The sequence below is a fragment of the Peromyscus californicus genome, unplaced genomic scaffold (assembly GCF_007827085.1).
Source record: "Peromyscus californicus insignis strain IS unplaced genomic scaffold, ASM782708v3 Scaffold_6__1_contigs__length_162567912, whole genome shotgun sequence".
NCBI classification, from domain to species: domain Eukaryota; kingdom Metazoa; phylum Chordata; class Mammalia; order Rodentia; family Cricetidae; genus Peromyscus; species Peromyscus californicus.
In genome coordinates, this window is record NW_026294584.1 from 157,744,584 (window position 1) to 157,816,672 (window position 72,089).

A 72,089-nucleotide genomic window follows, 5' to 3' on the forward strand; every position below is an offset into this window, starting at 1 on the left:
CCAGCTGGGGCTTGGTGTTTTAAAGTCACTTCCAGATGTCTGTACTGTCATTGGGCAGTGTTTGTGCACAAATGCTAAGATTCTTTGGGAAAATTTTGGATGATGTGACAATAAAGCCAAGCTTTAAAGTTACTGTGTCATCTAGATCTTCTACTGCTAAGTTAAGTGTACACAGATAACGGGTTAAATCCCAGCACATGTCCTTTCAATTTCTAGAAGGGGAATTGTGGGAGACAGCTGAGATGGGACAGGGCATCTTGATCAGTGTTTTCAAGACTTCCTTCCAACCAAATCCTTAGTGGGCACATACTCAAAGCACAGGCATATCACCATTTCCTCCCCTTTCTCTCCACATGTACTACATCTATAGGAAAAATGCTAATATATATTTTTATCAATGACATATCACATATATGTGTGAAAATATATGAACGAAAAATAAATTCCTGAAGGTTTCTACTTAACCGGCCTTCACTGGGAAGCTCGGGAGATGGGTCAGTGGGTGTTTACTGTTCAAGCAGGATGACATGGTGAGATCTCCCCCACTCGGGCACATGCAATGACGTGTCTGTAACACCGTCGCTGGAGGGCAGATCCTCTGAGCTCTCTGGCCAGCCAACCTATCTCTAGGTTTAGTGAGAGCCCATCTCAAAAAAAAGGGGCATTATTGAGGTTTAAATAACAATTCTTTATTCTTTGAGAATTTCACATCATGTACCCCAATCCCTTTCACCTCCCAGTCCCTCTATATCCTCCCCTAACCCCTGCAGCATCCCCCCCAAAATCAATTAAAAACAAACAAAAGACCACCTCGCCCCCTCCATCTTTCCAAAACCTCTTCATTCATCCCAGTGGCATTGGGTGTCGGACAGTGTACCCTTTGTCCAGTCAGCCCCACTCACAGAATGTTCATTGCAATGAGTCATTGGTCTGGTTCAAGGCCTCTGGCACACATACCATCATCACTGGACCCTCACCAAACTCTTCCCGGATATCCTGCTATTGCCCTGAGTCATGGTGATCTTCTAGTTATCGGTCCACGAGACCAATCCCTCACACACTCCAGCAGGTCATAGATGGAGTAGATGTTAGGGTGTAACAACCCAAGGCCCAGGATGCAGGTCTGGGTGGTAGCTGAGCTGGGTGGTCTAGGACATTGGGACCACCCACCTCAGGCAAGAGGCAGAGACAGCTCTCCCACACCCATGGTGAGGGGTGGGGCCAGCTCTCCCATGAGGGGTGTGGCCAACTATTCTGCTGCAGTGACCAGCAAAGGGCAGGGCCAGCTATCCAGTGAGTGTCAGGGTTGGCTCAGCATGGCCCTCCCTTGGCAATTTCAACATGCATGGTTCCTATGATCCCCTAGAGCAATACAGGACATGGACATCATCACAGACCCAGCTGCAGCAGGACCACAGACTCAGACATGGTCCTCAGCAGCAGGGTGGGCCTGGACATCACCATGGTCCTGGTGGCAACACAGGCCACCCAGATCAGTATGTCCTTAGTGGCAGCAACATGGTTCAAGTGACTGTCAAGACTTTGGGCATCCACGCAGCCCCTGGCGGTAACAGGAGCCACAGACAGCAGCTCAGACCCTGGCTGCTGCTGGGCCATGACACACAGTGTTTTGAAGTTGAGTTTTCCCCATTGTGATGGTGAGTCTGCTTGGGAGGCAGCTGAGTCTGTTTGGGAGGCAGCTCAGAATGAAGATCAGGATTCAATGGAGACGACAAAGACCCAACTCCTCCTCCCTTGCTTTGAGTTTCAGGCTGTAAAGTCGCAATCTTCGGCAAGTATATGTTTGGCAGTTGTGAGGTGAAGTGATTAACGGGCTGAGTTCAACAAGAATCCCCGGAAGAGAGCATGCTGTATGTTGATCCCAAGTCACCAGGTCCACTGTCTCCACCAGGTTTAATTTTACATTTCCCAGTAATTATATTTTTAGTTGTCTAGATAATTATTCTTAAAGTTCTAAAACTGTCATCTTACTTTGATGAGGAAACAAAGAATTACTTGTAAGAGTTAAAACAACACAAACAGCCAACCAGGGTACTGGAACTTGTGTTGACCCACTATGTGTCTCATGAGTTGGGTTGTCTCTCATTCCTTTTTGACAGAACCAGTTAAATGTCAGATGCTGGTGCCCCTGAGTGTCAGTAACAAAAGTCAGAAACAAGTCGTCCTTCCTACTCTTCCTACAGTGAACAGACGAGAAGTGGTTTTAACCACAGTTTCCTTTTTCCCAAAGAGTCCCTCCTATCTCCAGAGCCAGAGCAGAATCTTCTCAGAGCGCCCCAGGCCCCAGGTGCAGAGCTGGGTGACTGTGTGCCTCCTTATTCAGAGGCACAGCTGTTGACAATTAAATTAATTATCCTTTGTCAACAGCATTCTGAGGCTCCGAGGCTGTTCCCAGGTGCTGCGGGCTGAGGCACACTTGGCACAGCACCACTCCAGTGTCTCAATCAAAGACCGCTGTAGCTAGAGTTTTCCTGCCTGGCCCACAGTCAGGACAATCTCTCTCACCCGCCAGTCCCACAGCCGCTCAGACCCGACCAAGTAAACACAGAGACTTATATTGCTTACAAACTGTATGGCCGTGACAGGCTTCTGCTAACTGTTCTTACATCTTAAATTAATCCATTTCCATTAATCTATACCTTGCCACATGGCTCGTGGCTTACCGACATCTTCACATGCTGTTTGTCATGTGGCGGCGGCTGGCAGTGTCTCCCCTCATCTTTCTATTCTCTCAATTAATAGAAATGGGCTAAATATAAGAGTAAGAGGTAGACAATGATAGGCCTGAGCTAACGGCCAAGCAGTTTAAATAATGTAAGAGTCTGTGTGTTTATTTTATAAGTGGACTCCAGGACTGGCAGGACTTGGTGGGAGCTGGAGAGAAATTCTCCAGCTACAGACCGCTGCCTTTATGACTGAGAATACTGCTACTTTCCTATCTCAGGTATGAAAAGTATCCTAGTATTATTTCTATTCATCAGAATTATACAGCTTAAGCAGAAATCATCTTCCTGACATTCCACAGCTATAAGTGTACCCAGAAAGTGTAAAACACTACCAACGGACTGTGGAAAGAGTCCCACAGCTGTTCTTTTTAGGGAAGAATTGTGACAGAAACAAACAGATTCAGAGTCAGTGACCCCCATAGTCTTTGCCAAGTGGGACTCCCCATCAGAGAATTAGTCATCTGATAGGTCAACTTGTTGAATATCAGTTGTCATCTGCTGTATATTCTTAATGGTCCTGGGCACTGGCAGCCCAAAGAAAAGTCTGTCTATACACCAATGTTTCTTGAAGCATCGTTTACAACAAGAAGCAATGGGGATGAATTTAGTGATCCCATAAGTGAATGAAAATAAAGGATGAAGGATTTGGTCCAGTGGTGTTTGAGTTATTTATGAACTCTGCACTGCCACACACTTGGTACAAAATTAAAACAAAAACACAATATCACTAAGAGCAAAAGGACATGAAACCAAGATATAAAGGATGGATGCACTGACTTCAACATGTTTCTTCCAAATCTTTGATATGCTTATAAATTTGTTGGTTTGAGTCAACAGTTTAGACTTTCACACTGAGAGTCTGTGCAAAGATTACTGGATAAAACCTCAAAGAAACCAGAATTTATTTTAAAAAGTTTCTGTTTAAATAAAAAACTGGTTCAGAAAATATCCCTTGGGCTCTTTGTCCTGTTACCAGTTTGCCTAACATTTGAAAATTTTAGACAAGTGTATAATGTGTAATTTATTCTTCTGCAAGTAGCTGTAATTTTTCTCTTATTCATCCTTTTTAAAAGGAGGGAAACTCAACTTCCTAAAAAAAAAAAAAAGCCCTAGCTCCCATTATGGGAGAGGGCAAGTGATAAACTTTTTAAGCTCCCCCCACCTTTTAAACTTCTAATTTTTGTTTGTTTGTTTGTTTGTTTGTTTGAGACAGAGGCTCTAGTACCCCAGGCTGGTCTTGAACTGACTGTGTAGTCAAGGATGACCTTGAACTCCTGAGCCTCCTGCCTGTCTCCCAAGGGCTGAGATCACAGGCATTTGCCCCCATGCTCGTTTATGCAGTGCTGGGGGTGAAATGCAGGGCTTTATACATCCAGGCTGGCTCAAAAGCTGACTTAACCCTTGCAAGCTGCACTCCCCAGGGCCATCCAGGGAGCTGGCACTTAATTTATACAGAAATGAAAAGCCAATGGAGACTGAGGACAGCCTCACATTTGCAGCCTTGCTGGGCAGAGCAGAAGCCATTTGCAGTTCTCCAAACCTGTTGAAACTGAACTCAATCCAATTCTTGAGCTGTCATTCAGAGCAGCTTAGGGAAACAGGGTGCTGCAAGGTTATGACCCCTAAATGTTCCTGTGTGGGTGTGGACATGTGCTAACCTCATCCAGACCCCTCTATCCTAGGGGACACTCCCAGTACAGGAGGACAGTGGAAGCATTGTCCTAGAAGCTCAGGCTTACTGATGTAACTGGAAAGGAATCTACTGAGGACCCCAGAGTTGAGGTCTTGCAAGGACCAAGGGCTATACTTTTCAGAACACACTTCACAGGAGTGAGCAGCACACAGACCACATTTTGACCACTGGTGGAAAAAATGATAGTGCAGATGTATTCAGAGGAGACAGCCTCTTGACAAAGCACCAATTACTCAGAGACAGAAGAAACATCCTGACAATGCAATCCTCAAACACAAGGAAAACCTGAGACGGGGCCTGTTTTGGATCTAGGAAGCCTCTGCCCACGGGGGGGGGGGGGGGGGGGGGGGGGGGGGGGGGGTAACTAGAGATACCCAAAGCCTATGTAGACCCTTGTTTTCTGTGTTTTTACCACAAATCTTTGAGGAAAAGGGTTTGGGGAAGCCCGTTAGGGGACTGCTCATCAGCCAAAGTCAAAGGCCTTTCTGGCTGTGTGTTTATTTCCAGAGCGAACAAAGTTGAGTCATCACCAATGCAGATAGCTGAAGAGATCAGAAGCCAAGAAAAGTCAACACTTACTGAACATTCTTAGGATTCCTTCTAGTTTCTCCAAAGGATTGTGGTTACTCTGTCACTATAGCAACCATGGAACAGAACAGCCCACACAATTTGGCCAGCTTGGGATTCAAAGGTGATGCTTTATGGCACACCTTGGCATAAAGTGGGACAATTTTCTGAAAATGTGCAGGTCTACCCGAGTCCAGAGAGTGCAGAGATAACATGATCTGTGTAGCTCGGTAGTTAGACTGTCTTTACTCCACCCCCACATTGGTAGTGCCTCTGTGAACCTTCAGACCCAGCGGTGCACATGAGAAAGTACCTCGTCAAGTGAGGAATATCTTCTTAGATACTCTAGACTGTGATGTGGCTTCTTCTCACCCGGGAGATGCTAAACATGTATCAGACGTTGGTACCTAACATTCTGACCATTTTTAAACATTCAGTATATTAGCATTAAGCCCATCCACAATGCCAGACAGCTACTCTCTCTATTGTCCACTTCTAGAACCTTCTCACTACCCCCACAGGTTTTGTACTCATTAAGTAGTTCCCCATCCTCTTTCTCCACCACCAACTCCTGGAAAGCTGGGCTGTGCTCTCTAGCTCTTTGAATTTCTCTACTGAGATAAAGTACCACCCCCCCCCACCCCTGACACACACTACTTGTTCTTTTGTGTCTCACTTATGTTAGTTCACTCATGTTGATGTGTCTGAATCTCATTTTTTATAGCTCAGTAAGATGACATTGATTAGAAGCACATATTTTAAAAATCCATTTATCTGTTGATGGGTACTATCTTGAATAAATAAATATGAAGACTGGAAATGTGTTTCAATTGTTATAAAAATGTACAGTTGAGCTATTCAGGGACTTTTCTAATAGAACTTGTCACTTCTAGACAGAGACTGGGATTAGGTCTTGGAGAATTCACTGTGCTGCTTAGTTGTGGGTCATTTTCACACTGTGTGAAGATGTATTGCTGTGGTTAGTGTAATAAAATCTGAACAGCCAACAGTTGGAAAGAGGTTAGGCGGGACTTCCACGGACAGGATTCTGGGAAAAGAAGGGCAGGGTCATTAGCTAGACAGAGAGGAAACAGGAAGTGCAAGATAAAGAGAGGTAACACCATATGATAGAATGTAATTAATATAAATGGGTTAATTTAAGTTATAAGAGGTAGTTGAGACACGTCTAAGCTGAAGGTCAAGCTTTCAGAATTAATAAGAAGTCTCCATGTAGTTATTTGGGGTAGGTTGTGGAGAAGAAAGTCTGTCTACAAGTTGTGATTGTCTACTCAATTATATTAAAACTCAGAGGGGTTAGTGAAGCATACCACTGGGTGTATATGTGATGATGCTTCCAAAGACAGGGAAGACTTTGGCCTGATGGATGAACTCATTTCTTGATGGATTTATAATGAAAGTACCATCAGAGGCAGTGAAATGTAGGAGGTGGGTCCTTAGGGCTGTCACCCTGGCTATTTCCCTTTCTGCTCCCCATCTTCTAAGAAGTGAAGCGGCTTCTCTGTGACATGCCCAGTGGTCTGTTCAGGAGCAGAGAGACCATGGCTGAGCCACATTCTTCTTCCCTCGGGTTGTCTCTGTTAGATGCTTTGGTCTGAGGGACACAGAAGCAATGTACTCATGTGCATGGCAATCCTGGAGCAAGAATCACTGTTACACTCACATGTGGAGGGAAATCATGGCGGATGAATAATCTTTGTGCTGTTTTTGCCTTTGCCAAGGTTTTATTATTCATTTTTTCCCCGTTAATTCAGCTCTGTGTCATGCACATGTTTAGGTGACAGCATTAATGCTGATTCAAGCTGGGCAGAACCTTCCAACTCCTAAGACTGTGGCTATTTTACAAGTATCACTTATCCTGGGCTTTGAACATGAAGATCAAAATGGTTCTAGGGTAGGGTACCAGTTAACCAAATGCTTTGACCTCTCGTTCCTTTTATGTTGGTACCAAATTAGCTTTTCCTTGGGATGTCTAAGCTATACCCCAGACCTACAGGAACCAGGTAACACATTTAAAATGGAACAAACAGGACACAAGCTTTGTTTTCCCTCCTGGGCCAGGCTGAGGCCTCTGTAATGTCTAGGCAGGAGGCCTCAGCCCAGGACTGCCTGAGCTCTGGTCTCATCTGTGGAAGAAAACCTGCAGATACCGGCATTCTGCTGTCTGTAAAGCATGCAATGTCTTTAACCAGCATGGTGAGAGCCCAGCCTGCTGGCCCCCCACTCTTCCCACGCAGCACACTGCTATGCAATAGGGGGAAGTTGGATAGCCAGGATGAGCACAGGCAGCCAATGGTAACCAAGGTGGAAAACAGATCCTGGTGAAATGGCAACTGAAGAACTTGGGAAACTGATGTATCACTTCGGGGGCTGAAAGAAAACAATACAATTAGTGCGGAGATAAGAAGATATATCAAAAAGAAAAATACACACTGCCACCAGGAAATGTGACATTTTTAAATGTCTTTAACAAGGTGTCACAGTAAGGGATATGTGACATTTTCTTTCTCAGCTGTTGTATCTCAACATCTCACTTAGGAAAACTGAGCCCAGGAGAAACTACTGATGTTGTCAAGGGCTGAAGGAGGGTCCTTGCAGGCTATAAGGACACCCTACATCCAGAGTGGGCTCAGGACGAATAAGGATCAATGGCCATCTTGGATCACGGAAGGACTTATCACTCACTGTAAATGGGTCTCACAAGTTGTCAGAACTGTGTGAAATCTCTCCCAGAGATAAGCTCCCCCTGGCTGATGCCCTTCCCTTCTCCCTCAGGAGATTCCTGGGAAATTCTCATTTTTCTGGAGTCCACTGTTTCAACAGTGTGATAGTTAGACTGAGAGACAAGAGTTTCTTCTTTAGAGTATCTGCATCTCCACCAGATCAATCACGGCTGAGCCACGTGCTGAGTGAAAACAGGTCTGCCAGCAAGACTGCGCACACTCTCATGAAGAAATGCTTTTTGCCAAGACCCTGGGGCAGAAATTGGATTTGCTTGTGTTTGTCTCAATAATAGGCAACCTATTGAATTAGTAACATTGGAGGGGAGACCTGGATCTTTGCAGTATTTTGCAACGCTAAGACTCTCAGAGTAGCCGACTCCTTCGGGGATGAGAATGTTTCTTGTAGGGACTGGAGAGACGGCTCACTGGGGTAAGTGCACACTGCTTTTGAAGAGAACCTGAGTTCAGTTCCAAGTTTGGTTCCCAGCACCCAGGTCAGTCTGCTCATGTCTAGAACTCCAGGTCCAGAGGATCTGACCTCTCTTCTGGCTTCTGAGGACAAACTTGCTCTCACATGCATATTACTTACCCCCTGCCTATAACTGAAGATAAAAAATAAAGCTTAAAATTGTTTCTTCTAGTCTCTCTTTAAAATGTGGTGTTTGTATCCTTCTGGACGTGCCATAAGGTAGGGCAGTGAGATAGAGATAATCTTACAGCCCACGTGGTGGGGCACCAGCATTAGGCCGAGACTCCACCCTAATTTGCTACCTACTACCTTAATGACTTTAGTTACTTCTGCTCTGGGAGCTAAAGTTTCCTTGGCTATACACTTGCCTACCTTGTGGTCTCAGGCAATATAATGAAAGCCTGAAACTGCACAAGGGCATGGCACTGGCTCACCCAGGACGGCTCAGGAACGGCAATAAGAACCACAGGAGCCATGGCTTTGCCTCTGAATGGACAGCAGACCCAGGAGCTGTCATTCACTGACAGATAAAATGAAGAAATAAAATTTTGCTCCTGGGAAGGCCTCAGAAATATTCTGAAGGTATACTGCTAGTCAGTCCTAGAGACACTAGCAGGTGGACGTGGAGAGAAGCCACTGAAAGGTAAGAGCCCTTGAACTTTTCAAAACAGAGCAGACTGTAACCAAACCAAACCAAAGCTACTGACTAACTCAGGAACAAGTCTGTAGCCATCACAGTCAAGGAAGAGCACCTGAGGAAGACTGTCAAAGCCTCAATACCTTTGCTCAAGTCAGGCCATGAATATGCCATAAGATGAATCACAACACTCCTTTTTAAAAAACTCAGACAAATCACCCGCCTCACTTGGCTCCTGTCTAGGACAGAACACTCTTTCCAGGGGCTGTGCAGGGTCCACACTCAGTTGGCTTTGGCTACAAACAGCAGAATCTTCACACTAGGATTTCAGATTGCAGCCTTTGCATTTCAGCACAGAAGTAAGGACCAAGGCAAGTGGAGGAAGCAGGTCCCAGGGCAGACAGGAGCCCAGATCTCTGGGGACAGGTATGACATGAGTGGGAGCCGAGGCTGGATTCGGTGGCCCCTCATGTTTAAACACCATGGAATTTAGCATTGGCTTGGCTGTTGGCCACTAGTTATCGCGAGTGATTTACATTTTCAGATAACTGTCTCCAAGTCTATAAAAAGTACCCAAGGAGTGAGTTTTGAATGGTGAGTCTATAGCCATCTCATTTTCCAGGACGGTCAAGGTGGTGCTGCAGGAGAAAGGGAGCTGTGTCTATAAAAGAACAGGTGTCCTTCAGAAAAAGAGGAGGTGACTGATGAGGGCTAGAGAGAGACACTCTGGAAGGGACTGGACAGCCCAGCAACCGGAGACAACCTCTGGTACATATGAGGGACTGAAGGGGACATCAGCTGTGGGGGACAGGAAGACTGTCTGGTCCAATGCATAGGCTAAGGTTGGGCTAAGTATGGCGTGTTTCTGATCTTAAACCAAGGGATGGTCCAAAGCCAAATAAAGAACACAGATACAGGAGACTCACTGGTTGCAGGTGTGAATTTGTCCTCCGCTTTTAGGGTGATTCACTTAAAAGCAAAAGCACCTGCCTGGCTTACATACTTCTCTGTTGCTGTGGTAAGAAACCATGACCAAGACAACTTACAAAGAACTGTTTATTTGAGCTTACAGTTCCAGAGGGCTAGCGTCCATGACGATCATGGTAGGGAGCATGGCAGCAGGCAGGCATGGCGTGGGAGTGGTATTTGAGAACCCACATCCTGAGACAGAGCCGTGAGGCAGAAAGAGCTACCTGGGTCTGGTGTGGGCTTTAGGAACTTCAAAGCTAGTGATGCAACCCCTCCAACAGGGTCCCAGCTCCTGATCCTTCCCAAACAACTCCACTAACTACAGATCAAGATTCAAACACTAGGGCCTCTGGGGGCCATTCTCCTTGACACCACCTCAATGCCTTTGCTGGACTCCGTAACTCGGGTGTTTATCTAATGAAACAAAGATGAATCAACCCCAAAGGTGAATGCCTAAACAATGCTGAGTCCTTAGGAGCTGGACGACAGAAGATGGCATTCCCACTCTTCAATATCATTAAAAATGTTCCGGTACAGAGCCCTGCAGGCCCCTAGGGCAGAGGAGTTTCTGGTATGTAACTAATGACACCTTGCTCACACAGAATGAATCATGCTGGTTTACATTTAGAGTAAACTCTAGATTTCAGTGGCATATCGCTACTTAGCAACAAGGATCAAATGAAGATCTGGGGTAAATTATTTCTCACCCTTAGAAAGTACCTGATTTAACAAGAGTACAAAACCTGATAGATCGGGAAACCACAGAAATGTCTGAGAGTAAAAGAGTACAGGAATGTCACAAGGTGTTGGGGTGCACAACTTTAATCTCACCACTCAGGAGGCAGAGGCAGGTGGATCTTTGTGAGTTGGAGGCCAGCATGTTGTACACAGCAAGTTCTGGAAGATGGGCAGTTCTGGAAGATGGCCAGCTAGAGTTCTATGTCACCAGATCCTGTCTTTTAAAAAAACAAAGAGAGAAGAAAAAGAACAATCCATTTTCTGAGGTATTCCAAACACCTTATTATGTCAGGAGATTGAGGCAGGAGGATTAACGTAAGTTTGAGGCCAGCTTTGGCCATAAAGTGAGACCCTCAAAAACTTTATTCTAATTATTGTGGTATTATTTTTCTATAGAGAAAGCAAGTTTGCAATGTGACTTACTTCACATGCTGAGATGTTTTTTATTTTCTTCCGCCTTCGATTTCTTTTTCTTGGTCTCTAAAAATAAAAAGGGCAGGAGTTCAGGTCGATGCCCACCTGTTGACTTTTCACAGAAAAGCCAATTTTAGCATGTGCTAACAGCATCGAGGTTCTCTTTAATTTGAAGAAATCTGTGGTTTGAAGGCAGTGCTTATGGAGACTTGAAGCAAGTAGCTTAGTAACTACCTGAGAAAAGTAGTTTTCAATTATTATGAAGTCCAAGCTATCAGTGAGTAATTTAAAAGGGGACATCCTCAAAATATAGTCAAAACTGAGAGAAGAATCTAACTGTGGAAAGTGTGTGTGCGTGTGTGTGTGTGTGTGTGTGTGTGTGTGTGTGTGTGTGTGTGCGTGCGTGCGTGTGTGCACGCACAATGTATTTCCAGCACTGCAGACTGAATGCACTTATGTGCTCTGCACCGAGCTGCATCTCCAGTCTCTTTTTATTTATAAGTTTTTGGAGATGGCACCAAGTTGCCCCCAGGCAGCCCAGGCAGGCTTTGAACCTGTAAGCCCCCTGATCAGCCTCTTGAGTAATGTTTTTAAAGCAGAGATTATAGAACAACACGCTGCTTATAGTATTTCCCCAGTGATTTCTACACTTACATGTGCTCAATGAGACAGTGACGGGGGGTGGGATGGGGGTGGAGATGCAGGGAAATGTGTGGATGGAGGAGGACACCCTGTCATCTATCTGCCATCTTAGTCAAGGGTGAGGTGATGTGTGCTCTTCACTCTCAGGCACCTGTGGGGCTTGGTTTCTGCTCTCACTGATGCTCAAGGCTCTTGTATAAAATGGCAGACTTTGCATATAACCCACACCTTCTGTACAGCCACACCTTAACCTGTCTGCAGTACTTGTAACATACCATAAACAGTCCTGTGTGGCACTGTACTGTTCTTTAAGGAATAATGATAATGTATAAGGTTAGCGTTGTATTTCTGAATACTTTATTCTGTGGTTGGTTAAATTTGATGTTGGTTAAGTCTGTGGGTGAACCTTGAACCTAGGAGAGATGATGGTATTTGAGTGGAACTGAAGGTCATATTGTATAAACACAGTGTTTACATATGAACCAGTGTATCAAACTGAAGAAGGGTGGACTGAATGACACCCAGCACAGATTACTTCTGTGTCAGAGATGAGATCACATATTATACCTGCAAAGTGAAAAATAAGAGAGCAAATGTTCTAAGTGTATGCTGGTGTGGTGATGCATGCTTCAATCTCACCACAGGGGCAGAGATGAGACCCCCAGAGACCAGAGTTAATGTCTCACTGGCTACATAGTAATTCCAGGCCTGACTGGGTTACACAGTAAGATTTACTCTCAAAAACCAACACCAACCAACCAGATGGAACATTCTAGAACAACAGCGAACTACTCTGGGAACAACAGGGAAAGCTCCCCAGGCATACCTGACAATTCAGAATTACCAGGTTTTGCTAGGGTTTGATTACAAATAACCACCCCAGGTCTCAGCTGTGAGGATGTGATAGGCAGGGAAGCCCACCATGGTGCAGAAATATCATCAGCAGTGATTTTCTCAGCCACTGACAATTTCCTGAACTCAGTGAATCAGGATTCTATTTGGCACAGGACGGTGTATACTTCCTGAACATTTCTGGGGCTGGGTTATAACTGGGGCTCTAAGGGGCTTGCCACAGGCAGTAGTGTAGATCTAGAAAGAAGGAAGACATCACTGTCCATCCTCCAGAACACTCTGTGGGCATGAAATAGACCTTTTTCATGTATGTCCTTGCAGTCTGGATAGGCTGAGCACGAGGGCTTTGGACGCTGGAAATCCTTATCTCAAGAAACAAAGGGCTGCAGCTCCTTGGACACTTACTAGAAGCCCTGCCACTGTGTTCCATCTTGGAAGGTGATGGCAATTTCTTGGGCTAATTGAAACTGAAATGTTTAGCCCCTTCTTAATTTAACAGGAGTGCTCTGAATTCCTGAAATTACATTTTTAATTGTATAAGGAAATGGACCATTAATGACATAATTCTCCACACGTGGGGTTACACTCTCTCCTCACTAAAGAGTAGTTTATAGCATGTGTGCTGTGTTGAAATGTTTTGAGGTAAAAGACCCAGTCATTATGTGCCTGGTTGTTTTATTAGGATTACAATACCAGAATGCTTATTTGGCTACTAAAGAAACATCGGTAAGGAGGGGCTCAGTGGGCTCAGCCCCCCATCATCTGTTTTTTTTATTTTAAAAATGTTATTATAAAACCACAGTCCACATTCTGGAACTCAGAAGTGGTGTTACTCTCAGACACAGGGGTGGCATACACTAGCTTTGTTTACATATTCTTAGTTTGATAAGGGGCGTGAACAGACACCCGGCACTCTGCAGTGTTTTTCTCCAGTCATTTCCTGTCCCCTCTGACAGGAATCAGCCTTTCTGTTCCACAGGAAACACCAGCTTTTCTGTTGTTTGAAACTTCCTTATAGAGATTCACAGATTTTTATCCTATGGTGTCCGTCTCCACCCACCCGGGAACTAGGGTGATAGGCGTGTGCCACCATGCTTGGCTGTTCACATGGCACTAGAGGTCTGGATTCAGGACCTTGTGTTTACACAGCAGGCACTTCACTCACTAAGCTACACACACACACACACACACACACACACACACAAGACTAATATGCTGCCAGCCATGGAAATATGAATGCAGACATTCCAAATTCTTAATACAATAAATTTAGACCATATAAAACAAGCAACAACAAGCAGATGCTAGCCTGGACACATGAGGAAATCCATATCAAACCTGCACTGGAAGCAGTTTCTTATGGGAAAATACCTTGATCCCAAGACAGATGCCAGATCTAATGACCTGTAACAAGTAACGAGAGTCCAGCTTAAGGAAAGTCCCCTAGGTGTGATCTTGGTGCTGTGGGATGTTCTGTATGTCAAATGTGTTGCTAATTAGTCAATAAATAAAACACTGATTGGCCATTGGCTAGGCAGGAAGTGTAGGCGGGACAAGGAGGAGAATAAAGCTGGGAAGTGGAAGGCTGAGTCAGAGAGACACTGCCAGCCGCCACGATGACAAACAGCATGTGAAGATGCCGGTAAGCCACGAGCCATGTGGCAAGGTATAGATGAATGGAAATGGATTAGTTTAAGCTGTAAGCACAGTTAGCAAGAAGCCTGCCACGGCCATACAGTTTGCAACCAATATAAGTCTCTGTGTTTACTTGGTTGGGTCTGAGGGGCTGTGGGACTGGCAGGTGATAGAGATTTGTCCTGACTGTGGGCCAGGCAGGAAAACTTAAGCTACATCTTGGGGTATAGACCTTATGCTGATGAGACTTTCAACATCTTATTGTTGCATCAGGTTCTGGATTCATTTATTTTCTAACAGTTGGCTTTCAATGTGTGGCTCTGCAACCTGCAGAAACGATGATAAACTGTTATTGCCACAACAGTGATGCTGAAGATGGCAGCAGCCGTACAGTGCACAATCAAAATGAATTCTCACTGCAGATTGCAACATGGATCACGGCTGATGGGTCAAGTGCCTTGGGCAGCATGCGATGTGAAGACTGTCCAGTAACCACCTCTGTCGATGTACCCAGTACCTGACAAGAGGCAACTGAAGAAGAAGGGCTAGCTGTGGCAGCAGCGTGAGGTGGCTGGTTGTGGTCGAGTATCAGCAGGTAGGAAGCAGGGAGCAGACAGGAAGAGGCCAGCTTGTCAGGTGGACTTTAAGGTCCACCCAGTGATCTCACTTCCTCCAGGGAGGCTCCACCACCTAAGCTCGCTATGGGGGACAGTCCAAACCACAACAGGAGCAAACCCTGGCGACCTGTCGCCCTTGTCAGGACTTCCTCACTGTTAAGCCTAGGTGCAAGAGGACACTGAGAAAGCCATCCACAGACTTACGCCAACACTGGAAGAAGACAGCACTTCCGGTAGCGATTCTCAATCTTCCTAATGCTGAGACCCTTTAGTACAGCTCCTCACGCTGTGGTGACCCCAACCATAGAACTATTTCATTGCTACTTTGTAACTGTCATTTTGCTAGTTATGAATTGTAATGTAAATCTCTGATATGCAGGATATCTGACATGCGACCCCCAAGAGTTCTTGACCCACAGGTTGAGAACCACTATGCTGGAGGACCATGGGTGGGATGCTGCAAACAAACCTGCTGGTGAGTGGCCTCCTCCTCATTCAGAGACTCTGTGCTCAGCAAACTTCAGCCCCACACATCATTCCTCCCAGGATGCCTCGCGGCTTCCTTCTGCTTCTTTTTTTCATTGCAAACCATTTCCGGGAGAGATGGCTCAGTGCTTAGGAGCACGTGGTGCCTTGGCAGAGGGCCTGAATTTGTTTCTCAGCAACCATATCAGGAGCCTCACAACTGCCCGTGACTCTAGTTCCAGGGGATCAGACATCCTCTCCTGGCCTCCACAGATACTACACACACTGTATGCACTTACTCAGACACACAAATAAAAAAAAGTAAAAAATTCTTAAAAACACTCAAGAGCATAGAAAATATCAGTAGATATTCTAGCTGTGATGAAAACCTTCATCACCAAACTGAGTGAATTAGTAAATACCCAGGCATTAGTGAGGCATACTTTAGCTGTCTGTGAGGGCAGTTCCTGAGAGGACAAGTTGGAGAACAAGACCTACCCTACAGGTGGGCGTCACCATTCCACCGTTGGGGTCTCAGACAGAACAAAAAAAAAAGAGGAAGCCAGCTGGGACTAGCATTGTCCTTTCTGTGCTCTGACCCTCTCAGCTGTGAGGAAACAGCTAATGCTTCTGCCATCACTGCCAAGCTGCTCCTGCCTCCATAGTCACTGCCAAACAAACCCTCCTTGAAGTCACTCTTGGTCACACCAACAAGGAAAGTCCTGAACACACCAGCCACACCATCACTCCCCACCCAGACTCAATGCTTCCCACCTTTGCATCGTTTCTGTGGCTCCATCCCTGAACTGCTGGTTAGCACACAAAGATTTCAGTGTGATTTTCCTAAGAACAGCCCAGGTAAGTACAGGCAACCAACACACAGGAAGAGAACAACACTTAATACCTAAAACTCCTGTCCTATATTCAAATCTGTCTCATTTGTGTCTGCGTGTGTGCATGTGTGTGTGCGCACACATGCTTATGTGTGTGCATGTGTGTATGCATGCTTTGTGTGTGTGTGTGTGTGTGTGTATGTGTGCGCACTCACATGGTGCATGTGTAGGCCACAGGTCAGCCTCAGCTGTCTTCCTTCAGACATTGTCTACTTTTTTGAAGCCAGGTCTCTGGTAGCCCTGAGCTTGCCAGGTTGACTGGGCAGCTGAACTGTGAGCCCCAGGACTCCTCCTGTCCCCACTTCTCCAGAGGGGAAGTAAAAACACGCTCACTGTAGGCCAGGCTTTAAAAAGTGGGTTCTGGGGTACAGAACTCAGGTCCTCACACTTTACTGACTGAGCTATCTGCCCAGTGTTTATCGTCACATTTAAAAAGATGAATTTAAGTACAGAAAGGTTCACAAATCATGACTGCACAACCTGAGGATGGCTAACGTGTACACATAAACACTACTCAGGCCAGGAAAGGGAACCTCTCCTTATTCCACATGCAGTTTCTGGGGATGTCCCCATGCCTCTTCTCTCAGTCACATATGACTTCTCCAATTTTTGACACCATGGTTAGGTTTCTGAGTTTTCTAGGTATGGCCTCACCCAATATATGTTCTTTGTCTGAGGCCTTTGGCTTGGTAGGGTGCTGACAGTGTATACCGATGCTACTGCCATTGTTCATTCCATGTTATTCCTTATGTCAAAGCTTATTCTTCTACTTGATGGATGATGAACTGGACACCTCCAGTGCTAGGGTCTTATAAATCAAGATCCAGCTACCATTATGGTATGTGTTGTAACAAACATGTTTGTTTGTTATATAGTTACTAAGAAGAGCATTATGGAGTCATGGGGTAATAGGATACAAGGATTTTCTTTTTCCTTGACTTCTTACACTTTGGCGTCTAGCACAGTACTGAACAAGAGTCACAATAATGAGAATTCTCGCCTCGCTCTAGACTTGGAGGAATTTGCTGTAGGATTTTAGAAAATCATTTGTCAGAATGAGGAAATCTTTTTTTAGTCCAATTTTTAATATTTTTACTCTCATGGATAGGTATTGAATTTTATAAAGTGCACATCTGATATCAATTTAGATCACTAGCTATAATTTTCTCTAAACATTTTTAGGTTATAAGTGGTTAAGTATTATTATGATTTTACTGTACAGATCTGAGTGTTTTCAGTGTGTATGCACCACGTGCATGCCTGGTGTCCTGGGAGGACAGAAGAGGACAAGTACCCTGGGCTGGAGTCACAGACGGTTGTCAACAGCCACATGGGTCCTGGATCCGACCTCGGGTCCTCCACAAGAGCAGCTAGTGCTCTTAACTGCTGTCTCTCCTGTCACACGATTAAGTTTTAGAGGTTAAAACATTTTAAAAATAAACCCAACATGCCTGTGGTAGTTATTCCAGGTAACCTGCACACCAGAGAACGCCTCATTGGGAAACACATGATGTATGTGCCTTATTATGTCACAGCTGCGACACATTGTCTGTTAGTCTAGGCTAACTTGTACCATGCATCCTTAGTTAACATCTAAGGTTAGTTGCTTCTGCCTCAACTTACTGGAGAGACAAGGAACTTGAATTTGTATTAAAGGGTTAGAAACCCTCAGAGTACCATAAGACACAAATCATCCTGGAATGGGGAACTTGTCCGTCTGTTTTCTTACTTAGGGTGTGCACACATCTGAACTTTTCAGAGGAAAATCCTGAAATAGTGATGAGCTAGTCATCATCTGTCAGCTTCTGTCACGTAAAGTTACAGGGAATAAGGGAAACGGGACTCTCCTGCAGTGCTTCTGGGAGACAGTCAAACTCTCTAGAGCATTGTGGGAAATGAAAGCGGGGGCTCTAGGTGCTGCAGAGCTGAGCAGGCACACTCAGGGACAGTGCAGGACCGAAAGCATTTGACCAGCCCTCTCGGAGCAGCCTTTGTGCCTGCGTAGATACACACACACACACACACACGCACACACACACACGCACACACCACACACGCACACACACACCACACACACGCGCATGGCTGCTGTGGTATACACAGAATGCTCATCTACATTGCTGTAGAACAAGACAATATGAGAATAGAGAATAATATCAAAACGGAGTGATACAGTAATGAGATCAGATCTCCATATAACACTAGAGTTAATTCTTTATGTTGTATGATTATGTCCCAAAGAGCAGACATGCCCAGTGCAATGCCCCTTCTGGAAGCTAAAAGCAAAGCAGCCATCATGTACTGGTCTACAGATCCTTATATGTGCAGTTAATGTTCAAAAGTAAGGACCAGAGTGGTGTGGTCCAACATCAGCTCAAGACTAGAATGGTGGAGAAAGACTTTCCGACTGCGGATGTGGTAAGGTCATCATGACAGAATGCTAGCACCTGTGAGCTGTGAGCGGTCAGCGCAGGGGTGATGTTTATACTCTATCAGATATTTCACATCTTCAAAAATGGGGTTAGCATTAATCAGGCATGGGGTACGTCGCTGTTTCTTTAAGTTATCTTACTCTTCAGTCTCTAAGCTCCTGTACTGTATTTAGGAGACAGCTAAAGGCAAAGTCACTGTTCTCTCTGCTAAACTGCCTCTGTTTTGCAACCCGGCAAGTGTCTGTCACAGCAGGATAAAGAGCAGCGCTGGGCAAACTCAAGGCACTCAGTCGGCTTGTTTGTCTGCTTTCTCTTTGCTGGTTACTGTGTGCTCACGGCAGCAAGCTGCCCACAGCAGAAAAGACCCAAAGAAACTAACCGAGGATGAGCATGTGAGGTACCTTCCCCTCGAAGAATTTGTCATACATTTTTCCAAGGATATGAACCTGTGACTCAGGAATTTCTTTTTCTAGTTATTTAGAACATGTCTGTTGGTGATTGCCTTTTGCATAGAAACCAGAAGAAAGTCCCGGTAATTCTGATGCACACTTACCTGTGCATATTCATAGTTTCATGCATAGTTGTATAATAATGAGTGGAGGCCCTAAAGGTGTCAAGGTATGCATCTCTTTTTGAATTGTTGTTATAGGATGTGCACACACAGAGAAATACTTTCTGAATCACAACAGAAAGCTGCTTTAGCTAAGGTTGAAACTAAATTTATTCGAAAACTAGGTTATTGAGAGTAATTCATTGGAGAAAACCATAACAAGATATATTCCTTGAGACTCTCAGGTAAAAATTATAAAGTCATCCATCTGTCTCTCTGACAGAGGATCTGTTGCTTAAGGGAAACATTGACAATCCAGATTCATATCTTATCTCATAGCTGAGGAAAAACATGCATACATACAACTAGTATGAAGTTTTATGAAAATGGATTATTATTAAATTAATAATATCTACTGAGTGTTATCAATTATTATAACCCATCACTCCATTTCTAAGAGGTGCTAGTACGGTGGTTATTATTTCTCAAGAAGGCACCAGCAACTCCGCTAACACTGTGGCTTCCAGTGTTTTATGGGAAATTCTGTGGTTCCATGGAGGGGTCTTAAAGGTCAAAGGAGGAATGAATATCAAGGTTGCGAGCAGCGAGCATGGCCACCTCCCCTCACTGTGGACAGAGCTGTCTGTGTTTTGCACACTGGGATTCTGCCCAATGTTATTTTTAAATGCATCTTTCTGCCAAATGAGGCTATAAGCTACGGCATGCCCAGATTACAGCCACTGTGTGAAACCGTGTCTCAATGCTGGGATCTGGTTCCTTCTTGGTACAGTGTTCTAAATTTAATTTTTCTCAAGAATCTGGGGGCATCTGATGAGCCCCAAGTACTCTCCCAGAAGAAGTCACACAAACACAATTTTACAGCAAATATAGAAGGCTCATGGGGTCATGAAAATCTAATCAAAGTCTAGGTTAAAAATGTCAACTCAGCTGGGCATCGTGGTGCATGCCAGCACTCCAAGCATTCAGAAGGCTGAGGCAGGAGGCGATTCTGGGACATCCAGGGTGCCCTACCTAGAAAATCCAAAAAATAAAACAACCAAGACAACAGCAACCATCCAGTCTAAGATCCCGTTTAGTACAGGATCCCTGACTGAAGGAGAATAACAACTTGGGGTCACTGTTGGGCTGTGTTTGGAAGTGGTGGGTAATTTTTTTTGGCACAGCATAACATGTAGGGATCACTTTTCTATGCAAAATGTATTTTTCACCAACCTTTAAGAATTACAATAGGAGGCTGAAGCAGGAGAATTGTCATGAGTTCATAGACAGCCTAGGATACTGAAATTGGGGGATATAGGGTGAGATAGTTTCTCAAAAATAAATATACACCGTCCCCCAAACAAACAAGTCACATGCTGGCCATGTGGTTCTTTAGACCGATTGCTTCAATAGCAGTGATTTATGAAGAACTATGGAAGTTAGTCACTTCACCACAGCAGTGGCAAGTGAATAACCTACATTCCTGCTCTAAAAGCCTTTGTTATAATTTTGATGAAGGGTCCCCCAATGGCTTCATGTATTGAAGGCTTAGTCCCTGATGCAAACAGTGTTCAGAGGTGAGACTCTGAGGGAGTGGACTGGGAGGGATTCAAAATCTGAATAGACTGGAAAGATAGAACTGTGAAAAGTGGGGGCTGGATGGAGGGCAGAACTCCTCTGTGGTTGTATCTTACACTGGCCACTTCTAGACACTGCTCCTTTTCGTTTCGTGGTTGCTGTGAGGTGAACAGTTTTCCCCCACCATACCTTCTGTCATGGCGAAAAGCCAGCAAACCACACAGGCCTCCTAGCTCTACATGAACCAAAATAAATATATTCAGTGAACTGTTTTTCTCAGGTAATTATCAGAGACAAAGAGCTAACACAGTCTGGCACCTGGGTCTGAAGAACTTTTAATACTTAGCATGCACACACACACACACACACACACACACACACACACACACACACACACACACACTTTCTGCCTCCTCCCTCTCCTCTCTCCCCACCCCTTCATCTCTTCCTCTTCCTTGGAATATGCATGCTTTTGACTTACCTGGGGCTGATTTGGGCTTGGCTGGCTGAGACATCAGCTGTGTACCCATCCAGCTTTCAGAAATGTCTGAGTCATGTGATTCAATGAGAGAACAGTAGGGATGTGGAGAGGCGTAGGGACTGCGGCACCAAGGACTCTGATTGGGTAAAGTGGATGGCCAGATTTCCTTTTCTCTGTAACAAGACAAAGACCAACTTGAAATCTAAAGGCATTTTATGCAGTTGCATTAGTATTGGAGGTGCAATTACAAAGAATGCCTATTTAAAAAACCCAGTGTGGACTGGATAGATGGCTCATCAGTTATCAGCACTGGCTGCTCTTCCAGAGGACCTGGTTTCAATTTCCAGCACCCACATGGTAACTCCAGCTGTAACTCCAGTTCCCAGATGCCCTCTTCTAGCCTCTGAGGGTACTGCATGCACATGGTAAATACATCCATACAGGCAAAACACCCATACACATGAAATTAAAAAATGAATCATAACAATATTTTAAAAAACAAAGAGTATATCTTTTCTGGATCTTGTAGGCCCAGCATTTATTGCATCACAGCATTTGCTTGAAGAGGAATGAAATCCTGCAACTCTGTCCTCAGCTAGCTTGAGGATAAAATTCTTGGGCATGTTTCTGTTTCCACTTGAGCTTGCTAAGCACATGGAGACAGTGTCACCTTTCCATCCCTCAACAGTTGCCTTGCCTCAAATAGCACACAGTGCCAAGGAAAAGATAAGGGCCCCAGTGACCTCATGATTATCTACCAAAAATATCACCCTCCAAAGTCTACACATAGGTGTCTGCCCTCTCTATGGTGCATACACTTTGTACGGGAGCCATGGCCAATTGATTGATGAACCACACATCTGCCTCCAGTCCTTCCCACATGCTCAGTTACTCATGGGGGAAGGACTCAATAAATAGGCAAAATGAAGTATCCTTTACCTCACGAGAGAAGGGTAGATGTGCTCTATCTGACATTGTGAGGACTCTTTCTTTATTGATTCTTGCTTTTCCTTATTTATGGAGGATGCAGATGTTGCTGTCCACCCGAACACATGGCTTTTCATTGTTGGAATCACTACTGAACATCTCTCAAATTCAATATCAGTCTCTAACTTCTCCCATGCTTGCTTCCAGTGGATCGGAGTGTACCAGGCAATGGCCTAATAGAAATGAAGAGGTTCTCAATATAAAATATTATTGGAGTTGTATGTATTCACTGCCATAGGCCTATTGCATTGTTATTTGGTTTTGGTTTCATGTTTTTCTTTGTGATAGGCTCTCACTCTGTAGTCTAGGGTGGTCTGGCACTTGCTATGCTGCTCAGGCTATTCTAGAAGTCATGGTGATCCTCCTGCTGCAGCCTCCAGAGTACTGGGATTAAAGGTGTGAACTTTCACACCTTAGAGTTTATTTCTAAAATAAATTTTATTGTGTTGTTAATTGCAGAATATGTATATATATTGATATATATACATATATACATATATATACATATAACATATCTGTGACAAGACCTAGTGAAATTCACTTTAGAAAGTCCCAGATGCAATGTCATTTAAGTGCTTATATTCCATGTGCCATGCATTAGATCTCTAGACTAATTCATGCTATGCGTCTTCTTTGGGTATATACCAACAGACACACTTCTAGATCGCGTGTAAACTCTGTTGTGATTTCTTTAGACAGCCCTTCCCTGAGCTCCCACTATGAAGAATGGATCTGCTCCCTCTCTGGATCTTAAATGCAAAACAAGGGTCTAGGAAAGTACCAGAAAGTACTGCCTGCCGTTTTGTGGGCAGCCGTCTTTGGTTGGCTCCCTGCAAATCTGAGATTGTGTTGAGTCTAGGGATTTTCAAAACAGGGCAAGATGTTGTCCGTCAGGTACACTGGAGTCGTGTAGGATTCATGGCTACAGCTTACCCTCACTCGGTGTCTGGTGGAACCTCAGGCCCATCTGCTTCATTCAGCATGTGGACAGGAATAAGATTTCCAGGAAAACCTTTCTTGCAATTGTAAAGGAAGGACTAGTTTCATTGAAGTAAGAATGGGAGTGATTTTTTTTCAGAACTGTGTGTTTTTATTAGGGTCTCATGTGGACAAAGAATCTCCTCACCTTCTTCTTACGGTGGATTTCTAGCTGAAGAATGCTAACGCTTTATCACAGCTGGGTTATTCTAACCAGATGTAACCCAAGGGATGGGGCAGGAAGTTTGAGATGAGTTCTGAAGAGGAGGCAGTCTATAGGAGATGGTGTGGTTTGAATCTGAAATGTCACCTAGTTTTGTGCTTTGAACATTGGTCCTCACTTGATGGCGTGGTGGGGCTGTTAAAATTTTGCCAAGTGCTACCTAGCTGAGCTCACCAAGGCCAGGTCAGGGGCTTGTGCTACCTCAAGCCTCTTCCTGTAAGTTCTGCATGCTTCTGCTACCATGATTTTTGCCCAAGTGCAAGAGCACAAGCAACTTTTGGGCTCGATTCTCTGAAACTGTGAGCCAAGATAACCCTCCACTCTGCACCTGCCCATTGCTTTGGTTGTGGTGGTGCTGTTTCAGTTTGTGCTCTGTTGCTGTGATAAACACCATAACCAAAGCGACCTGGGAAGGAAAGGGTTTATTTGGTGTACATGTTCCAATCACAGTCCATCATGAAGGGAAGTCAGGGCAGGAACTGAAGCAGAGGCCACAGAAGAACTCTGCTTATAGGCTCGCTCCCCTTGGCTACTGCTCAGCTTGCTTTCTTATTGAACCCAGGCTTACCTGCCCAGTGTCAGCTCACCCACAGGGCCATCCTTGTGGACTCTGAAAGTTTCCCTTGCATCAGGGACTCTGTAAAGCCCCCCTTTCCAGTAATTTCTCTCAGCATTCTCCCCCTCCACCCACCCTCAACCTGATTCCTCAAGTTCCCATGCCCACCCTGGGGTCCACCTAGTAGATCTCCTCTATTTCCCCTTCCTGGGGAGATCCATGTGTTCTCCATTCCATTGGGCTCCCCTTGTTACCTAGGCTCTCTGGGTCTGTGGATTGTAGCATGGTTATCCTTTACTTTACAATTAATATTCACTTGTGAGTGAGTACATACCATGTTTGCCTTTCTGGATCTGAGTTACCTCACTCAGGATTTTTTTCTAGTTCCATACATCCATTTGCCTTCAAGTTTCCTGATGTCATTGTTTTTAACAGCTGAGTAGTACTCCATTGTGTAAATGTACCACATTTTCTTTATCTATTCTTCAGTTGAGGAGCATCTAGGTTGTTTCCAGATTCTGGCTATTACAAATAATGCTGCTATGAACACAGTTGAACAAGTGTCCTTGTGGCATGATTGAGCATCCTTTGGGTATATGCTCAGGAGCTGTATCATTGGGTCTTGAGGTAGATTGATTCTCAATTTTCTGAGAAACTGCCTTATTGATTTCCCAAATGGTTGTACAAGTTTGCACTCCCAAAACAATGGAGGAGTGTTCCCCTTGCTCCACATTCTCTTCAGCATAAGCTGATATTTGTGTTTTTGATCTCAGACATTCTGACAGGTATAAGATGGAATCTCTTAGTCATTTTGATTTGCACTTCCTGTAGCTGAAGTTTTCTCCAGTCCTGCCTGGCCCACAGTCAGGAAAAATCTCTCTCACCCACCAGTTCCGCAGCTGCTCAGACCCAACCGAGTAAACACACAGAGACTTATATTGCTTACAAACTGTATGGCCATGGCAGGCTTCTTGCTAACTGTTCTTCTATCTTAAATTAATCCATTTCTATTAATCTATAAGTTGCCACATGGCTTGTTGCTTACCAGTATCTTTACATGTTGCTTGTCATGGCGGCAGCTGGCAGTGTCTCCTGACTCAGCCTTCCTATTCCCAGAATTCTCTTCTCCGCTTGTCCCGCCTATACTTCCTGCCTGGCTACTGGCCAATCAGTATTTTATTTATACAGAGTGATATCCACAGCAACTTCCCTGATCGCTAAGGATGTTGAACATTTCTTTAAGTATTTCTCTGCCATTTGAGATTCTTCTGTTGAGAATTCTCTGTTTAGGTCTATACCCCATTTTAAAATTGTATTATTAGGTTTTTGATGCCTAGTTTCTTGAATTCTTTATATATTTTGGAGATCAGCCCTCTGTCAGATGTGGGTTGATGAAGATCTTTTACCATTCTGTATGCTGCCACTTTGTCCTATTGACTGTGTCCTTTGTCTTACAGAAGTTTCTCAGTTTCAGGAGATCACATTTATTAATTGTTGATCTTAGTGTCTGTGCTATTGGTGTTCTGTTTAGGAAGTTGTCTCCTGTGCTAATGCATTCAAGGCTATTTCCCACTTTCTCTTTTCTCAAGTTCAGTGTATCTGGTTTTATGTTGAGGTCTTAATCCACTTGGACTTGAGTTTTGTGCATGGTGATAGATATGGACCTATTTGCATTCTTCTACACATTGGCATCCAGGTGTGCCAGCACCATTTGTTGAAGATACTTTCTTTCTTCATTGTAAACTTTTGGCTTCTTTGTCAAAAATCAAGTGTCCATAGATGTATGGATTTATGTCTGGGTCTCCAATTCGATTCCATTGATCAATGTGTCTGTTTTTATGCCAATACCATGCAGTTTTTATTACTATAGCTCTGTAGTAGATCTTGAGATCAGGGATGATGATACCTCCAGCAGTTCTTTTATTGTACAGAATTATTTTAGCTATCTTGGGTTTTTTTTCTGTATGAAGTTGAATATTATTCTTTCAAGGTCTGTAAAGAATTGTGTTGGAATTTTGATGGAGATTGCATTGAATCTGTAGACTGCTTTTGGTAAGATGGTCATTTTTACTATGGTAATCCTCCAATCATGAGCATGAGAGATCTTTTCATCTTCTGTTATCTTCTCCAATTTCTCTCTTCAAAGACTTGAAGTTCTTGTCATACAGGTCCTTCACTTACTTGGTTAGAGTTACATCAAGATATTTTATATTGTTATTTTATATTGTTTGTGGCTATTATAAAGGGTGTTGTTTCCCTGAATTCTTTCTCAGCCCTTTTATCATTTGTATATGAGAGGGCTACTGATTTTTTTTTAGTTAATCTTGTATCCCACTGCTGGGGATGTCTTTCTGTATGCTGTGAATGTGTTTCTCTGATCGATTGATAAATAAAACACTGGCTGGCCATTAGCCAGGCAGGAAGTATAGTATAGGCAGGATAAGGAGAGAGGAGAATTCTGGGAAGTGGAAGGCTGAGTCAGGAGACGCTGCCAGCTGTAGCCGCCGCCATGAGAAGTAAAATGCAAAGATACCAGTAGGCCATAAGCCAAATTGCAAGGTATAGATTTATATAAATGGGTTAATTTAACATATAAGAACTAGATAGCAACAAGCCTGCCATGGCCATACAGTTTATAAGTCTCTGTGTGTTTACTTGAGTCTGAGTGGCTGCAGGAGCCAGGTGGACACAGAAAACTTAGCTACAAATGGTGACAAAATGTGGAGCAAGAGTTGCCACCTAAAACCTGAGAAAGAAGATTCTAAAATGGAGCTAAAAACAGTTTCCTAGTTGTCTTTAGTTAGCTGCAGCCTGCGGGCTCGAGTTACTCTATGGCAGGTTCGTGGCATGTGGGCTTGACCTGCAGCATGGCGGGAATGAGGCCTTTGCAAGTCCCACATCACACTGTGTGGTGGATTTAGCCTTTGCTAGTACAGACAAAAAAAGAAGTTTCTGGACTACACACTGCTTTGATATAAGCATAGACCCACTGCTTCTGAGAGTTGATGGTACACAGGGCTCTCACACCCAGAGCTGGCGGTAAACATACCACCGCCATGTTGGAAAGCTGAGGTGGGCGGAGCCAGCAGTCACAGCTGCCTTTTCAGTCCTAGAAATGCTACAGTTTAAAGCAGGAAGTTCACAATAAGACAGATTCAGATGGAATAGTTTGCAATGTGTGTAAAAGTATATGTAGACTTGCAAGAGAGACAAAAAGAAATATATACAGTTATATAAAAATAGTTTTAAAAAATAAAATCTTTAAAGAGAAAGTAAAAGTAATATAAAAAATAAGCCACATAAAGATGGATATCACACAAAGAATCTGGATTGTGTTGTCTTTGATATTTTTAACTGCAGAAAGACATCTGATTGTAAAGACTGCTCAGTTAAACCAAGATGTATATTTTAAAGGTATCTTGACTTCAAAATTTGGATATAAGGATATATTGCTTTGGAAAGGAGGCTCTGCTTTTGTTTCTACAGGAGGCAAGAGGCTATGGATTTGTTCCAGATTAAGATACATCAGGTTTGACCAGCCAAGATCCCCTGAAAGCTCTCTGATAACTCCATGGCCCAGATGATCCAACATCCAGAACAGTTTCAAGGCAACTGGCTCAGACAATATAGCCTCACAGACTACTCCATAATCCTAAAATTTTCTTTGTGTCCCCATAAGATACAGTGCCCTCCTTCAGTAGGAAGTAGTATGAGAAGCTATGCCCAAATTCCCAAATATACCAAGCTGGCTTTGGAGATGGAATTGGCTCACTCCTTCTCTAAACCCAAGCATATTGCTAAAAAAAAATGGTTGAGAGAGTCTTCTGTCCCATATCAGAAGAGCCCTCTGGTGTGGGACAGAGAAAAACCAATATTTTTATTTAAAACAGGTTGATTATAAATACAATCTCTTTCTAAACAAGAAAAAGGGGATATAGATATGATAGGATAAATAGTAATAACTTGTTTAAAAATGTTTTACATTGCTATAGATTTTAGCTTATTGTTACAAATTTGAAGTTAATTTTGTTATACTGTATATATATATATATATATTTCTACTCTCGTTTGAGGTATTATGTTTATGTAACTCATTTAGATGTAATGGATAATTAAGAAATACAGATTAATAATTAGTCTTCTATGATAATCAAACATATAGACATGTTAGTTCAGTTTTCTAGGTATATATAGATATATTTCAGACAGATAGGTAGTCTTAAAACACTTCAAAGACCTACAGAATATGGCATTTAAAATGTTTTAAAATATTTAGACTTTCTGGACAGTGAGACATATCTGCTCCTGGCAGCATCAATTTACTTCAGAGAAGAGGATGGGCATCAAAGACACTCTATATGGAGTTTATCTTCTTCTTGGCAAAAATAGCCATTTGGGCAAGAAACTGTTCTTGCCTGGACTGCTTGATCAACTGGACACGCAGGACCCATAGAAAGGTGACCACTGAACTTTCCTTGGTGAAATGGTCCTTCAGGTTCCTGTTTCACAGAGGAAACTGCCAGACACTCTACAGGACACAGAGAGAAGTGACTGAGAGACTCTAGGCCTGTGGGCTGAAGACAGATGGCCCAACTTTACAGAGGAACTTTGGGTGACTGTCTAGGCTACCAGCTGTCTCTGTCTACTCTTGCAAGACTCCTGAAAGTTGCTTGCATCCTTCTTCCATTTCCCAGGTAATATTATATCCTTCTGAGATCTTTGATGTAGTTGAAGACTAGATAGTTATAATTTCCTTAGTTGTGATAAAAGATAAGTTAGATATAAAACCTTAGACTCACAAATATAGGATAGACAGGATATCTTCTTTAATTTTGCCAAATACAAATAGACTAGATATTATAAATAGACTAGATATTGTAACTGTAATTCTTGCTTGATAATTGCTGTTATATGTAAATTTACTATGTTAAAGTTAAAACCTTCCTTTTTGAAAAAAAGAAAAGTGGAAGTGCTGTGAATGTGTTTCTCTGATTGATAAATAAAATGCTGATTGACCAGTAGCCAGACAGGAAGTACAGTATAGGCGGGATAAGGAAAGAGGAGAAATCTGGGAAGTGGAAGGCTGATTCAGGAGATGCTGCCAGCTGCCAGCTGCCAGATGCTGCCGCCACCATGAGAAGTAAGATGTAGAGATACCAGTAAGCCATGAGCCACATGGCAAGGTATAGATTTACAGAAATGGGTTAATTTAAGATATAAGAACTAGATAGCAAGAAGCCTGCCATGACCACACAGTTTATAAGTAATATAAGTCTCTGTTTTGTGTTTACTTGGGTCTGAACAGTTGTGAGACCACAGGACCACCAGGTGGGAACACAGAAAAACTTTCCAGCTACCTTCCACCACTTCACTAAAGGTATTTATCAGCTGTAGGAGTTCCCAGGTAGAATTTTTGGGGTCTCTTATGTATAATATCATGTCATCTGCAAACAGCAATACTTTGACTTCTTCTTTTTCAATTTGTATCCCCTTGATCTCCTTTTGTTGTCTTATTGCTCTAGCTAGAACTTTGAGTATTATATTATGGAGAGTGGATAGCCTTGTCTTGTTCCTGATTTTAATGGAATTGCTTTGAGTTTCTCTCCATTTAATTTTATGTTAGCTGTTGGCTTGCTGTATATTACTTTTATTTTGTTTAGGGTATGTTCTTTGTAACCCTAATCTCTCTAAGACTTTTATCATGAAAAGGTGTTGGATTTTGTCAAAGGCTTTTCAGCACCTAATGAGATGATCATGGTTTTTTTTTTCTTTCAGTTTGTGTATATGTTGTATTACATTGACAGATTTTCATATGTTGAACCATCCCTGTATCTCTGGAATGAAGCCCACTTGATCATGGTGGATGGTCTTTTTTGATGTGTTCTTGGATTCAATTTGGCAGTATTTTATTGAGTATTTTTACATCAATATTCATGAGGGAAATTGGTCTGTAATTCTTTTTCTTTGTTGAGTCTTTGTGTGGTTTGGCTATCAAGGTGACTGTGGCCTCACAGAAAGAATTTGGCAATGTTCCTTATGTTTTTATATTGTAGAATAATTTGAGGAGTACTGGTATTATCTCTTCTTTGAAAGTCTGGTAGAATTCTGTGCTGAAGCCATCTGGCCCTGGGCTTTTCTTGTTTGGGAGACTTTAATGACTGCTTCTATTTCCTTAGAGGTTATATAGGTCTATGTAAATTGTTTCTCTGATCTTGGTTTAATTTGGGTATGTGGTATCTATCAAGAAATTTTTCCGTTTCTTTTAGATTTTCCAATTTTGTGGAGTACAGGTTTTTGACCTATGACCTAGTGATTGAATTTCCTCAGTGTCTGTTGTTATGTTCTCTGTTTCTGATTTTGTTAATTTGGATTCTCTCTCTCTCTCTCTCTCTCTCTCTCTCTCTCTCTCTCTCTCTCTCTCTCTGTCCTTTAGTTAGTTTAGATAAAGGTTTGTCTATCTTGTTGATTTTCTCAAAGAACTAACTCTTTGTTTCATTGATTCTTTGTATTGTTCTCTTTGTTTCTATTTTATTGATTTTAGCCCTCAGTTCTAGAGCTTTCCGGTGTGGTGTTAAGTTGCTAGTATGAGATTTCTCCAACTTCTTTATGTAGGCATTTAGTGCTATGAACTTTCCTCTTAGCATCAATTTCACAGTGTCCCCTATGTTTGTGTATGTTGCGCATTCACTTTCACTGAATTCTAGGAAGTCTTTATTCTCTTTTGTTTTGACCCAGTGGTAATTCCGTTGAGAGTTGCTCAGTTTCCACGAGTTTGTAGGCTTTCTGTAGTTTTTGTTGTTGTTGAATTCTAACTTTATCCCATGGTGATCTGATAAGATACAGGGGATTATTCCAATTTTTTTTGTATCTGTTAAGACTTGCTTTGTGACTGAGTCTGTAGTCAGTTTTGGAGAAGGTTCCATAGGGTGCTGAGAAGAAGGTATATTGTTTTGTGTTTGGGTGAAATGTTCTATAGATATCTGTTAGGTCCATTTGAGACGTAACAACTGTTAGTTCTGTTATTTCTCTGTTTAGTTTCTGACTGAATGACCTGTCCACTGGTGTGAATGGGATGTTGAAGTCTCCCACAATTAATGTGTAGGGTTTGATATGTAATCTTAGCCTTAGTAATGTTTCTTTTACAAGTGTGGGTGTCCTTGTATTTGGGGCATAGATGTTCAGAACTGAGACATCATCTTAGTGGATTTTTCTTTTGATGAATATGAAATGTCCTCCATCTCTTTAGATTAATTTTGGTTTGAATTCTATTTTGTTAGATATTAGGATAGCTACACCAGCTTGCTTCTTCGGTGTGTTTGATTGGCCAACCATCAGTCTTAATTTGGGTTTTGCTGATGATATCTCAGGAGACCGAGTAAGTCACTTGGATTCCATACCCTTATTTTTACAGTCCATGAAAATTATTAGAAGTATTATAAAATTCAATTTAAATCCATAAGACATGGAAAGCCGAGTAAAAATTTATCAAGTGAGTTCCCAATACTAAGCTCATCAAAGGGCTGGAGAGATGACTGAGTAGGAAAGACAGCTGCTCTTCCAGAGGACCCGGGTTCGGTTCCCGGCCCCCACACAAAGTGGTTCACAACCACCTGTAACTTCAACTCTAGAGAATACAACACACTCTTCTTTACTCTGTGGGCACACACACACTAAACAGTACACACTCATACATTCATACACCACACAGCATACACTCATACACACACACACACCACACAGCACACACTCACATATACACACATGTCACACACTAATACACACACACACACACACACACACACACACACACACACACCACAGCACATACTCATATACACACACCACATAGCACACACACACTCACCACACAGAGCACATACTCACACATACATGTACCACACACTCACATACACATGTACCACACACTCACATACACACCACACACATAATACACACCACACACTCACATACACACACACCACACAACACATTCACATATACACACACACCACACAGCACACACTAATATACACACACCACACATGGCACACACATACCCACATAGCACACACTCATACACACAGCATACACATAGAACACAACACACTTTCACATATACAGCACACACTCACATACACACACACACACACACACACACCATACAGCACACATTCACATATACACACCATACACTCACATACACACAGCATACACTCACATACACATACCACACAACACATACTCATACACACACACACACACATCACAGCACACACACATACACACATCATACACACAGCACACATTCCCATACAACACACACACATACACACAAGTGAAATAAAATCTTTAAAAACTCACTCCAGCCTGTTCTACAGGCAGAGTTACCCAGTACAGTTGTGTAATGAAGTAAGAAGGAAACGCATATTCTGGTCAACACAGTGTGGGGGTTAGTGGTTCTGTGGCATAGTAAATTTGTCTAGGGAAAAGAATAAAAGACAAGAATTTAAGGAAAGTCTGAAGAACATTTTGAAAAACAGTGTTTGGTTGGCATAAAGAGGGCTATGGTTCCGTCCTACTGATGTGACCTTGGGTGTATAATTATGCTCATATTATACCAAAGAAGACATGAAGCTGTCAAGCATTGGGAAAGAATTACAGATTTTAACACATTTAGTTGTTGCTCAAAATGCTAAATGGTATTACTAATAAAAAACTGAGCTAGATATTGGGGTGAACGCTGAAAGATCAGAGAGACACAGGAACAAGTCACAGTCACGTCTCACCTCACCAACTCCATGAATCCTCTGACTGAAATCCTCTGAGTCCTCAGCCGAAAAGCTCCAGCCGAAAAAGCCTCCAGCTGAAAGGGACGCTTCTGCCGAAAAGCCTTTAGTTCCTGTCTCCTCATGCCTTATATACCTTATATACCTCTGCCCAGCCATATCATTTCCTGTCTCAACTTTCCTAGTGCTGGGATTAAAGGTGTGTGCCACCACTGCCTGGCCTCTATGCTTAATCTAATGGCTTGTTCTATTCTCTGATCTTCAGGCAAATTTTATTGGGGTACACAATATATCACCACATTTAGTTTTATTCTGTATAAAAGATACATTTCAAATTAAGAGCATAAGCCCCTCCATTAGCTTGTGCAACTCCTGAGTGCAGACATCAAGTCTTTGTGCTATATTCCTTGTGTATAGTTCAGCCTAGAGAACAGGCTAGAATCTCAAGAAATAATTTGGATGAACAGCTGACCAGAGAAGGCTGTATCAGGTGCCTTCCTTATCCCACACTTCTGGCTAGCATCCAAAACAAAATCCACCCCCGACTCTGAATCTGCAGCAGCCTTTAGAAACACGGGACAGACACCACAACTCCTGCTGGCCAGCTGTGAGCACACCGGGGAAGGACAGCTGTTGGTCTGCCTGAGGTGCTGTGTCATTTGGGGTGGTGGTGACTCTAGTTATGCTTTGCGGAATGTGAGAACAACAGAGCAGAAGAGGAACACATGGGCTGGTTGCTCAGTAACAACCTTTGACCCTGACACTCACCTCACCATTGGGTTTGCACAGGATGGTCGTGCAGTCTGGACTGGATCGGAACCTGTTCTGTTCCTCCCAAACAAAGTCTGTTGGTGGCTGGGGCTTTGCTTCCGACGCTGCTGCCCACACCTTGGAGAAAGCAGTTTGTTGCTGACAAATGCCACTGGGGTTCCACTTAGATCCACAGACATCACAGTGCTATTTTATTAATCTTTCTGCACAGATAGGGTTCTCAGAGTCATTAATGGGGAAGGTGTCCTTGCATTTGCCTGGGCTGGAGCTCCTGGGTACACATGATCCTTGTACCACAGCCTCCTAAGGGCCTGGAACTGTAAAGGCATCTGTGCTTCTAAGTTGTTTTAAATTCCATGTAACACAGTGGCTGAATACGATTTAAACAATTGTCCAGTCCATGGCCTGTGGGCTGTGAGTGACCCAGGATTGCTACGAATGCAGCCCAACTGTAAACTTAGTGATAAATCTTTGAGGGTTTTTTCTTTGTTTTTGTTTTTGATTTTATTGTTCTCAAATGGGAACTTTATAGATGACAGGGTCTTATCTCTTATGTCATGCAAAACAAACCTAATACACTCTTACAACCTACTGCCAAGGACTGGACACCCCAGGCTCAGAGAAACACAGACCAAGTGCAGAACTGACTGACTTAGCTCCTACTTTCTGAGCCAGCAATCTCTTTGCTTATCTTTTAAGAAAGTGTTTTCTTAGTTTAGAAACTTAGGACTTTCACTTTAGTGGACAAGCCAGAATAAGACTGGATACTAAATTGAAGAATGCTGTGGAGAGCAAAATATGGGTATTTGTTCATACCACCATAAATCACAAAAATCACATTTAGTACAAAGACAAGTACCTAAGAGGCCGCTTGTGCCAAGCAAGCCACAGGCTGGCTGTAGAGGGAGCTTTCCCTACAGGAACCCAGCTCTGACATTACCAGCTCTCTGTGTCCCCAGCTCCTGGTATCCCCAACTCACCAAATTATTATCCCATGTATTCCCTGCTCATGAAGTTCAGCTCAAGGTAGTCTTGACTCATTGTTTTTTCTAGTCCCTGATATTCCTGACTGATAGTATTCCCAACATACTGATATATTCTCAGTTCATGGTATTCCCAGATCACAGTATTCACAGATTATGGCATCCCCAAAACTCACTGTATTTTCAGCTCACAGTATTCCAAGATCATGGTATTCCCAATTCACCATATTCTTGCTCCTGGTAGTCTCAGCTCATGATACTCCCAGCTCCTGGCCTAGCTTAAGGTGTTCCCAGCTCATAGTATTCCCAGCTCTCTGTATTCCCAGATCATGGTTTTCCTAACTCATCATATTTTCAGCTCATGCCATTCCAAACTCACAGTATTCCCATATCATCACAGTCTTAGCTTCTGGCATTCTCAGTTCACAATGTTCTCAGCTTCTGGTGGTCCCAGATCATGATATTTCAAAATTACTATATTTACCAGATCACAGCATCCTCAGCTCCTGGAATTCTCAGCTTGCCATATTCTCACATCATTATATTCCCAGCCCACAGTATTCCTAACTAATCCTATCCCCAGCTCATGATATTCCTAACTGGCTCTGTTTTAGATAATGCGATTCTCAGCTCTTGGTTTTACCGGCTCACAGTATTCCCAACTCACTGTATTCCCAAGTCCTGGTCAAATCTTGGCATTCCCAGCACATAGTACTCCCAATGAATTGTGGTTTTAGCTCATGGAATTCCTGACTCACTGTGTCCTTAACCCATTGTATTCCCAGCTCACAGTTTACCCAGATCATGGTATTCCCAACTCAACTTGTTCTCAGCTCCTGGCATTCCTACATTCTCAATTCACTATATCTTCAACACATGGTCTTTCCACATCTAGATATTCCCAGCCCAAGGGATTCTCACTAACTGTATTCTCAGGTCACGGTATTTCTAGCTTAGGGCATTTCCGGCTCCTGATATTCTCGGCTCATGGTACTCCCGGACGGTATTATTTCCAGCTCAAAGCATTTCCAGGACATTGTATCTCATCATTGTCTCCAACTCATACTATTCACACATCATTGTGTTCTCCTCTCCTGGTATTGTTTCCAGCTCATGGTGTTTCCAGTGCGCAGTATTCCTAGCTGATGGTATTCCTAGTTCCTGTTACTCCAAGTTTATGATGATTCCAGATCGTACTCACCGTCACTGTGGAACCGGCCTGCATGGTGATGTTGGCGGGGAACCGGTACAAGGAAACCGCATGTCCATCCACGTTCTGTTGGAGGATGTGGTTTCCGATTTCCACTTCTTTGTCCACGGAAGAGTTGGCGAGCTTCACGAACAAACCCTTGATGTTGACATCAGCTATTTTAATGTCTGCAAGAGAACTAGAAAACAAGAAATATAAGGTGAGCTTGGATAGAAATGTCTTTGGCACATAGGAAGAACTCAGTAATATGGCACCTGCCTGTAATCTCAGCATTCAGAACACAGAGGCAGGAGAATCACAAGTTCAAGGTCAGTCTAGTCTGTAGAGCAAGTTCCAAGGTAGCTCAGGCCTCGTGAGAGCCCCAAAATGAAATAAAGCCCAATAATGACTAGATAAGCTATGACTGGAACTTGTGGCTTTTTAAAAATGATTTATTTTTATTTTGTGTGTATGGGTGTTTTGCTTGCATGCATGTCTGTGTACTACATGCATATAGTACACAGAGAGGCCAGAAAGGGGCACTGGATCACCTGAACTAGAGTTACAGACAGTAGCGAGCTGCCAGGTAGGTCAGGGAATTGAACCCAGGACCTCTGGAGGAGCAGGTCAGTGCTCTTGATCACTGAGCCATATCTCCAGCCCCCAGAACTTGTGTATTCTGCAACCTAAGAAAAATGGCTTGACCTATTGGTTCTGATCATTACCAGAGCAGTAATATTATCCATTTTACACAAAACAAAGGAAACCTAAAATGTGCTTAGGTGCCAGGGCATAAGTGTTACAGGAAAATGTGATTATGGTTTTCTCTATTTCCTACTCTCAACAGAAGCCACTGTGACATCAAACACTCAAGAGGAAATCAAAGGGCTGGAGAGATGGCTCATTGGCTAAGAGCACTTACTGTTCTTTCAGAGGACCTGGGTTTGGTTTCCAGAACACACATGACAACTCACAAGCTCCAATAACTCCAGTTCCAGGGAGTCTGATGCCCTCTTCTGGCCTCCAAACACACCACATGCACACACATGGTGCACAGTCATATGGGCAGGCAATCACACATACGCATAAAAATAAGTAAGTCTTAAACTACGGACGTCAAAAGTTGAAGCACACATTTCTTTCTGGGTAAAGTGACCATGAAGATGAATAGGCACTGTGAGTTCAAAAACAATTCTGAAATGTGGCATTCTATACACATGCAATGACATTTTTGCTTCTGATCTGTATTGAGACTGTAGCATGCTGTAAGGCCTGTGTTAATCACTTACACTTCTGCATTTTTCAGAGTGTCACATGAAGGTCATGACTTCCCTGTGGTGAATTAGAAACAGCATCAATATTTCTCAACTGACTTCAATAATTCACACTGTTCACATATCAGTCACTTGATAAAAATAGAGCTGTCTCTCTATTTCTCCACAATTTCTTATCTATAATGCTAAATTCAAAAAAGTCATGGAAATCTAAAAACTAATTTCTTCTTATACATATATGTATATGGTGGACATGTGTATGAATTTGCATGTTCACACGTGGAAGGTACATGCATTTGCATGTGGAGACCTGGGGTTGATGTTGGCTGTCTTCCTTGATCACGCTGCACCTCATCCATCGAGGCAGGAGCTCCTGCTGAACGCAGAGCTTGCTGTCTTAGCTGATCTGGCTAGCCTTGCCTTGCCCGGGAGGTCTCCTGTCCTCACTTCCTGAGCTGGGACTGCAGGCGACCACTAAGCCAGAGCAGATCCTGTAGGAACAACTACCCACAAGTCCCTAGTGGTACCTCTGAGCTCATCATTCTGACCAGCTGAGAATAGAACTGTATCACTGCCTAAACTGGCACGACATCCCTTTCCTCTTCATCCCATGACTTCCTATGACCACATTCTTCCAGCTTCCTCCATGTCCATGTCCTCTGTCTGTGTGGCCACTGCCTTTAATAGGCTCTCACCTCTGTGTGACACTGTCACAGCATCCTAACTGGTTGCTCCAGTCCCCCCCCCCTTTGAATTGCTCTGTTTATTTCCCAGAGAAACCTTTGTGCAGTCTTGACCTGATATGGCCATGTTCCTTCCTTCCCAGCTTGGCAGCAAACCCTGCGTAGTCTCTTGGTTTCTTAAATCCCTTTCCACACTACCTCAGGCTTGAACTGTGGCCATCAAGAATTCCTTGAGAGAGCATAACCTATGTGGCTGCACACATCTCTCAGGGCCAACACAAATGCTGTTCCTGCTTCTTGTTGCCCACATCCTTGCCAGCCCTTCTGAGACAAATCAATTCTTTCAGCATCATGAGAACAAAATGTCTTATTATTTCAATTTGTTTTCCCTTGATTTGGCCACTTAATTTTCCTTTTTGGTGAACTGCTGTTTCATGGCATTTTAATCACTTTTCTATCAGCTGTTTTGCATTTTCATACTGATTGATAATATAATGTTTAATATATGCACATACATTCCCAAAGGAGAGGCTACAACCCTCTCCCCTTTGGTACACATTGGTCTTGTTGAATCGGTTTGAAGTGGCTGGACACTAGGCTGCTGTGGATATTGCTCTGTATAAATAAACACTGATTGGCCAATAGCCAGACAGGAAGTATAGGCGGGACTAACAGAGAGGAGAATTGAGAAAACAGGAAGGGAAGGGAATGATTGCTTGGAGCCGCCACCAAGACAAGGAAGATGTAAGGTACCAATAAGCCACGAGCTGTGTGGCAAAGTAAAGATTAATACAAATGGGCTAAATATAAGAGTAAGAGCTAGACAATGATAGGCCTGAGCTAATGGCCAAGCAGTTTAAATAATGTAAGAGTCTGTGTGTTTATTTTATAAGTGGGCTCTGGGACTGGCGGGACTTGGTGGGAGCCAGAGAGAAATTCTCCAGCTACACTAGGCTCGTTTAACAGTCTTACTATACACCTCAGGATGTACCCTTTGACATTCTCATTGGAAACCTGAGATTTATCTGTGTCCTTGACCCCTCACAAATGCCAATTTTTATTTCAAAATGAATCATGCCAATGTCTCTCACTACTCAGCCCCTCGCCTGCTAATTTCCAAGGATAACTGTTGAGTGTCTCCAAACCCTGGGCAGTCCTCCTAGTTCCAGCCCGACAGAGGCAGTCAACAGTGGCTTCTCCTCACACACCCACCAGCATGTGCACATCTGCCTCATAGAGACCTCAGAACTTACATGGTCCTTTCTTCCTTCTCCTCTGTGTGTTAGCATTTACGACTCTGACTGATTTGTAGTCGCATCTTTTTTTTCCTATTCCAAATCCCGGGATCCTGTGACATCACTCTCATCTTACTGGTACTGAACTCTGTGTGGGATGGTTTTATTTTCTTAAAGGTTTATATTTATGTGCATATATAGTTGCCTGTGTCAGTTTATGTGCATCATGTGCATGTAGGAGCAAATAGAGGCCAGAAGAGGGCACCAGATCCCTGGAACTGGAGTTACAGGCAGTTGCTAGCTGCACCATGGGTGCTGGGGACCGAACTCGGGTCTTCACCACCGGGCCATCCCTCCAGCCCCATTTCATTTTTTATAGAACACATTTTTGCTTCTCTGATTTCCTTTGTCTTACCTCATTAATGGTCTCTATTTGACATTTGTTTTTAAGCAGGTGAATAGGCTGACCATTTCTTTGTAGCAGATATAATGAAATATTTGTAGTTGCTTTTTAAAAATCTTGCATGGTCAAGTGAAGTTTTACTATTCTCCTAAACTCTGTTTCTGTGCACATATATAAGACTATTTGCTTGTCTGGAACAAAATGTTGTTTGTGCCAGGGAACCTGACTCACTCTCCTTTTTTTTTTTGGTTTTTCAAGACAGGGTTTCTCTGTGTAGCTTTGCGCCTCTCCTGGAACTCACTTGGTAGCCCAGGCTGGCCTCGAACTCACAGAGATCCGCCTGGCTCTGCCTCCCGAGTGCTGGGATTAAAGGCGTGCGCCACCACCGCCCGGCTCACTCTCCTTTTGATATGAAACCAAATGCTACAAGAAAAGGCTTCACCCAGCACATGGAAATTCTGAGGCAGCTGCTCATCTGCTGTCGCAGCCTTCAGGAGCTGTCCTTTCTCTTCCCTGAAATCCTTCGCATTTGTCCTTCTAGGACAGACCTTGAGACTTCTGCTTGTAATCTGTGGTGGGCAGAGCATGGAGGCTGATGTGCCCATCTTCCTGTCTCCAGCTTTTGTACACATCTGATTTGTAAGGACACTGTAAGACAAGGCTATGCCAACAGGAAATGAATGTCACATTCCTTTCCTTAAGCATGGCTGTGTGTAGAGTCGCGTTCTTGACAGCGCCATGTTGCTTTTTGGCTTTCTGGTCTCTGTCACTCAGTGACTTGCTCTCAGTTCCTCTGACTGTGTGTAACAGTCTCAATAATGTTACAAGTGGCATCCAAGTTTGTCCGGTGAAGGGGGGACAGACTTCCACCAGGGTGATGTGCTCACTCTGAACTGGAGTCCTCTGGGGACAGGAGGAGCTTTGCAGACTCACTAGTTGTATTAGAGAACAGATGTCCATGCACCAATTGTGGCTGGAGCCCATCTCAGTCCTGAGCTTGCCCCTTCTGACTCTAAACCTACACAAGTAGGAAATCCCTTGGGAACACTACTCAGCTTTAGTTGTCAATTTGACACAGTGTAGGGTCACCTGAGAGCAAAGTCTTGATTGAGGAATTGTCTAGATCAGATTGCCTGTGGGCATGTCTGGGGGTATTTTCTTGATTGTTAAGAAACAGCCCACTGTGGGCGGCATCATTCCTTGGGGAAATGGTCCTAGGCTATCTAGGAGAGTCAGGTAGGCATGAGCCAGAGTGAGCCAGTGAGCAGAGTTCCTCCAGGGTCCCTGCTTGCATTCCTGCTCCGACACCTGTCAAGGATGGATTCTGACCTAGAAGTATAAGCCAGATGAACCTTTCCTCCCCTGATCTGCTTGGTCAGAGTGTTTTATCGCAGTAACAGACAGCAAACTATATCAAAGGTAGAGTTGGAGGATGGACAGGAAGGTCACCCCTTAGGGTCATCTGCTTATCCCTGAAGTGAAGGAATAAGGTTGGCAGGGCTCAGATACAGGGAGTGCTCACATACATGACTAGAGAAAGCTCTAACGGCCTCTGCACTTCATGTTCTGTTTGCCTACAAATCCCCCCCCCCGCCCGCTGGCAAATATTAAAGTGATCCCCAGAGATGGTGGGTGGCTGTGGAAAAGAAACAGCAGCTTTGACTGAAAATGTCCCAACTGTGACAGAACAAGAGGAATGGATATTCTACCCCACTTGAGACAGCTGAGAACATAACAAACACAACTGTTCCTGAAGATATCGGGGTATTGATCCATGGCAAGTGGTGATGCCCAACAGACAGGGAAACAATGTATTAAGTTTATAAACTTCTCCAAGGAGAGGGGGCCACACAGAACCAGCAGGTTCTCTGACAGGGTTAGGATCTAGGGAGGTCAAGGCAGCTGAATATCACAGGCTGAGTAGCAGGCAGCAGAGAACTCCCTGCACAGAGGGAGCTCTAGGAGCTTCCGGTCTTCCGTGAAGTCAGGGCTTGTTCAGCTCATATGTGAGCAAAACTCCCCAAAGCTGGAGGAAAAGACACTTGAAATGATTGGCAGGGGGAGCACCAAGGGCCCCTGTGGAGCCACAGAGAGTGCCTGTTCTCACCAGCCAGGATGAAACCCTTCTAACCCTAGAGCATTGCATACAGTCCTCAGAAGAGTCTTGGAACAGTAGTGGGGAATGTTTGGTTTACATAAATAAAATAACAGCATTAGAGAAATGTGGCACAATTCCAAGTAGCCTAATATATGTTTGAAAGGGGGATTTGAAGACATAATGCTCAAAACTTTTTCAAATTAAAATATCATAACGAGGTTCAACAATAATTAAGTATAAAAAATTTAAAGTTAGATCAAGGTACATCCTATCCAACCCTCACCAAAGCAGTGATGGGGCTGGGAGAGGGTTCAGTTGGTAAAGTGACTGTGGTCCTGGTACAAGGATCTGAGTCCCAGCCCCAGAACCCACACAAAAAGCCTGCATTGGAGAGGCAAAGACAGCTGGATCTCTGGGGCTCACTGGCCAGCCAGCCCAGCCTACAGAGCAAGCTGCAGGAAAAGAGAGACCCTGCCTATGCTTTAGAATGACCATGGGATTAAAATATTAATAGATGTTCTCCACCCCCCATCCTACCCCCACCGCCCCAAGATCCTGACTCACTGTCTGAGGTGCAGTCAGGACACACTGAAAGCATGCAGTCCCCTCCCAACCAGGTGACCCTACTGCACACTGAGAACCAGTGTTCTAAAATGGCCTCACAAGACTCCAAATTTGCATATCTTAAACAAATTTATCTTTTGAAGCTTGTCTACATGGCAGTTCCTTCACAGTATCTTCCGAGATTATCCCAAGCTGGACACAAGCTCACAGGACTTCCTGACCTGGGAGTTCTTAAAGTCATACCGAGAAGTAAGTGATACCAGGAAGACAGCTGTTTGTAAAGGGCTTACCATGCACACATGAAGACCTGAGTTGTTCCCAATCGATGTAAAAAAGCCGGGTGTAGTGGCAGGCACTTAGAACTCCCTGAGGCTTACTGACCAGCCCCCTCGCCTACTTGGGAACTGCAAGCCAATGAGATATCCCATCTCACAAAAAAACAAAAAAAACAAAAAACAAGGTGGATGTCTCCTGTGAAAAATACCCAAACCTCCACATACACACTTGTGAGAGTGTGCCTGCGCGTGTGCGCGCGCACACACACACACACACACACACACACACACACACACACACACACAGAGTTGTATTTAGAAGTATTAAAAAATCTTTCTATACTTTTGCCTTAACCACCACTTTTACCATGATAGACACTGAATGATTTTAATAGAACGCTTCCGGGTGGCAGAACACAGACTGAGGTTTCCTCCATCATCAGTTAAATGGCATAGAGGCCCGAGCGACTGGACACATGGCGTGAGGGGAGCTGGACAGGCCGCTTACCTGTTCCCTTGAGCTCTCAATGCCCTGTCTACATGCTTTGTGTTACCAACTTCTCACAGCTCAGTCTTGGTCAGAGCGAGCACAGCAGGGTTAAGAAAACGACGAAGCTTGCTCCTTTTAGTCCCAATAACAACTTTCTTCCTGGTCAATTCTTTTATAGAAATTGACAATCATAAAAATGGATCATTTTTATGTAAAATTCACCTTGTGCTTATATTGAACTCAACAGCCTAGCAGAAGAAAAAAACAAATCCACTGGAATGATTATCTAGCAATAAAAGGCCCGTGTGTGAGTGGGTGGGCTGACACTATGACCTGTGCTGTATCGTGGTCTCTGGAATCTTTGGAACAGTCACATCCCTTGGTTGGTCCCCTAGAAACTTTTATCAGCTGTTTCTAGTTGTTCAGAACACGGATGGTTATAGTTCAGGGAATTCTCAGGGGGGTTGGTAAACAAATGAATCCAATAATAGCTCCAAGCTCTGCTTTGTACTGGTCTATGGCCTCAGCAGAAGATGGGAAGTTATTCAAATGTGTACCTGGATGTAAACTGGCCAACTTCTTCAAGAATCACAGAAAGGTGTTTGCTCACATCCTCGGTTTGGGATGAATATGCGGCAAGTCTCTTTGAGTCTCCAAACAAAGAAAGGAAATAATCTTCTCCATCCCCCAGAAGGAATGTATTGGAGTCAAAGCTCAGTAGGGTCGGTTTCTTTGGAGTCATGTAGCTTGTGCCTTTCAAAGAAATTGGACAAGCAAGTGAGACAGACATATAAATAGACACCAAAAGATCCAAGGGCATCATCTCTGCTCCTATGTTTACAGAACTGTGTTTCTTTTATAGGCTTTACCGCCCCTGACAAGCTCAGTGAGAATTAGAAGCCTGGTGGAGGTCTATAAAATAGTATTTTCAATGGCACCTTCACTTCCTAGAGGTCATTTAGTGTCTCACTTATTCAGGTATAGAGTGGCACTGGTAGGGACTGTGCAGCCATCTTGGCTCTGGCATCCTTGGGGAGTTCACATGCCTTGTTCTCTCTCATGAGCATGCGGGTGTTTAACTGATTATTTAGCTGCACTAGAAACCACTGTATCCATGAGTACACAATGAATCTGTCAAATTTGGGAATTATAAATACAAATATAGTCTTATTCTATTTAATGTTTGCTATACTGCCCAAATTAAACCCTACCTTGTGTAACACTACCTTCTCCAAGGGAAAATGAGGACTAGAGGTAAATCAGGTATCTGGTCTTTAGGTGGTACTGAGAAAATGATACCTATCATAGGGTAAGAGTCTTCCTTATGTGACCCTGGGCCCAGAACCATCAAAGCATAAAAACAACTCAGATTTTACTTTAGATTCTTGTATCTTTAACAAACCAAAGAAAGGTGAGCTACAGAAAGGAACAGATAATAGTTTTTTGTTGTAGTGATAGGGTTGTGCCTAGGGCCTCAGGTATACTAAGCACATCTTGAATCACCAAGCTGTATCAACAGCCCTGATGACTAAAGAGGGGTCCTCAAAGGATTTTGTTGAGAAGAAACACTAGAATTTAATTAGCACTGGCATCCCAGTGGGCAGTAAATCTTTCTGTTCCTTTGGAAAGGGTAGTCCACAGCATCCTCCCTCACAGCCTGTTCTGAGGAGCGGATGCTTGTGCTTGCAAAGAAAAGAAGGCACTAACCAAGCACTGTTGCTAGTTCCCCGAGGACCACAGATGGCATTGGACTAGTACAACATGTCCAGTGTATCCAGGCCTGAGTCTGCAGAAGAATCTGTGGCAGCACAAGACAAAGACTGCATCCCAACCTACCTCTTGCCATGCAAAGTGAAGCCACTGTGCTTTGTTCCCATTATCAAGGGATTTTGCAGTTTAACCCAAACACAGAGCAAATACAACGGTCTGCAGAGCACCAGCGAGGGCAACTTTTCCTTCTTAGATCTAAAGCTTGTGGTTGCATATTGAACACTCTGCATATTGGTCAAGGATTAAAGGCAGCAAGAATTTAGCATCTCTGGATGATTCATCTTAGTCACAAAAACAACGACTCATACTGTGATCATTATGAGAGCCATTCACAACTGTATGTAACCTCATGCTGAAGCCTAGGAAAATACCACAAATAAACAGAATACAGAGGAGAACCAGCCAGACTGTAAATTTCCATAGAGTAGAAGGAGCAAAGCATCCCACAGTCACGGACATACACATCAAACATAGATTATTCTAGAAGCTTACAGGTAGGCTAAGGGTTGCATGTGTTGGCTATGTCCCAAGCTTAGCAGTGCCCTGTGAAGCTGGCATTTTAATCTCTACTCTGCACGTGTGGAACATCAGAGCCAGGGCTGCTAAATCCCTTCCCTCATCACTCTGTGGAGGGCAGAACAGAGCGGGTCCTGTTGCCCAGGACAGCCTCACCTAATCATGAGGAGCAGCACACCCCCACAGTTCACCTGGCTCAGTTCCCTGCTGGTACCACAGTGCACCCACCCAATTTCTGCTCTTTTGTGTTCTCTTTGTTGCGCCCCTTCTCTCTGCTGCTTCATCTCCTGTGATGTTCCCCTTTTGATGTCCGTTCTGTATGTGAGCCTTGAGTCTACTGAAGGCTCAAAAGGAGATATTGCTTATCCTTTCTGTCAGTATTCTGCAAGTGGCCCTTCCTGCTATATAGACACTGGACATTTTAACTCTCTGGCCATCAATGTAGCTCCAGGCATCTTAACCACAGGGATGGAGAAGACATTGCTTAATCCTTATAGCAATGTTCATCAGAAGGATTCTTGGAACTATACATTGGAAATTTGAGTTCTCCATCAATTCTAGAACATGCTAACAACTGACCCACAGATCATCACAGTAGCTCTAGGCATCTTGATCTTTCTAGCAGCATCCAGTGAAGGATCCTTAGGAATGCACATGGCAAGTTTTAGTTCTCTACCAATTCTAGAAGATGCTAACAGTAGACCCATAAGCCATCATGGTAGCTGCAGACTTCTTCCTTATGGAAATGTTGTATTTGGGCACCTGCATTTACATGTATTTCAGATCTACAGCCAAAGATTCTTGACCCCAGTCAACCTACTCTGCGTGTGATCCTAACACTGAGAAACAAACATCACTAGGAACAAATGATAATAACACATCCCTCAGGCAAGGAGGCAAAGAAAGAGCCAACCAGAACATGCTGTGGGGCCAGTCTCAGATGCTCTTACGTACTCTGCTTTGCCAGGTTGGTGTCTCCTCGGGAGAGGCTCAGGATGGTAGATTTAGAAGTCAACCGTCCTGCTGATGATAAGGTTAGACCACTAGTCTGAGCACTAATAATCTGGTAGATGTTGAACGGTATTTCATGGGAAAATGACTGTGACAATGGTATTGGCGTGTTATCCACATCTACCGTCTTCGGGAAAAAATGGACTGAAGATGGCTGTTTTGCTGGAGTTATATTCCCAAATTTCTCTTCTCTTCTGTGTGCAAAACAATAATGAACAAAGTAAGAAAATTAAAATGTCTGAGAATAGGAAGCTCAAGATATTACCCAGAATTCTGCTTGCTAAATATTACACACTTAACAGAAGAACCTGGCATTCCAAACTGGCTCTAACTATGTAAACTGACATTATTGACCTTGTCTCATTGTATATTTCATTTTTAAGTTAAAGATCAACAGATTCTATTGTTGATGGTTTTGAAAATTAAAATTCTATAATAATTAGTATTAATTAGTCAGGGATTTTAGGGTTTCTTTCTTAGCTTTTTAATACATTTCTTTTACTCAAATCAAGACATGAGTATTTCTCTTTCCATTAATGCACAAAAGACCTTAATGCCTGTTCACTGATATGGCCTCTGCCTTGAATTCATGCAGCTGCTAAACTAACTTCCCAATATTGACAAAATTATGTGGATAATAGTCCACCCACATCTCTCATGGAAACCAGGAAAGAGGAAAGAATGGTGATTTTCAAATACCACTATAATAAGTGACTTTTTCTAGGAATATGCATTTCCTTTTTTTTTTTAAATAAAAAAGCATTCATTAAGCCTCACACAAGCATTTGAATAAAGTCCCAAAACTATAGTATAATTGTCCTACAAGCTAAACAGTATTCCCAAGATTGACCTCAGGACAAGACTTATGGCAGACTCTGAATCAATACCCTTCCTGTGGTCTCAGAGAAACTGGTGTGTGCGTGCATGTGTGCATGCGTGTGCATATGTGTGTGTGTGTGCGTGTGCGTATATGTGTGTGTGTGTGTGTGTGTGTGTGTGTGTGTGTGTGTGTGATGGGTCCTTTCATTGCTCTATAAAACTGGACATATGGCCTGTTGAGTCATTCCCATTCCCATGCCATGGCTGTGTGTCTACGATATTTACTGTGAATCAGGAATTGCCTTCATTGCGTCCCAGATTCCATCTCTTTTGGTCCACTTTTCAGAGCTCTTACATCATGGCTAATAGGACTGGCATGAGAGAGGCCCAGGAGCATCAATGGAAAAGGCACACCTCTGCATGTGTCTGTGAGTTTCCAGAGATGTCGAGGTAAGAGGGTTCTGTCTCAGTGGATGGGATCATCTGCTGATGGATTCACAAGGTGGGGGACTTGGGAAAATGGGTCAAGTTGGAAGAAGTGGGTCATGGGACATGCCCTGGGGTTTACATTCTGCTCTGACCTTCTCCCATCTCAGCTCTTCTTTCCTTGGCCACATCCCTCCTCCATGTTGTCTCAGCCTTGCCATGAACTAATGCAAAGCAGCTGGCCATGGCTGACACCTCAGAAGCTTTCTTCCTGTAGATGTCTCTGCAGGATCTATCATGGTGGCACAGCTTACAAGTTTGTAAACCATGTCTGGCTGGGTTTGTTCATTATAGTTTCTATGGGAACCAGGGCCCGGGGCTTCCTCCCCTACCATCTTCACACTGTCCTTAGTACTAGTTATCATATTTATGATTCTTCACTCTGCAAATTCTTTCCCTGGGAACCTTTTATCTGGAGAGCTCTATTGTCAACACCAGATGCCGCTAAATGTGCCTCTCAGAAAGCACAAGCAAAGTTTTAAAATGTGGATCAATGGCACTGGCTTTCAAATCTGTGTTTTTACTTGCTCAGTGCTCAGTAAGCGTGACCAGCTGAGAGTCCGCAATGCACCAAGCACTCACACTTGTCTGAGGACTCTCTGGGGTGTGACCATGACGGCAGTGGCAGTAGACTTCAGGGGCAAACAATCTACATACATCAATTCAGTGAGTCAGAGACAGGATTGCATGGAAGGACGTCTCTCTCCTGCTGTCTAGAATAAGCCTGGGAAGCACTTCAGTGTTCCTCACATCTGGATTTCATTGCACATTGGCTGTGTCTTCTCAGCACGCTCATTTTGTAAGCTCCCCCACAATTCTTCCTTCAGTAAAACAACATCCCTTCCAAATACATTTAATTCCAGTGTAAAGATTCCCAATAAGCCCTTGTGTAGCTGGAACAGAGAAACTTGGCCCAGGGACACATGGGAAGTCTTTAAATGGCTGCACACATCTTGGGAGAGACTGAGGACTCCAGGGTCTGACTCTCATTGCAGCTGGTCATAGGCACCCTACACTCACCCATCTATGGACTCTTTTGGAAGATGGGAGTCTTTGTACTGCCTCGAGTCCTGGCATTTCCCCTTCTTCATGTTTTTCTCTCTCCATAGCTAACAGAAACTAAAGCAGGATTGATGGCAGAAGCTGGGCTCAGCACTTGGAGTGATGGGGACAGGCAGCTTTGGAGACACTGACATACTGCATTTCACCTCTAAAACATTAAGCAACAGATTGGTGCTGAACAGTGAGCACAGGACATCTTAGTCCAAAGCAGCAAACAGCCTCCAGTCACATCACCTCAAGAGCTGAAAGCAGTTTTTTAAAAGCAAACCAGAGGAAACCATGCCAATGCTTCAGTTGAAAGAATGGTTTAGAGCTGTGGCAGAGCAGTGACAATTTTATGTACCATCCCCACAAATGTTTCCATGACTGAATTCTAGTAATGTTTTAATGTTCCTCACATACATTTTGTTGTTGGTATTCTGTGCTACTGTTTCTGTGTTTTGAGAATCTCATGCCACAGCCCAGGCTTCCTTCCTCAGCCTCCAGGGTGCTGGGAATACACCAAACCTCCACACCGGCTCTACACAGGCTTTTCAGTTCATGGCCTTGGCCCATTAAATGGGAGCTGTGAATTCTAACCCAGGGTTTTATGGAAGAGTTCTGTCTAGAGGAGTTTTTATACTGCTCAGGGGCCAGGACCTTAGAGAACAGAATAGCAAAAGCTGTGGCCCCCCCATATTTAGGAAACTCATGGAATTTGTAGTTCTGATGACTTCCTGGAGGGAGGGGAGGGAGAGGCGGGGGTGCAGTGCGTGTGTGCCATGGTATGCATCTGGAGGTCAGACGGCTACTCTGGAGCTGTTCCTCCTTCCACCACGTAGTTGGCAGACCTCGAGCAAGGCAAACACTGGACCTGCCGAGCCGTCCCACCAGTGCCCACCCTCCAGGTTGTTTTTAAACACTGATGTCTATATTTCATCACTGTCCCTCTGAACCAGACCCGGCTGGCCCATCATGCCGTCCTTACATCTCTTCCTTCTGCATTTTATTCTTGTGCTTGCTGACGTTGGTGTCACTGGTCAGGGCCTCCGGAGCGTCCCTCATCTTGGCCAGCAGAGGTGTCTGTTTTCTTTCCTAGGCAACAGATCATGGTATCAGGCTGTGACCACAGCTGACGTTCAAGGGAGACTTTCTTTTTAAAGTGACCTTACCTGCCAATCCAACTATCTCCAATTTATCAAATTTAATGACTTCTTTGCCACACTGTCACTAAAAAGAAATTTCTCCTGCAAAATGAAAAGTGCCAACACAGCCAATATTTATATTGGCTGAGATCTGAGACAAACCACAGAGGGAGCAGTTCAGAGGGCGGGGGCAGCCGTAACCCAGGAAAGCAGTCTTTATGACAACAGCCTCACATCTGGACACCACTGCCTCTTAGAACCATGAGCTCACGTCTCCATGGTGGCAGAGCTTCCAGTGTGTTGAACTTGTCACACCTGCTCTGAAGTTTGTGACCCTAAATAATGTAACCTTCTTTTAAGGGCCATGTCTCCTCCCAGACACTGAACTGTTTAATGTCCTGCTGTAGGTTTCTGAGGACCCAAGTCAGTATATAAATGCTGGAGAGAACCTATTACCACTCCTGTCTTTCCTCCTGATTTCCCCACTCTTCTTTCTCCCTCCCTCTGACAAAGACGTTGCCTGACAGAAAACACCTGGGACAGGAATAGAAAAGGTAATTTTAAGGCACAAAGCAGGCTGTTAGTGGGGATAACCATGGCCAGGTAACAACCAAAATCCTCCATTACACCAAGATCGTAAGTGAGGAAAATCCTAATTTCATTTCCTCTCTGTGTAGGACATCCACACTTCATGCTCCATGACAGACAGTGGTGGCAGGAGATTGTGATGGCCAGATATGAAGTTATAGACTCCTATACATCAAAAAGATTATAATTTATGGTGGTGAAGGGATGATTGAATTCACTCAGAAGTAATCAATAAACATCTACTATGTGACTGTAGTGTGTTATGATCAACTACATGAGTTTATTTAGTGGGTAATAGAGATTTATTAAGATATAAATTAGAAAATACACTCACAAATACAGAACTGAGTAAACAGCTAAAGCCATCCTCTGTTCTGACCGAGAGTGAATCCACCTGCCAGTTCGATCACTTCAGGAAGCAGGAACCAGGAACGAGGGACCTCATGACCCCTCTCCCTTTCCTTTTTTTTTTTTTTTTTTTTTTTTTTTGGTTTTTCGAGACAGGGTTTCTCTGTGTAGCTTTGCGCCTTTCCTGGGACTCACTTGGTAGCCCAGGCTGGCCTCGAACTCACAGAGATCCGCCTGGCTCTGCCTCCCGAGTGCTGGGATTAAAGGCGTGCGCCACCACCGCCCGGCTCCCTTTCCTTTTAAGAGGTCACATATGACAGCAAGAAGCACCACCTCAGTCAGGCTGTATGGCCCAAGATCATGGGCAGAGCAAATATCACTACAGTAGTGATGTGCTAAAAATTGTAATGCTTAGTTCCCTGGGATGATAACACATGCTCAAATTTAGATTTGAACATGCTCCCCATATGGAATGATTAAGCAATATTTAAATAAAAGAAAATAATGGTAAAATAATTGTGAATAAATTGAAGAAGGAAGGGAAGCTAAAGGGCAGTAAACATTTGGTTACATTTTCTCCATCTCAAAGATGAAGCCTTCTTCCCTGTAAACACCATGGGCCTATTGTATAACAGAAAAAAAAAACTGTTTCGAGGAAAGCCCTGTTTACAGTCCCATGTTAGGTGACCTTGTTTACCACAATTGAAACATTTGACATTACTATTTTTCTTCAAACCTTTGGAAATCACCTCTCCTATCCAAGCATCATCATGGTCATGAGATTCAATATTAATTGTATCTGGGATCCACTTCTTCAAAGGTGCTGATCTTGCCTTTAACAGCCTAATTACCCATTTGTATTGTGCATTAACATTTTCAAAAGCCAGAGATTCAATAATTATTTGTCTGGCTTCTGAATTTGGTATCATACTATTTACTGCTGAAGTCAGTCTTCGTAAGAATTCAGTGAAGGTTTCTTTTTGGCCATTTAACTTTTGTAAATGACTCAATTTTCTTTCCTACTTCTACAATTCTGTCCCAAGCATTCAAGGCTGCCATGCGGCATAAAGCTATTGTGTGGTCATCATGTAAAGATTATCTTTGTATATCAGCATAATTGCCTTCTCCAAGAAGCTGATCTTGGGAGATTTCCATACCTCTAGCCCTACTTCATTGTTCAGTGGTCTTAGACACATCCTTCCACCAGGTCCTCCATTGTAATCAGGGACCAGCTCCTAAGACTGCTGTAACCAAATCTCTCCAGTCTTGAGGGATAATACTATTACAAGATGATCACGAGTTTAACATGTGCTTCACAAAAGGTGAAGTCATACCATATGAGACTATAGCTTCTTGGAATCTCCTCAAATCTAACATTTGCACAGGAGTCCAGTCAGCTGTTACACAGCCTTGAGGATATCTATCACTGGATAGTTCCTGTAAGGTTACTAGATAGATTAAAGTTGGCTGTTTGAAAGCCTTAGGCTGTTTCTCTGTTATCTTATAATGCAATGCTGAGATTGATTCTCCTTTAAATTCCTCTGTCTGGGCTTGAATATCTCTATGATCTGTTTTAACAACTTTTTCTAAAACTTATCTTGGCACTCATATTGATCAACTTTTTAAATGATAAAACAAAAATTATCAAACAAATAATATTTATAATTGACATTACATAAGTCCCATCTAAATTAATTATCCTCTCATTTAATTGTTCCATTTTCAGAATGTCAATCATATTATCAAACAGAGACCAAACTCCCTCCATGGTAAAAAATGTTTCCCATTTTTTAATGTGGTAAAAATTAATTCTCTGACTTTTTAAAAAAACTAATCCCCCCTTTAAGAAATCCCAATTAACTCACCAAATCTGCTGACAATGACGATTCAGATGATGATGTCATAGCAGCCTGAGAAGGGAGCCTGAGGAAAGCCAAAGGGAAAAATCTAGAGAGCCAGCTGTCTGCACAGGGGAATGTGGTGATATAGTGTGTATCCCAATATATTGTGTACCCTAATAAACTTATCTGGGAGATCAGAGGACAGAGTCAGCCACTAGATTAGACATAGAGGCCAGACAGTGGTGGCATACACCCTTAATCCTACCACTTGGGAGGCAGAAATGTCTGGATGTCTGTCAGTTCAAGGCCACACTGCAAACAGAGTCAGGCAGTGGCAGCACACACCTTAATCCCAGCACTTGAGATCTCATGTCTTTGTTTGGGAAACACACACACACACACACACACACACACACACACACACACCTCTAATCCCAGGAAGTGACATGGCTGGGTGGAGAACAGTAGGTATATAAGTCATGAGGAGACCGAAATTAAGCAGCAGTTCAACTGAGACCCTCAGGGGTGAGGACTCAGAGGCTTTCAGTCTGAGGATTGGTGGAGTTGGTAAAGTAATGGGTGGTGGCTGTGGCTTGCTCTGTTTCTCTGATCTTTCAGCTTTCACCCCAATATCTGGCTCTGGGTTTTTTATTAATAAGACCGTTTAGCAATTTGTGTTACAGGGGAATGTGCGAAAGCAGATAATGCTGGTGTGTTTGGAGCCTGGGTCTGGGCCTGGGCTTGGGCCTGGGCCTGTGGAATCAGCTATCTACACAGAGGACTGTGTGAAAGTGGCTAACTCCTGTGGTTTTTGGAGCCCCAAAACCTATAGAGTTTGTTGCAGAGAGACTGCAACAGAAACTTAGCTGGCAGGGTGTAGCTACGCCTGAGCTGGTGGCGGCAAAGCTACAGGGAAGAGGCCTTTTCACGAATTCATGCCACATATTGGGTGCCATATGTCGCACGAATTCCTAAATTGTCTTATAATAAAAAACCTGGAGCTAGATATTGGGGTAAATGCTGAAAGATCAGAGAGACAAAGGAACAAATCACTAAAGAAACTTATTACCACTACCAAATCCTCAGGATGAATGGAAGGCGAGATCCTGTCTCCATGAATCCTCTGACTGAATTCCTCTGAGTCCTCAGCCGAAAGGGGCTCTAGTTCCTGTCTCCTCACACCTTAATATGCCTTTCTCCGCCCAGCCATTGCACTTCCTTCCTAGTGCTGGGATTAATGGCCTGTGTGCTTCCCAAATACTGGTAGCAAAGGCATGAGATCTCAAGTGCTGGGATTAAAGGCGTGTGCCACCACTGCCTGGCTCTGTTTCTCTCCTAGACTGAATCAATCTCATGTAATCCAGAGTGGCTTTGAACTCACAGAGATCCAGATGGATTTCTGCCTCCCGAGTGCTAGGATTAAAGGTGTGTGCCACCACTGCCTGACCTCTATGTTTAACTCTGTGGCTGGCTCTATTCCCTGATCTTCAGGAAAGTTTTATTAGAGTATAACAAATTATTACCACACAATCTCACTGGGAGGTTCATGGGAGGAGTGGAACATGGAGTTGTCATTTCCTGGTTTCCCACCCCCACCAAGACCTGTGGTTTCTCAGCTGTCACATGTTCTCATGAAGTCTATGTGACCTCATTTGTCCTATCAGAGGTTCTGTTCATATTTCCATAGTTCTAGGGACACTTTTATTAGCTGAGACTAGCTTCTGAAAGCTTTAAATGGCTCTGCATCTGCTTCCCATGCAGTGGACTTTCCTTATTCCCTTGCCTAAGTTACTGCAATAAAACAGTTTCCTCCTTTGCTGCTGCTGGGGCAAACCCACAAAGAGAGTTTTGTATGAGAGTACAGGTGTAGGAGCTAAGATTCATGTGTGTATGACTGTGCGTATGTGTGTGTAGGGGTGGCTTTTACTAGACAGGAGCCAGAAATACTAGACTCACTACAACCTGACATAATCTTGCTTGGCAAAGGATTTTCCCACACACCACCTGATATGCCAGATAATCATACTTGTAGAAAATAAATGATTATTACTTGAGTCTCCACATTACATATAAATTCAACTAGTTTTGCATACCTTTAATGCACACCACAACTCCACAGGAAATAACCCTTGGTTATTGAGAGGGAACACATATGCCCTGCGCAGGTTGGTCACTCACTGCTTTGGAAAAGGGAGGACCCATCAGGCTGTAGAGATTTCCAAGAGTCTCTCCATTGCCACTGTCTCTATCTCAGGAAGGACTTGGCTAAGCAGGAGCTGGGAAGATGATCTGAGCCTGGGTCTGTCACCATAACTCTGCAAGATGGGAGCATCCCTGCTCCAAGTGATGACATGGATGGTGACCTAGGTGAACCTTGTGCAGTGGCACTGGCCAGTGGATAAAGTAGGAGCTGGTCTCCTGTTTGCTCTGAAGTTCTCATCACTGCTCTTGTTCCCAGTCTGACTCCTGTCTGATGTATTCCTGGATCCTTTGGTGGTGATGGGCGCAAAGCCTGTCCATTCCCAAACCAGTTCTACCCTGCTGCTTTCTCCTCTGCTCTAAGATCATTCTTTTCTCCTGTCTTCTGGTTATCTGTGGACTTAGTCCCATAGTGAAAAATTCCAGAACTTGGTATGGGGAACTGGAGCCCTACAGAGCAGATATGGGATAAAACAGATGAAACTGAGTTTCACTTGTAATATTAGAATTTGGGATGCAGAGGCAGGAGGATCACCATGAGCTCAATGTCAGTTTGGTCTGCATGGAGAGTACTAGGCAAGGTCTAAGTAAAGAGATGCTGATCAAAACCAAAAGAAGGTTTCACATCTCATGCTTATCCTAATGAAGCAAAAATTAAATGTGTCAAAATTCCATTTCTGCTATTTAAAATATTAAGCAAATATTTTCATAAGCACAATTTTGAAAGTGCTGACAAGAACAAAGATCTGGTTTCATATGTCAAAGTCCTCAGTTGTCACTAGCGGAGAGCGTTTGCCCAGCAGGGAGGTGGGCTTTATTAAATTGGTGATATGAGTGAGATATTTTGTATGGATGAGGGCTACGCATATGGGCAACATGAAACTGAGGATTATGACATAATATGACGTGCCATTAACCTCGGATTCAGAGTTTGACATAGAGTTTCCTATTTGCTTGCACACAGTATGGACTCCCATTGTACGGTATCTTACTAGTTAGGAATGTACATTCCTTCACTGTCCATGTGGAACTCAACCTGGACAGTTGCTATTTTACCTCAGTCAGCATCCAGCAAGGACCTGTCTGAGGTTGTCAAAGGAGGCCATGGAGCCATTTTGTTGGGAGATTAAAGTTTCATGTAGTTTGCTCAAACCTTGTTCATAGACCCCAGACTGAAAGAGTAAGGAGGTATCAGAAGCCTGTACTCATGGCTTCAGGCGTAAATTTAGGAGTGGATAGAGCCTGAGAAAGACCCAAGTGGAAACATAGCCAGGCAGTGAGGGGCCACATCCCAGAGCCTCCTCTCCCTGTCTGCTTCCTGCTCAGATAACTAGTCATTACAGCTGCAGGTGGCCACGATAGGTAAGGTCCTACAAAGGGGGTTAGTAACTCCCGAGAGACCCCATGGCACTAACACATGAAGCTATTTTCAGGATTCAGATAAATTATAGACAGATTACTACAACAGAGGTAAGTAGCAAGCTTTACCCTCACCTGCAATCAAGAGACTACAATAAATGACAAGGACACTGAAGAGCTTCACAAGAACAGGACATGTCTAACCTTCACCATCACAGGAAAGAGACCAGGGCTGGGGACAGCTCGCTGTGCACACACAAGGACCTGAGGTTGGACCCTGAGGACCTACGTAGACCCCAGGCTTGTGGTTTGGTTGCTGTGCTGGGACAGTAACACAGCAGCAGGCTGGCTTTGTTCTCTCTTCCCTAGAAAGTCCATGCTGTTCCATCACAACCCTACTCATATCCCTTCTGTAACTGGCGTTGACCCTTCCAATGCTCCAACCGCATCAACCCGCATGGTGTTAGCTTACGCCACTGGCTTCCCCACTGTGTCCCAGTACTGCCAGTTCTCACTGATAAAAACACCACCATTCTCTACACTCATTCCTACCTTAAAAATGAACAGACAAAACCATCTCTTCATTAATTCCTAGCTTTCACACCACAAAACAGAATGAGGATTAAATAATGTGAACAGTGCCTTAAATGGTGGTTCTAGTTTTATTATTAATAGTAATACCATTATTGTTATTTATTTGTGGCACTATTTACCGGGAGAGAGAAAACATGGGGTACAACGGAACCCACTAAATAACATTGGTGCCGTGACAAAGCCGGTTCTCCAGCACCCTGCCCGGTATCCTGAACCCAGGTTGGTTCATCCACAACGGCCCACTTTCCATCTACCAGGCTGCTAATCGCTCTGCACAAAACCAGCTACTTCAATTGGTGAGTTTTCCTTTAACCAGTCAGCATAAACAGGTCCTTGGACCCGCAGGAATGACCATCAATCATCCGGTGTCCCTCTGGTGTCTTTAGTACTAGGGGTATCCCCGTCCATGGTCTTGAGCAGCTACAGTCAGCCCCCAATGCTGACTATCACCACCGTCCACATTCTTTAGTGGCTATGGTCGGCCCCCATCACTGACTATCACCCCTGGCCATTCCCCATGACTGTGGTCTGAGGCCTTGTTTTCATTCATTTCTCATCTCTCAGACCCTCGTACTTGGGCTACCACCTTGGCCCTCGCTCTTTGCTTGACAGAACACTGAGTGACTTGTGCCATTATCGATCCTTGCTTAATAACTGGGACACCTGAGATATTATAGCTATTGGATTTCATTTTTTTATTTTTTATTTTTTTCTCTCTGCTGCAGCCATAGGAAACAAGGCTTCCAATCCTGTATGCCCCACATCTCTTCTAGGATGCCTTTTGGAAACCCTCAAACCTCTCAGCCCAATGCCCTACTTAAAGCCTTCTAAGCTTATCCACCTCTGCACTAAAAAAAATGGCCTAAATATCCCTTAGATAACAATAAAAATGGCTACCTATTGGCTCATTAGACCCCGATATTTTACGGGAGTTATCTAACTTCTGTCAGCAAATGGGCAGATGGAAAGAGTTACCTTATATCCAGGCGTTTTGCTATCTCAGCTCCAAACCCGCTCTCCTTGACTCCTACTCACTTGCCCACGTGCTGCTAGCTATGCACTCCGAACCAGAGGAACTCCTCACTACTGCTCTGGACCCTGCTAATGAACCCCTGCCTTTCCGACCTCCCGCTCCTCCTCCTCCAGCCCCTCCTCCTCTCCAGTACTGAGCTGCTCCAACTGCCTGACTCTGGCTCCCACCTTTACTCCTCCTGTCACTCATTCTCGAGCTGCTAAGGAACCCCACTCCAGTCAAACCCACCTGGTGACCATCCTCCCTTTGCGAGAGGTAGCCGGGATGGATGGACTGGTTAAGGTACATGTCCCTTTCTCACTGGCTGAACTCTCTCAGATTGAAAAAAATTACAGCCAACTCTACTTCCTTTATTAAACAATTACAATATATTACCCAACCCTAGAGTCTCACCTTTCATGATATATACATGATCCTTACTTCCTGAGGAGCACAGATGAGTTTGAGAACAGGCTAGGATGCATGCATATGAGATCCACCAGACTAAGGCAGCACATCCTCCCAGGGCAGAAGTGGTTCCTGATTGGGATCCACGATAGGATTATAATAGCCCAGGTGGCACTCTAGCTAGGGATCAGTTCATGACCTGCCTCCTGGCAGGTCTTTGCAAGGCTGCCCTCAAACCAGTAAACTATAAAAAAGCTTCAAGAGATAGTTCAGGACAAAAAAGAGAATCCATCTTAATTTCTAGAATGACTTACAAAGGCCCTTTTACAATATGCTATCCTAGATCCCAAGAGCCCAGAGGGCAGACAGCTCCTTATGACCCATTTCATCTCCAAGAGTTTCCCCAACAATAGGGCCAAACTTAAGCATCTAGAGAGAGGGCACCTGACCCCACAGGCAGAAGTCTTAGCATTGGCTTTTAAGGTGAACCATGGGAGAGTTGAGAAAGACCATAAACAGAACTGCTAAATGCTGGCACAGGATATCCGATTGGCTGCCTGAGGGCCCCCAGGTCCCTGTTTTAAATGTGGTCAAGAAGGCTGTTGGGCTTGTATCTGCCCTGCCCCATGCGGGCCACCGGGGCCATGTCCAAAGTGCCACCAAGAGGAACATTGGTTGACTGCCCCTGGGCACCTCATGGCACGGGGACATCAAATGCAGACCACCCTCCAGCTGATCTCCTAGGCTTGGCAATGGACACTGAAGGTGCCCTGTTCCTGGCCCGACAACAGCCATCTCCCATGGGGAACCTAAGGTAGCCATTATAGTATCAGGCGATCCATTTCCTTCCTTTTGGACACTGGGGCCACTTACTCGGTCCTGAGGGTGTTTGGGGGTCCCACCTCTTCTCATCTCCCTATTGTCAGGATAAGCGGACAGCCTTACTTACCTCATCAGACCCTACCATTTAATTGTATTTTCAGGGTTATCCTTCTTATCCACACATTTTTGGTCATGCCAACCTGCCCTGTGCCCCTAATGGGAAGAGATATTTTTAGCCAAGGTAGGAGCTTCTATTTCATTTGCTCCCCCCATTTGCCTGACCCCAGACTCGTCAGCAGCTCCTCTCCTCCTCCTCCTAGCCACCCACCCCACTAGCTCTAACATGTCATCTCCCTTGCCAGCCTCTCAGGTGGACCCCAAAGTTTGGGCCACCCACAACCCTTCTATTGCTAGGCACCATTCCCCTATTGTTATCCAGTTACAGGACCCTACCTGGTACATCACCCAAGCTCAGTACCCACTCTCACTCCAGAGCCTTAGGGGACTTAAACTTATCATCTCTCACCTTCTCAGAACAAAGCTACTTCGCCCAATGCCTTCTCCTTTTAACACCCCTATTCTTGCAGTTAAGAAGGTTAATGGAACCTATCACCTGGTTCAAGACCTCTGGCTCATTAATTCTGCAATGGTCTCCCTATATCCCTTACTCCCTAATCCTTATACATTTCTCTCCACTATCCCTTCAGGAACCTCCCATTTCTCAGTTCTGGATCTCAAGGATGCTTTCTTCTCTATTCCTCTCAGCCCTCAGTCTAAAAATACTTTTTTCCTCTACCTGGACTGACTCTGACACTCACCTGTCCATGCAGCTGACCAGGACTGTTCTGCCACAGGGATTCAGGGATAGTCCACATCTATTTGGTCAGGTTCTAGCCTCTGACTTGCTCTCTTTGTCCCTCCCTGACTCTAAATTCATACAGTACATAGATGACATTCTACTCTGCAGCCTGTCATTACAAGTTAGCCAAACTAACACCTCTGCTCTCCTAAATTTCTTGTCCACCCAGGGTTATAGAGTCTTGCCTTCCAAGGTTCAGGTCACCTATTTGGGTATAACCATTACCCCAACCCATAAGGCTATTACTGTAGATAGAAAGTATCTAATCCAGTCTCTTGCAGTCTCCTCTACTAAACAGGAGATTCTGTCCTTTCTGGGAATAGCTAAGCTGGCTTCCTACGGTCCTGGGTTCCATCTTTTTCTCTCCTTGCTCACCCCTTATATGAGGCAGCTCTGGACTTCCCTCATGAACCCCTCCTTCACCCCATTACCAAACCCTTCCAGAAGCTCCAACAGGCTCTCCTCCAGGACCCAGCACTTCACCCTCTAGACCTAACTCACCCCCTCTCTCTCTATGTAACAGAAAAGGAGGGATTTGACCTTGGGACTCTAGGGCACCAGCTGGGACCCTCCTTTGTGCCTGTAGCCTACCTATCAAAAAACTAGATCTCACCACTCAGGGACAGGCACCCTGCACGTGTGCCTTAGCAGCTGCTGAGCTCCTCATTCGTGAATCAAAGAAACGAACCTTTGGGTCACCCACCACCATCTTCTAACACTACAACCTGTCCCATCTCTTAACTTATAAAGGCTTACAAACTTCACCTCCTCTCCCAGTTCTTTCTCTCCAAGTGGCATTACTGGAAGGTACCACATTTACCTTCCAGACTTGCCCACTCCCTAATATTTCAAGCCTCCTCCCTTGATCTCATAGTGACTATTCCCCATTTCATTCCTGCTCTGAAACCCTAGAGAACTGTTGCCTCACCCTTCACACATACAGGAGGGCACATTGCCTCAGGCCACTTATACCTGGTATACAGATGGCAGCTCCTTCTTACATGAGGGGACCCGTAAAGCAGGCTCTACCCGCTCTCCGACCCTCTCTGCACTTTCATTTCTGGTAGGCCTATTTGTACGTCCCCCCTTTCCCTCCCCTAATAAAACTCTTATAGTGGGTTCTGCTGCACCTTGTGTTTTCTCTTGCCCGGTAAATAGCGCAGCAAATAAATAATTATTGCCTGTCTTTTCCATCCATTGCTTTCCGATTCTCCTAAAAGCAGAAACGACTCATTTCTCTTTTTCACCCCAGGCAGTATCAGCTTCTGTGGTCTACACAACTCAGTTTTATCAGTTCGCGCCATCATGGTAGAGCCTGAGTTTGCAAACACCTTGGGACATGATCCTTCCCATATCCAGAACAGACATGCTGTGTTTGCTGAAGGAAAACCAAGCTCTCCACAGTGGTAATCATAGCGTTATCACAATCTCATTCACAAATTGCATCTTGGTGGAATCCTATTCTATCTAGACATGACCGAGTACCACTGTCTGAAAGGTTACCTGACAGTTCTCAAGAGGGCCGGCAGGCTCTGAAGGATTGGCAGAGACATGGAGAAGGCAACACAGCAGCCCAGAATCAAGGGAGAAAAACTTGTCTCCAGGGGACTGCTTCCATTCTAACAGAGAATTTCTTGCATCCCTTTGGCCTTGTGGTGTGTGTGTGTGTGTGTGTGTGTGTGTGTGTGTGTGTGTGTGTGTGTATGTGTGTGTGTGTATGTGTGTGCATGCATATGTGCAGGGTGGCATACTTGTGAGTACAGCTCTATATGCACACGTGTGCTTTCCTATGTGGAGGCCAGGGATCAACCTCAAGGCTCATTCTTCAGGTACCACCCACATCTTTTTTTTTTTTTTCTGCATCACTGCCATTTATTATCTACTCAGAAAAGAGTCTCAATCACGAGGTTCACAGAGGATTTGACACAAAGCCAGGACCCAGGAGCCTCGACCCTCCTAAAGAGACAACTTGCAGTTGTCAATATTAGCTCTAAGAGAGAGAAAAGACACCCCTCCCCTTCCCCATGACCACTCCCCACCCCACCCCACCACTGCCAATATTTTGAACCTCAGGCCATCGTTCAAACAGGCATGGACTCTGAATACAACCAGCAGTGTGATGAGAGGTAACCAGGGGCAGAGCTGGCTTTAAAGTGGCCTCCCTTCAAGAACTGTTAGAAGAGAATGCTTTTCTGTGGCACTGAACTCAGTTCAGCACTGACATCCTGAGATGGCCCTAACTGCACAGTGCATCCAATTGCAGAAGGTGAAATTGTGGAGAAATATCATCTCAGAGTGAACACAACAGGCCATTTCCATCACGACAGGTCTTCAAGCAGCCCAGGGGAGGAGCTTCTTTGTGTTCAGGACAGGCCAGTTCCCTGTCCTTAAAGCCCAACTAGGAAATCACCAGAGTCTCAGCTGGTGCCACTGTCTTGTCAATCCCATTCATCAAATAGTGGGTGTAGTGACATGAGAAACAACTTCCTCCAGGGCCTGGGGACTCAACCTCCTACCAGCTGATGCCAAGGCTTCTTGTCTTGTTTGTCTCCTGGCTATCCACATGCTCAGCTGCCCTCCTGTTCCCATCTCACAAGAGAGCAGAAAGTGGCCCATTCATATTAGCAGACATTTAACACTAGGGAACACACATGTGCATGCACCCATACACACACACACACACACACACACACACACACACACACACACACACACATGCTATCCAGTGATCTCGCTACACAGGCCACATTCTCTTAGTCATCTTAAGCATTTCCACTTGCCTGCTTGACTTCTCCATCTGGGTGTTCTGCATGACGCACTGCGTCTCAACCCAAGCTCATTATCTCACTTCCCAAACATCCTGAGGATGCTGTCTCCATCTGTTCATACTTTTGGTAAATCCAACAGGCTTTCCAAGCCAAGAGCTTCAGACTCTGTTTGGATTCTTTCTTCTCCTTGATGATTTCAGCCAGCTATGTATGTAGTCCAAACAGTTCTTCCGTCTTCTCTTTGCAATAGTACCCTTGCAGACACTTACCACATCTCTCCTGACCCCATACAAGGTCTCAAAGGTTGTCTTTCACCAGGGCATGTGCCACAATGTGGCCAGCAGATGGATCTCAAGCACAGAGAACTGTTCACGGAGTTCTCTGATGCTCAGAGAGTGAAGGAAAACTGCCTAGTGTGTCTTCCATGCTTTCTGACCTGGCAAGAGGGACTTCATCATGTCAAGATGTCCCTCTCCAGATCCCAGTGGTCTAACCACAGTGGGTGTCCTGGTTAGTTTAATGTCAACTTGACCCAAGCTGAAGTCATTTGATAGGAGGGAATCTCAATTGAGAAAATGCATCCATAAGATCTGGCTGTAGGCAAGCCTGTAAGGCATTTCTTTAGTTAGTGATTGATGGGGGGAGGACCCAGCCCATGGTGGGTGGTGCCATCCCTGGGCCGGCAGTCCTGGGCTCTATAAGAAAGCAGGCTGAGCAAACCATGGGGAACAAGCCAGTAAGCAGCACCCCTCCATGGCCTCTGCATCAGCTCCTGCCTCCAGGTTCCTGCCCTGCCTGAGTTCCTGACTTTCTCTGATGGTGAACTGTGATGTGGGAGCACACATGGAATAAGCCCTGCCCTCCCCGAGCTGCTTTGGTCATGGAGTTTCATCACAGCTGCGGTGACCCTGACTAAGACAGAGGCCACTCCCGTGCCTGTCTTCCACCTCCCTCCCCGTAGTTGTGTACTGAAAAGCTGACAATTCAATCACCCTGCACTTGGGCCGTACCAGTGTATACCAGCTGTTGCCTACTGGAAGCTAGTTTAAGTTGGCAGTGGCCTTTTCCAAGAGGAAGTATGTGGAGAAAGGTAGATAAGAGTACATGCCCTGCACCTTGTTGGAAATGCCACCATGAAGTCGCTGCAGAGGACTCTGTTAGGGTGAGCCAACCCTAACAGAGCTGCAGAGATGCTCTGGGACCAGCAGAGCTTCACACATGAGCACAGGAATTCCCTCCCGTGTTTGTCTCTAACACATTTCATTTTAAAATGCTTGGAACCCTCTTTCGACTGAGGCACCTCTCGCTGAAGCACGACAAAGAACAAATGGAAAATAAATGCTGGAGATCAGGGTGGGCATTTCTCTGCATTTTATGAACTGGTTAGGACTAGCAAAGCAGATTTCTGGGCACATTAAGCACCCCTAAATTGAAAAAATTACTAAGCCAGAAATAAATGTTCTAAGTTTTAAATATATCATTCTGCTGTATAAAAATGTAGCATTTAAGTTCAAACTTGGAAAACTGTTCCAAGAGGAATAAACTGAATTATAAAGGATTAATAGTAGGTTAAAATAAGAATTTAATTTTTAATTTTTAAATGTGTGTGTGTGTGTGTGTATGTGTGTGTGTGTGTGTGTGTGTGTGTGTGTGTGTGTGTGTGTGTGTGTATCTGTATCTGTGTGTGTAGGTGAGTACCCAGGCATGCTTGCCCTTAGAGGCACTGTGGAGGCCAAAGGTCAACATTGGATGTCTTCCTCAATCACTTTCTACCTTAGTTTTTGAGATGTCTCTCACTTAGCCTGAACCTTGCTTGCCATTTTGACTAGACAGGCTGGCCATTGCACTCCAGAGATCTACCTGTCTCTGGCTGCCCCTAAGTTCTGGTGCTCACAGGAAGGGCTGCAGCACCAGCTTTTGTGTCTTATGTGGGTGCTAGAGATCCAAACTCCGATCCTCATGCATCCACGACAGCCCCTTATCCACTGGGTCAACTCCCCTGCCTGAGTTTACGTTAGCCCCAAGTGACTTCTGTTACTTCTGTCTCATCAGTTCCCATGTAAAATGACAAAAGTCTGGCACTATGGGTCCCCAGACGACAAGTATGATGCGTTTCCTTACTGAGGGATAGGAAGGTTCTCTGGTAACCCCATGGGAACCTAACTAGGATGCCTGTGACATGGAGATTCCAGGCAAGACCTTGCTGTGGTTCCTCTCTTTCCTTTCCACATCAGTCTGTCTGCTTCGTGTTCCCTGCAGATCTGTGTAGCCCACTCTGCTGGTGAGAGTCAACAGGCTGTGGTCAACACAAGGTCCAAGGTTCACTTTGAGCTCATTCTACAGTTCAGCAATGAACTCAACTCTAATTTTCATATCTATTCATCCACACAAAGAAAATCAACTGGAAATAACGATCCTTCTCAGAAGTCAATAAAGAACCAATAAGGCACTTGGGCTCTGTAACAAAGAATACTTTGTCAAGTACTAGGAAGTAGGTATGAATCAAAGAGAAGTATTCATGGTCTTGAAGGACTTCCTGGGATCTCGGCATGTCCAAGGCAGATTTTCACTCTCCACTGCACTGGTTCTCAGCACATCTCAGGAAGCATCTCACAAAGCACAGCAATCCACATGTGGTATTTAAGTGGTTCTCTGTGTTAGCATGCTACAAGCACAGTTGGATAAGAAACAGCTGTATTTAATTTACATAATTATCTATAATTAAAATATTTAGAGTGAGGTCCAGTGTGAAATACTGACTTTCTAAAGATGTATTTTATTAACTGTGTGTGTGTGTGTGTGTGTGTGTGTGTGTGTGTGTGTACATGGAAACATGTACATTCAGTGTGTGTGCCACCTGTGGAGTACAGAGCCATTGGATCTGTTGGAGCTGCAGTTATAGGCAGTTGTGAACCACCTGAGGTGTGTCCTGGGAACTGAACTTGGGACCTGTGCAAGAGCAGTAATCACTCTTTGTTAAGCTAAGCAATCTCTCTAGCCCTGGCATGCTAACTTTAAATGCACACTGATCTAAAACAATTCTTTTACATAATTAGTTAATTAAATGGTATAACAAAATAGTTTTTAGAATCTTTAGTCCTATGGGGACACAGATTTTGTTTTTTCCTTCTTAACTTTCTTGCTTCCTCATCACTACGCCCTGTCCATCTCATTGTTGAACACGCTACAGGTTCGTCATCTTCTTCATTCCTATTCATCAACTGCACTGCTGTGTCCTCACTCGCTCATACCTGGGTTGGCACTGTGGCCTCTGCTGGCAGAGAGCACCACACTGAGGTCTCAGGTGGTTCTGGTGAAGAGGCCAGCAATGCTGGGCAGTGCCTGCTGAGAGATGAGTGAGAGCTGACTCCAGGCCTTATCGGTCCACAGGAGGCTTCACCTTCACCCTGAGAAGGAGGGAGATAAGCAGGGGTGTGCCTGAGTGTGTCTGAGGAGTGACAGGCTCTGCCTTCTAAGAGGACCTCTTGGGCTTTATATTGAAAACAGTCTGAAAGAGCAAAGAGCAGGGAGCCCAGAGAGGAGACATTTGCCACTGCAGAGACAGAGCCACCTGGTACAAAGAAGGTGACAGAGACGAGGTCAGGCTCCGGGCAGCATCTGAAGGGAAGGCTGTGGAATTGGCTGGTAGATGGAAGTGGAGTGAGAGAGAGAGACAAGATGACTCCAGCGATTGACTTCCAAGCAACTGAGGGAACAGAACTGCAATTTACACACACACACACACACACACACACACACACACACACACACACACACACTCATGCACACTCATGTGCACGCACACACACACATACACGCACATACACACATGCAGAGGCACACATGTGTCCACACAGACACAACATGTAGCATGTTCATGACTTTCCTCAATCTGTAAATAAAGCAATGCTAAACAGTTGTGTGAGAGGTCCCCTGTTTGCCCACTGCCCTGCCAGGAGGGGCAGCCTTAACGCCACACACAGCTCCATCAGCCACTACACTGCTCTCTGCGCACTTTCGCCCACACACCCGTCTTGGATTTTTGGTAAGCAAATGTGTGACATTTTGACTTTCGAGAAGTCGCTTCTGATTTAGAGATTCCATGTACTTGGGAGTATTTTGTAAACTTATTCTGGTATTCGACATTTGATAGCAGCTGTAACTGAAAACTCCAGGTCCCACACCCTGCACATGTGCCCACGTGTAATGCTTTGGCGCAGAGTACAGACACTTGCACTTTGAAATGGGAGTATCATCTGCCAAGACTGCGGTGTTTAAAACCACACCCGGCAGCGCTGGAGACCACTTAGGGGTTTGAGGAACATATAACTGTGGCTTCAAAGTTAACCCTACCATCATTATTTATGTTCTGTTTGCACACCTGGAAAATGTATATTTTTACCATATCCTGGGATCTAATACTTATTTAACAAGGAGTGTTTTCCTTGGCTGAAAAATGAAATTTTGTGCTAGCTATCAACTCTAAAATATTACACCCATATCAAATTCCTAAATTTTTTTTAACCCAAAGAAATACTGGCCAGGATACTTTCCAAGGAAAACTGATCACGTCTGCTGAAGGCACTGCTGGTTCTCAGCTAAACTGCTGGGTTTTAAAGAGTTGAATCTCAGTGACCACTATTTGTTGGCAGAGACCACAGGACATAAGGATGACTTGACCCAAAACACACATTCTGTCAATTGTCCCTGGACTCCATGGCTGTGTAAGGCGCTCTGGATCCTGGAGTCTAATGGTCTGTCCAAAAGACTGACCCTCAGCAGAACGCCTGCTATTCGAGAGGCCTTGGCAGTCTCTAAAACCTGGCAGCACCCTTGGGTCCTGTCTAACTTGTGGAGCACCCCAGCCTCAGCCCATAACCTTCAGCTGCATTCAGCTGCAGGAAGTGAGCCATTCCTTCCTCCCACCAAATTAAACCTTTTAACATCATTTTGAAATGCAATTGGCAAAGCTCACCCCACTGTAGTAAAATTCTTTGTAAATTCGCCAAAGTTTAATACCACCAGACCACACTAAACTAAGTTTCCGCAGACAAGGAAAAAGCTGTGAAACAATTAGATGGATTGTGTTTACCTGAACTTGAAGATCTTGCCTCAATTATATTCCTTCTGTTGGCAAGGTACGCAGCCGGGAGGCACAGGTTGGTTGGCGCAAGCAAAGGGTCTGCTGAGTGATCTCAGCTGGACCCCGTGTCAGCCAGCCCAGCGCTCTTGGTTCACACATGGAGAGACCAAAGCTGGGGGTGGGGGTGGGGGTAACCACTGCCACTTGGGTATTAGAATCACACTTTGTTTGTACATAGAATCTAAATATATGGAAGAAACCCCAGCAAATGAACAGTTTCAAAATAGATGTTTTTCAAGTTTTTGGTTTATTTATTTATTTATTTATTTACTTCTGTCTATGCTGTGTGTGCGCATATGTGTGCACGTGCATGTAGAGAAGGGTGCTTCAGGGGTCATGTGGCAGTTCTTGGGTTTCTTTTTAAAAAGACATCCAGTGAGTACACTTCATCTTCTTCAACTTCTCTCTCCTTAGTTTTGATGCCCAGTGTGTGGATTTACTGCCTTAGACACCAGTTGGGACAACTCATGAGAACCATGAGGAGGCTGAGCCAGTGACATCATGGAGTCTCAAAGGCTCTGTTGAACTTGAAAGCACTGCTATTCTGGGTTACTGTTATTCAGTATATATAAACCCTAGTACTTAATGTACATCTCACTCAGGGCTGGAAAGATGGCTCAATGTTTAAGAGCACTTTCTGCTCTTGAGAGGACCTGGGTTCAGTTCCCAGTACCCACGTGGCAGCTCACAATCTCCTGTAACTCCAGCTCCAGGGGATCTGATGCGCTCTTGTGGCCTTCTCAGAACTTGCATACTTGTGCACATAGACGACCCCAACACATAAATAAATAACATTTAAAAATACAGATCTGACAGCCTAAATATCACAACGTTTTGAAGCCTTTACTTCTAGAACTAGATTTGGTGATGCTCCCATTGTTTAATGGCTCTACACTGCTCGCAGACAACAGTGAAAGCCCTTGTCAAACCATAAGCACCATCGGGTCTGCGTCCAGCTGCCTCAACAGCCTCTTGTGAGCTCCAGCTTCCTGCTCTAGTGCCCTGTGAGCTTCAGCACCCCTGGACCACATGGAATTCACAGACTGTACTTTCTCCCATTCTGCATCTCTTGGCAGGAAGTCTCTCTCTGCCCTTTTAAAGCATCACGCATGGCTCCTCTTCCTTTGATATCTTTCCTTTACCCTTGACCTCTATCCTCTCTGTGTGACCTTGACCTTGTTCTGGCTTTAACAATCACCCTTGCACTCCATGTCCATGTCTGGGGAGACCCTCAGAAGTTGTCAGGTTCAGCTCGTTTAAACAGAACATAGCCTGGGGATAAAGGGCCAGAGAACAAGAACTAGGTGGACACCAGTAAGGATTTTAAAAATTACTTTGCCTTGGGGTTGGAGAGGGAGCTCAGTGGTTAAGAGTGCTCATTGCTCTTGCAGAGGACCTGGGTTCAGTTGCCAGCACCACATGGTGGCTCACAGCTCCTGGGGATCTGACTCCCCCACGAGCTCTTGGATGCACATGGTGCACATACCTAACACTCAACACACACACACACACACACACACACACACACACACACACACACACACACACACACACACAAAATAAATCTTTTCTAAAAAGTAGTTTATCTTTGGCAACATTCCTGGGTTCTAATCATTTTTATCAAGCCCTGTGGTCCTGGGCAGAATATTAGTGGTTTTTAACTTGATTTTAGATTTTCCTGAGCCCAGAATTCCCCAAGTTCTTCTAAGGCACATATTTAGGTTCTAAATATTGAGGAGAAAAATATAAAAGAATTGATTGACCATTACTGGATGTAATAGATGGGAAGTATGGGTATATTAAATCTAGTTACTGATTAAACCAAACATGAAACGTTCAGAAATAAGGCAGCATGGAAAGGAGGCTGAGACTGACTGATGCCGGAACAGCAGCCAGCGAGGACTCGGGACCCCTCGTCCCAATCTTCGGTTAATATAGAGGTTTGTGAATCGGGTAATAGGGGAGATAGAAGGGAATTCAGGTGACTTGTCTTCCTTTGGGTTTATTTACACTGTAACTCAGATAATCCAGTGTAGATTTGGGGTACATGCCAGGTTGCAGGAATAAAATAAGACAGACCCCATCACCCCAAATCCTGGACAATTTAAGACAGAGTTAGAGATCATGTTATGTCTCACAAACACAATCTTGACCCAAACCCAAAAGCATGTTCACAGTCTACATTCAGAAGAACTCACCAGTCTCTGTGGGTTGAAGCATTTGCACAGGTGGTAAGTACCAAGAAAAACACGGAAATGATCTTCACAATAGTCAGGGCTCCCCCTGGAGCCAAAGAGGGGATGAGCTAGAGACAGGTTTGCAGGGCCTCAGAGACGAATATTTCTTGTGTTATACTTACTCTGCTGTTTCCTTGGCTCATCTATTTAATTATATGCATATGACCGACATATTTCTGTTCATATACTATTTATGACTACTTTGCTGTTTTCTTCACTCACATATGTAATTATATGTGTACAGCGCACATTCCTGTTTACGCACTGTTGCTCACAGTTTAAAAGGGATAAACCTATATATTAGTGGACAAATGTCAAATGCTCTACAGAGAAATGAACAAAACAATGAGAATTGAATGCTCATTAGAGATTTAAAAGTAAATTCAACATCACTAGCAAAAGGCAAATGCAAATTGAAAACACAGTGATATGCTGTTTAAAACTCAATACATGTGCTCAAAGAGTTTGTCAATGTCCAGGGTCCATGACACAGTAGAGGTACAGAAATGTTTGATGTGGACACCACTTGAGAGGAAACATGAAGAGGGATTGCTTAACACAGCTACAAACATGTAGAGATGATCTACAACCCAGACACAGTGCAGTTCATAGGAACATTACGATCCCAGGGTTCTGGAAAGGCTCTAGGAGCTGACCCACAGAGGAAAGAGGAAAGCCTCCAGTGTGCACAGCAGTGAGCAATCAGTCAACTGAAGCTACAAAGACCTAGACAGACGGATGTCACAAGCCAAGGTAAACGGCCACCAGGCAAGAAAGGCACCTCACAGAGAGTCGAAAGTGAGACATGTGCATCAGCACACAGATGTGTGCATGCCAGGGTGCAGAGACGGGGAAAGGTGCAAAGGAAGTGAGGGTCTGATCAGCACGAGGATCCAGAGGATGGCTGCAGTCTGTGGGGCATGGGGCCTGACAGCTGGGAGACATCAGCAAGGTTAATGTTTGGTTCTACTTCCTGAGCCAAACAGTAGCTGTAATAAAAGAATTCATCTCACCTTAAAACCACAAATACGTTTTCAATTAGTTACATATTTCAGTTTGCATTTTTAAAATTTAAAAATAATTTGGTGATTAAGAAGATATGCCAGTAAGATACCCTGTTTCAAAAGACATAAACAAAACCCACAACCACAAGATGGAGGATGCTGAGGAGTGACAGTTGAGGTTGAGTTGGCCCCTGGCCTCCACGTGTACCTTCAGACACACACACCTTCACACACACAGACATGCATGCACATGCACACACACACACACACAACCTTCCTTCACACACACTCACCTTCACACACAGACATGCATGCACATGCACACACACACAACCTTCCTTCACACACACTCACCTTCACACAGACATGCATGCACATGCACACACACACACACACCTTCCTTCACACACACTCACCTTCACACACACCTTCACACACACACACACACACACACACACACCTTCCTTCACACACACTCACCTTCACATACACACCTTCACACACACAGACATGCATGCACATGCACACACACACACACAACCTTCCTTCACACACTCACCTTCACACACACCTTCACACACACACACACCTTCCTTCACACACACTCACCTTCACACAGACATGAATGCACATGCACACACACACACACACACACCTTCCTTCAAACACACTCACCTTCACACACACACACACACACACACACACACACACACACACACACACACACACACACACGAGGGGGGAGGGAGGGAAGAGAGAAAGAGAATTATTTATTGTTTTGATACCCCAGATATTTGCCAAGTTTCCTAGTTCTACAGATCAGGTTAAAGGGCACGGAGATGAACAGCTTGCTTATTCATCAGCAGATACTACACAACCTCTTACTCTGGGATCTCCTGATCAGAAAGTGTCACACACAAAAGCTGAGCCTGCAGTAGCCACCTCCTGCATACCAGTGTAAATATGGTGGCTTGGCACATTTGTGGAGATTAAATCCAAGAGAAGATTCAATTCTCCCTAAAACAAAACTAATGCCTTTGATACCAAGATACCAGTTTACGAGAGAAGAAAACCAATACTTAATTTCCAGTCTTCTTGTTTCACTTTTGCTAAAAACCAGTTAACTCTTCTTTACTGGCCCTTCAGAACTTAGCACCTACTTGATATTTAGATAATAAAATGCCAGGTTTAACTCTTTCACCCATCCTCCTCTGCATGTAGAAATTTACCTTATTTGATAAGAAAACTAGTATGGTTCTGGGACATGCTGAGTTTAATGTCAGTCTACTTAATTCTGTCAGAACACTGAATCTCACAGGCATCAGACTCATCATGAGGAGTGGGGCTGCTCCTCAGTTGCTCATCTTCGCCTCTCAGGGTTGCATCCAACTAAAGAGCAAGGACCCCCATTCTTCCTGCAGATACTAACCTTCCCTTCTCTTCTACGGGGAGGACACAGGGACTCTGCTGATTGTGTTAATCCCCTAGGTGCTGATAGGATGGG

At 44.2% G+C, this 72,089-nt stretch overlaps 1 protein-coding gene across 1 annotated transcript; it reads right to left on the reverse strand.

The window, feature by feature from the left end:
• Positions 1 to 10,932: 10,932 nt before the first annotated feature.
• Positions 10,933 to 49,323, reverse strand: Lmntd1 (lamin tail domain containing 1). Its single transcript, XM_052721941.1, has 8 exons — positions 49,247 to 49,323; positions 45,856 to 46,106; positions 43,173 to 43,368; positions 35,606 to 35,792; positions 33,419 to 33,538; positions 22,060 to 22,280; positions 21,121 to 21,293; positions 10,933 to 11,041 (listed from the first exon to the last, which is right to left on the reverse strand). Exons 1-8 carry the CDS (start codon positions 49,321 to 49,323, stop codon positions 10,986 to 10,988), a joined length of 1,281 nt encoding a protein of 426 aa, XP_052577901.1. The 3' UTR covers positions 10,933 to 10,985.
• Between the last annotated feature and the right edge of the window lie 22,766 nt (positions 49,324 to 72,089).

Bases quoted from the DNA above. Each gene is read 5' to 3' on its own strand.
- Lmntd1 (XM_052721941.1), bottom strand. From the start codon at position 49,323: ATGAGGGACGCTCCGGAGGCCCTGACCAGTGACACCAACGTCAGCAAG. The intron at 22,281-33,418 runs GTGAGTGTCAGG...CATTTCTATTAG, and splicing joins TGTGCAAACCCAATGGTGAG to GCCATTGCCTGGTACACTCC. The intron at 11,042-21,120 runs GTAAGTCAAAAG...TTTTATTTTTAG, and splicing joins CAAGCCCAAATCAGCCCCAG to AGACCAAGAAAAAGAAATCG.